Source organism: Bombus affinis, unplaced genomic scaffold, assembly GCF_024516045.1.
Source record: "Bombus affinis isolate iyBomAffi1 unplaced genomic scaffold, iyBomAffi1.2 ctg00000451.1, whole genome shotgun sequence".
Classification (NCBI taxonomy): Eukaryota; Metazoa; Arthropoda; class Insecta; order Hymenoptera; family Apidae; genus Bombus; species Bombus affinis.
In genome coordinates, this window is record NW_026109105.1 from 1 (window position 1) to 72,089 (window position 72,089).

Below are 72,089 nucleotides of genomic sequence, written 5' to 3' on the forward strand. Positions count from 1 at the left end.
ATCGAATAACGAACGCAAGAGGGCTTGGTTTTAGGTTAGGCTATAGTTTTCGAGCGAGCGCAGCGAGCCAGGGACGCGTAAATGTGTGTCACATACCAACGGTTTGGCACATAGGGACATTGAAATATTCGCACCAGCCCGAGGAGCCGCAAGTATTTATCGAATTGCGTACTGACAAAAGTTTACAGTTTATCAATAGTTTTACATAAATAGTAATATTTCCACATAGTACAGTGCAACGTGAGGTCCGAAATCGCTGACAAAGTTAGGCAATAACAGGAAATACATGCAAGGCAGTATAAGGTATATGTATTGAGTGGAAATTGTAATCGTTGCTCGCTCGCTCCGCTCGCTCGTAAAAATCTAGTCCAACCTCACAACCGATCCGACACGTTCGAAAATTTAAAATCAGTCGCCTCCTTATCGAATAACGAACGCAAGGGGGCTTGGTTTTAGGTTAGGCTACAGATTTCGAGCGAGCGCAGCGAGCGCGGGATGCCTAAAGGAGTGTCACAAACCAACGGATTGGCACATAGGGACATTGAAATATTCGCACCAGCCCGAGGAGCCGAAAATCTTTATCGAACTGCGTACTGATAAAAGTTTACAGTTTATCAATAGTTTTACATAAATAGTAATATTTCCACATAGTACAGTGCAACGTGATGTCCGAATTCGCAGACAAAATTAGGTAATAACTGGAAATGTATGCAAGGCAATATAAGGTATATGTATAGCGTGGAAATTATAATCGATGCTCGCTCGCTCCGCTCGCTCGTAAAAATCTAGTCCAACCTCACAACCGATCCGACACGTTAGCAAATTTGAAATAAGTCGCCTCCTTATCGAATAACGAACGCAAGAGGGCTCGGTTTTAGGTTAGGCTATAGTTTTCGAGCGAGCGCAGCGAGCGAGGGTCGTGAAAAGGTGTGTCACAAACCAACGGTATGGCACATAGGGACATTGAAATATTCGCACCAGCCCGAGGAGCCGGAAGTATTTATCGAATTGCGTACTGACAAATGTTTACAGTTTATCAATAGTTCTACATAAATAGTAATATTTCCACATAGTACAGTGCAACGTGAGGTCCAAAATCGCATTTCAAATTAGGTAATAACAGGACATATATGCAAGGTAATATATCGCAAATGTATAGTTTGGAAATTGTAATCGTTGCTCGCTCGCTCCGCTCGCTCGTAAAAATCTAGTCCAAACTCACAACCGATCCGACACGTTCGAAAATTTAAAATAAGTCGCCTCCTTATCGAATAACGAACGCAAGGGGGCTTGGTTTTATGTTAGGCTACAGTTTTCGAGCGAGCGCAGCGAGCGCGGGATGACTAAAGGTGTGTCACAAACCAACTGTTTGGCACATAGGGACATTGAAATATTCGCACCAGCCCGAGGAGCCGAAAATCTTTATCGAACTGCGTACTGACAAAAGTTTACAGTTTATCAATAGTTTTACATAAATAGTAATATTTCCACATAGTACAGTGCAACGTGATGTCCGAATTCGCAGACAAAATTAGGTAATAACTGGAAATGTATGCAAGGCAATATAAGGTATATGTATAGCGTGGAAATTGTAATCGATGCTCGCTCGCTCCGCTCGCTCGTAAAAATCTATTCCAATCTCACAACCGATCCGACACGTTAGCAAAATTGAAATAAGTCGCCTCCTTATCGAATAACGAACGCAAGAGGGCTTGGTTTTAGGTTAGGCTATAGTTTTCGAGCGAGCGCAGCGAGCCAGGGACGCGTAAATGTGTGTCACATACCAACGGTTTGGCACATAGGGACATTGAAATATTCGCACCAGCCCGAGGAGCCGCAAGTATTTATCGAATTGCGTACTGACAAAAGTTTACAGTTTATCAATAGTTTTACATAAATAGTAATATTTCCACATAGTACAGTGCAACGTGAGGTCCGAAATCGCTGACAAAGTTAGGCAATAACAGGAAATACATGCAAGGCAATATAAGGTATATGTATAGAGTGGAAATTGTAATCGCTGTTCGCTCGTACCGCTCTCTCGTAAAAATCTAGTCCAACCTCACAACCGATCCGACACGTTAGCAAATTTGAAATAAGTCGTCTCCTTATCGAATAACGAGCGCAAGAGGGATGGTTTTAGGTTAGGCTATAGTTTTCGACCGAGCGCAGCGAGCGAGGGCCGCGTAAAGGTGTGTCACAAACCAACGGTTTGGCACATAGGGACATTGAAATATTCGCACCAGACCGAGGAGCCGCAAATCTTTATCGAATTTCGTACTGACAAAAGTTTACAGTTTATCAATAGTTTTACATAAATAGTAATATTTCCACATAGAACTGTGCAACGTGAGGTCCGAAATCGCTGACAAAATTAAGCAATAACAGGAAATACATGCAAGGCAATATAAGGTATATGTATAGCGTGGATATTGTAATCGTTGCTCGCTCGTACCGCTCGCTCGTAAAAATCTAGTCCAACCTCACAACCGATCCGACACGTGGGCAAATTCGAAATATGTCGCCTCCTTATCGAATAACGAACGCAAGATGGATTGGTTTTAGGTTAGGCTATAGTGTTCGAGCGAGCGCAGCGAGCGAGGGACGCGTAAAGGTGTGTCTCAAACCAACGGTTCGGCACATAGGGACATTGAAATATTCGCACCAGACCGAGGAGCCGCAAGTCTTTATCGAATTGCGTACTGATAAAAGTTTACAGTTTATCAATAGTTTTACATAAATAGTAATATCTCCACATAGTACAGTGCAACGTGAGGTCCGAAATCGCAGACAAAATTAGGTAATAACAGAAAATATATGCACGGCAATATAAGGTATATGTATAGCGTGGAAATTGTAATCGTTGCTCGCTCGCTCCGCTCGCTCGTAAAAATCTAGTCCAACCTCACAACCGATCAGACACGATCGCAAATTTGAAATAGGACGCCTCCTTAGCGAATAACGAACGCAAGAGGGATTGGTTTTTGTTTAGGCTATAGTTTTCGAGCGAGCGCAGCGAGCGAGGGAGGCGTAAAGGTGTTTCACAATCCAACGGTTTGGCACATAGGGACATTGAAATATTCGCAACAGCCGGAGGAGCCGGAAGTCTTTATCGAACTGCGTACTGACAAAAGTTTACTGTTTATCAATAGTTTTACATTATTAGTAATATTTCCACATAGTACAGTGCAACGGGATGTCCGAAATCGCAGACAAAATTAGGTAACAACAGGAAATATATGCAAGGCAATATAAGGTATATGTATAGCGTGGAAATTGTAATCGTTGCTCGCTCGCTCCGCTCGCTCGCAAAAATCTAGTCCAACCTCACAACCGATCAGACACGATCGCAAATTTGAAATAAGACGCCTCCTTATCGAATAACGAACGCAAGAGGGATTGGTTTTAGGTTGGGCTATAGTTTTCGAGCGAGCGCAGCGAGCGTGGGAGGCGTAAAGGTGTGTCACAAACCAACGGTTTGGCACATAGGGACATTGAAATATTCGCAACAGCCCGAGGAGCCGGAAGTCTTTATCGAACTGCGTACTGACAAAAGTTTACAGTTTATCAGTAGTTTTACATTAATAGTAATATTTCCACATAGTACAGTGCAACGTAATGTCCGAAATCGCAGACAAAATTAGGTAATAACAGGAAATATATGCAAGGCAATATAAGGTATATGTATAGCGTGGAAATTGTAATCGCTGCTCGCTCGCAAAAATCTAGTGCAACCTCACAACCGATCAGACACGATCGCAAATTTGAAATAAGTCGCCTCCTTATCGAAAAACGAACGCAAGAGGGATGGTATTATGTTAGGCAATAGTTTTCGAGCGAGCGCAGCGAGCGCGGGACGCGTAATGGTTTGTCACAAACCAACGGTTTTGCACATACGGACATTGAAATATTCGCACCAGCCCGAGGAGCCGCAAATCTTTATCGAATTTCGTACTGACAAAAGTTTACAGTTTATCAGTAGTATTTCATATATAGTAATATTTCCATATAGTACAGTGCAACGTGATGTCCGAAATCGCTCACAAAATTAGGCAATAACAGGAAATACATGCAAGGCAATATAAGGTGTATGTATAGAGTGGAAATTATAATCGCTGTTCGCTCGTACCGCTCGCTCGTAAAAATCTAGTGCAACCTCACAACCGATCCGACACGATCGCAAATTTGAAATAAGTCGCCTCCTTATCGAATAACGAACGCAAGAATGCTTGGTTTTAGGTCAGGCTATAGTTATCGAGCGAGCGCAGCGAGCGAGGGACGCTTAAAGGTGTGTCACAAACCAACGGTTTGGAACATAGGGTCAGTGAAATATTCGCAACAGCCCGAGGAACCGGAAGTCTTTATCGAACTGCGTACTGTCAAAAGTTTACAGTTTATCAATAGTTTTACGTAATAGTAATATTTCCACATAGTACAGTACTACGTGAGGTCCGAAATCGCTGACAAAATTAGGTAATAACAGGAAATATATGCAAGGCAATATAAGGTATATGTATAGCGTGGAAATTGTAATCGTTGCTCGCTCGCTCCAATCGCTCGTAAAAATCTAGTCCAACCTCACAACCGATCCGACACGTTAGCAAATTTGAAATACGTCGCCTCCTTATCGAATAACGAACGCAAGATGGATTGGTTTTAGGTTAGGCTATAGTGTTCGAGCGAGCGCAGCGAGCGAGGGACGCGTAAAGGTGTGTCTCAAACCAACGGTTCGGCACATAGGGACATTGAAATATTCGCACCAGACCGAGGAGCCGCAAGTCTTTATCGAATTGCGTACTGACAAAAGTTTACAGTTTATCAATAGTTTTACATAAATAGTAATATTTCCACATAGTACAGTGCAACGTGATGTCCGAATTCGCAGACAAAATTAGGTAATAACTGGAAATGTATGCAAGGCAATATAAGGTATATGTATAGCGTGGAAATTATAATCGATGCTCGCTCGCTCCGCTCGCTCGTAAAAATCTAGTCCAACCTCACAACCGATCCGACACGTTAGCAAATTTGAAATAAGTCGCCTCCTTATCGAATAACGAACGCAAGAGGGCTCGGTTTTAGGTTAGGCTATAGTTTTCGAGCGAGCGCAGCGAGCGAGGGTCGTGAAAAGGTGTGTCACAAACCAACGGTATGGCACATAGGGACATTGAAATATTCGCACCAGCCCGAGGAGCCGGAAGTATTTATCGAATTGCGTACTGACAAATGTTTACAGTTTATCAATAGTTTTACATAAATAGTAATATTTCCACATAGTACAGTGCAACGTGAGGTCCAAAATCGCATTTCAAATTAGGTAATAACAGGACATATATGCAAGGTAATATATCGCAAATGTATAGTTTGGAAATTGTAATCGTTGCTCGCTCGCTCCGCTCGCTCGTAAAAATCTAGTCCAAACTCACAACCGATCCGACACGTTCGAAAATTTAAAATAAGTCGCCTCCTTATCGAATAACGAACGCAAGGGGGCTTGGTTTTATGTTAGGCTACAGTTTTCGAGCGAGCGCAGCGAGCGCGGGATGACTAAAGGTGTGTCACAAACCAACTGTTTGGCACATAGGGACATTGAAATATTCGCACCAGCCCGAGGAGCCGAAAATCTTTATCGAACTGCGTACTGACAAAAGTTTACAGTTTATCAATAGTTTTACATAAATAGTAATATTTCCACATAGTACAGTGCAACGTGATGTCCGAATTCGCAGACAAAATTAGGTAATAACTGGAAATGTATGCAAGGCAATATAAGGTATATGTATAGCGTGGAAATTGTAATCGATGCTCGCTCGCTCCGCTCGCTCGTAAAAATCTATTCCAATCTCACAACCGATCCGACACGTTAGCAAAATTGAAATAAGTCGCCTCCTTATCGAATAACGAACGCAAGAGGGCTTGGTTTTAGGTTAGGCTATAGTTTTCGAGCGAGCGCAGCGAGCCAGGGACGCGTAAATGTGTGTCACATACCAACGGTTTGGCACATAGGGACATTGAAATATTCGCACCAGCCCGAGGAGCCGCAAGTATTTATCGAATTGCGTACTGACAAAAGTTTACAGTTTATCAATAGTTTTACATAAATAGTAATATTTCCACATAGTACAGTGCAACGTGAGGTCCGAAATCGCTGACAAAGTTAGGCAATAACAGGAAATACATGCAAGGCAGTATAAGGTATATGTATTGAGTGGAAATTGTAATCGTTGCTCGCTCGCTCCGCTCGCTCGTAAAAATCTAGTCCAACCTCACAACCGATCCGACACGTTCGAAAATTTAAAATCAGTCGCCTCCTTATCGAATAACGAACGCAAGGGGGCTTGGTTTTAGGTTAGGCTACAGATTTCGAGCGAGCGCAGCGAGCGCGGGATGCCTAAAGGAGTGTCACAAACCAACGGATTGGCACATAGGGACATTGAAATATTCGCACCAGCCCGAGGAGCCGAAAATCTTTATCGAACTGCGTACTGATAAAAGTTTACAGTTTATCAATAGTTTTACATAAATAGTAATATTTCCACATAGTACAGTGCAACGTGATGTCCGAATTCGCAGACAAAATTAGGTAATAACTGGAAATGTATGCAAGGCAATATAAGGTATATGTATAGCGTGGAAATTATAATCGATGCTCGCTCGCTCCGCTCGCTCGTAAAAATCTAGTCCAACCTCACAACCGATCCGACACGTTAGCAAATTTGAAATAAGTCGCCTCCTTATCGAATAACGAACGCAAGAGGGCTCGGTTTTAGGTTAGGCTATAGTTTTCGAGCGAGCGCAGCGAGCGAGGGTCGTGAAAAGGTGTCACAAACCAACGGTATGGTACATAGGGACATTGAAATATTCGCACCAGCCCGAGGAGCCGGAAGTATTTATCGAATTGCGTACTGACAAATGTTTACAGTTTATCAATAGTTTTACATAAATAGTAATATTTCCACATAGTACAGTGCAACGTGAGGTCCAAAATCGCATTTCAAATTAGGTAATAACAGGACATATATGCAAGGTAATATATCGCAAATGTATAGTTTGGAAATTGTAATCGTTGCTCGCTCGCTCCGCTCGCTCGTAAAAATCTAGTCCAAACTCACAACCGATCCGACACGTTCGAAAATTTAAAATAAGTCGCCTCCTTATCGAATAACGAACGCAAGGGGGCTTGGTTTTATGTTAGGCTACAGTTTTCGAGCGAGCGCAGCGAGCGCGGGATGACTAAAGGTGTGTCACAAACCAACTGTTTGGCACATAGGGACATTGAAATATTCGCACCAGCCCGAGGAGCCGAAAATCTTTATCGAACTGCGTACTGACAAAAGTTTACAGTTTGTCAATAGTTTTACATAAATAGTAATATTTCCACATAGTACAGTGCAACGTGATGCCCGAAATCGCTGACAAAATTAGGTTATAACAGGAAATATATGCAAGGTAATATATCGCATATGTATAGCTCGGAAATTGTAACCGTTGCTCGCTCGCTCCGCTCGCTCGTAAAAATATAGTCCTACCTCACATCCGATCCGACACGTTCGAAAATTTAAAATAAGTCGCCTCCTTATCGAATAACGAACGCAAGGGGGCTTGGTTTTAGGTTAGGCTACAGTTTTCGAGCGAGCGCAGAGAGCGCGGGATGACTAAAGGTGTGTCACAAACCAACGGTTTGGCACATAGGGACATTGAAATATTCGCACCAGCCCGAGGAGCCGCAAGTGTTTATCGAATTGCGTACTGACAAAAGTTTACATTTTATCAATAGTTTTACATAAATAGTAATATTTCCACATAGTACAGTGCAACGTGAGGTCCGAAATCGCTGACAAATTTAGACAATAACAGGAAATACATGCAAGGCAGTATAAGGTATATGTATTGAGTGGAAATTGTAATCGTTGCTCGCTCGCTCCGCTCGCTCGTAAAAATCTAGTCCAACCTCACAACCGATCCGACGCGTTCGAAAATTTAAAATAAGTCGCCTCCTTATCGAATAACGAACGCAAGGGGGCTTGGTTTTATGTTAGGCTACAGTTTTCGAGCGAGCGCAGTGAGCGCGGGATGACTAAAGGTGTGTCACAAACCAACGGTTTGGCACATAGGGACATTGAAATATTCGCACCAGCCCGAGGAGCCGGAAGTCCTTATCGAATTGCGTACTGACGAAAGTTTACAGTTTGTCAATAGTATTACATAAATAGTAATATTTCCACATAGTACAGTGCAACGTGATGTCCGAAATCGCTGACAAAATTAGGTAATAACAGGAAATATATGCAAGGTAATATATCGCATATGTATAGCTCGGAAATTGTAATCGTTGCTCGCTCGCTCCGCTCGCTCGTAAAAATATAGTCCTACCTCACATGCGATCCGACACGATCGCAAATTTGAAATTAGTCGCCTCCTTATCGAATAACGAACGCAAGAGGGATTGGTTTTAGGTTTAGGCTATAGTTTTCGAGCGAGCGCAGCGAGCGAGGGACGCGTAAAGGTGTGTCACAAAGCAACGGTTTGGCACATAGCGATATTGAAATATTCGCACCAGCCCGAGGAGCCGAAAATCTTTATCGAACTGCGTACTGACAAAAGTTTACAGTTTATCAATAGTTTTACATAAATAGTAATATTTCCATATAGTACAGTGCAACGTGACGTCCGAAATCGCTGACAAAATTAGGCAATAAAAGGAAACACATGCAAGGCAATATAAAGTATATGTATAGCGTGGAAATTGTAATCGTTGCTCGCTCGTACCGCTCGCTCGTAAAGATCTAGTCCAACCTCACAACCGATCCGACACGTTAGCAAATTTGAAATAAGTCGCCTCCTTATCGAATACCGAGCGCAAGAGGGATGGTTTTAGGTTAGGCTATAGTTTTCGACCGAGCGCAGCGAGCGAGGGACGCGTAAAGGTGTGTCACAAACCAACGGTTTGACACATAGGGTCATTGAAATATTCGCACCAGACCGAGGAGCCGCAAATCTTTATCGAATTTCGTACTGACAAAAGTTTACAGTTTATCAATAGTTTTACATAAATAGTAATATTTCCACATAGTACAGTGCAACGTGAGGTCCGAAATCGCTGACTAAATTAGGTAATAACAGGGAATATATGCAAGGCAATATAAGGTATATGTATAGCGTGGAAATTGTAATCGTTCCTCGCTCGCTCGTAAAAACCTAGTCCAACCACACAACCGATCCGACACGTGAGCAAATTCAAAATAAGTCGCCTACTTATCGAATAACGAACATAAGAGTGATGGTTTTAGGTTAGGCTATCGTTTTCGAGCGAGCGCAGCGAGCGAGGGACGCGTAAATGTGTGTCACAATCCAACGGTTTGGCACACAGGGACATTGAAATATTCGCACCAGCCCGAGGAGCCGGAAGTCTTTATCGAACTGCGTACTGACAAAAGTTTACAGTTTATCAATAGTTTTACATAAATAGTAATATTTCCACATAGTACAGTGCAACGTGAGGTCCGAAATCGCTGACAAAATTAGGCAATAACAGGAAATACATGCAAGGCAATATAAGGTATATGTATAGAGTGGAAATTGTAATCGCTGTTCGCTCGTACCGCTCTCTCGTAAAAATCTAGTCCAACCTCACAACCGATCCGACACGTTAGCAAATTTGAAATAAGTCGCCTCCTTATCGAATAACGAGCGCAAGAGGGATGGTTTTAGGTTAGGCTATAGTTTTCGACCGAGCGCAGCGAGCGAGGGCCGCGTAAAGGTGTGTCACAAACCAACGGTTTGGCACATAGGGACATTGAAATATTCGCACCAGACCGAGGAGCCGCAAATCTTTATCGAATTTCGTACTGACAAAAGTTTACAGTTTATCAATAGTTTTACATAAATAGTAATATTTCCACATAGAACTGTGCAACGTGAGGTCCGAAATCGCTGACAAAATTAAGCAATAACAGGAAATACATGCAAGGCAATATAAGGTATATGTATAGCGTGGAAATTGTAATCGTTGCTCGCTCGCTCCGCTCGCTCGTAAAAATCTAGTCCAACCTCACAACCGATCAGACACGATCGCAAATTTGAAATAGGACGCCTCCTTAGCGAATAACGAACGCAAGAGGGATTGGTTTTTGTTTAGGCTATAGTTTTCGAGCGAGCGCAGCGAGCGAGGGAGGCGTAAAGGTGTTTCACAATCCAACGGTTTGGCACATAGGGACATTGAAATATTCGCAACAGCCGGAGGAGCCGGAAGTCTTTATCGAACTGCGTACTGACAAAAGTTTACTGTTTATCAATAGTTTTACATTATTAGTAATATTTCCACATAGTACAGTGCAACGGGATGTCCGAAATCGCAGACAAAATTAGGTAACAACAGGAAATATATGCAAGGCAATATAAGGTATATGTATAGCGTGGAAATTGTAATCGTTGCTCGCTCGCTCCGCTCGCTCGCAAAAATCTAGTCCAACCTCACAACCGATCAGACACGATCGCAAATTTGAAATAAGACGCCTCCTTATCGAATAACGAACGCAAGAGGGATTGGTTTTAGGTTGGGCTATAGTTTTCGAGCGAGCGCAGCGAGCGAGGGAGGCGTAAAGGTGTGTCACAAACCAACGGTTTGGCACATAGGGACATTGAAATATTCGCAACAGCCCGAGGAGCCGGAAGTCTTTATCGAACTGCGTACTGACAAAAGTTTACAGTTTATCAGTAGTTTTACATTAATAGTAATATTTCCACATAGTACAGTGCAACGTAATGTCCGAAATCGCAGACAAAATTAGGTAATAACAGGAAATATATGCAAGGCAATATAAGGTATATGTATAGCGTGGAAATTGTAATCGCTGCTCGCTCGCAAAAATCTAGTGCAACCTCACAACCGATCAGACACGATCGCAAATTTGAAATAAGTCGCCTCATTATCGAAAAACGAACGCAAGAGGGATGGTATTATGTTAGGCAATAGTTTTCGAGCGAGCGCAGCGAGCGCGGGACGCGTAATGGTTTGTCACAAACCAACGGTTTTGCACATACGGACATTGAAATATTCGCACCAGCCCGAGGAGCCGCAAATCTTTATCGAATTTCGTACTGACAAAAGTTTACAGTTTATCAGTAGTATTTCATATATAGTAATATTTCCATATAGTACAGTGCAACGTGATGTCCGAAATCGCTCACAAAATTAGGCAATAACAGGAAATACATGCAAGGCAATATAAGGTGTATGTATAGAGTGGAAATTATAATCGCTGTTCGCTCGTACCGCTCGCTCGTAAAAATCTAGTGCAACCTCACAACCGATCCGACACGATCGCAAATTTGAAATATGTCGCCTCCTTATCGAATAACGAACGCAAGAATGCTTGGTTTTAGGTCAGGCTATAGTTATCGAGCGAGCGCAGCGAGCGAGGGACGCTTAAAGGTGTGTCACAAACCAACGGTTTGGAACATAGGGTCAGTGAAATATTCGCAACAGCCCGAGGAACCGGAAGTCTTTATCGAACTGCGTACTGTCAAAAGTTTACAGTTTATCAATAGTTTTACGTAATAGTAATATTTCCACATAGTACAGTGCTACGTGAGGTCCGAAATCGCTGACAAAATTAGGTAATAACAGGAAATATATGCAAGGCAATATAAGGTATATGTATAGCGTGGAAATTGTAATCGTTGCTCGCTCGCTCCAATCGCTCGTAAAAATCTAGTCCAACCTCACAACCGATCCGACACGTTAGCAAATTTGAAATACGTCGCCTCCTTATCGAATAACGAACGCAAGATGGATTGGTTTTAGGTTAGGCTATAGTGTTCGAGCGAGCGCAGCGAGCGAGGGACGCGTAAAGGTGTGTCTCAAACCAACGGTTCGGCACATAGGGACATTGAAATATTCGCACCAGACCGAGGAGCCGCAAGTCTTTATCGAATTGCGTACTGACAAAAGTTTACAGTTTATCAATAGTTTTACATAAATAGTAATATCTCCACATAGTACAGTGCAACGTGAGGTCCGAAATCGCAGACAAAATTAGGTAATAACAGGAAATATATGCACGGCAATATAAGGTATATGTATAGCGTGGAAATTGTAATCGTTGCTCGCTCGCTCCGCTCGCTCGTAAAAATCTAGTCCAACCTCACAACCGATCAGACACGATCGCAAATTTGAAATAGGACGCCTCCTTAGCGAATAACGAACGCAAGAGGGATTGGTTTTTGTTTAGGCTATAGTTTTCGAGCGAGCGCAGCGAGCGAGGGAGGCGTAAAGGTGTTTCACAATCCAACGGTTTGGCACATAGGGACATTGAAATATTCGCAACAGCCGGAGGAGCCGGTAGTCTTTATCGAACTGCGTACTGACAAAAGTTTACTGTTTATCAATAGTTTTACATTATTAGTAATATTTCCACATAGTACAGTGCAACGGGATGTCCGAAATCGCAGACAAAATTAGGTAACAACAGGAAATATATGCAAGGCAATATAAGGTATATGTATAGCGTGGAAATTGTAATCGTTGCTCGCTCGCTCCGCTCGCTCGCAAAAATCTAGTCCAACCTCACAACCGATCAGACACGATCGCAAATTTGAAATAAGACGCCTCCTTATCGAATAACGAACGCAAGAGGGATTGGTTTTAGGTTGGGCTATAGTTTTCGAGCGAGCGCAGCGAGCGAGGGAGGCGTAAAGGTGTGTCACAAACCAACGGTTTGGCACATAGGGACATTGAAATATTCGCAACAGCCCGAGGAGCCGGAAGTCTTTATCGAACTGCGTACTGACAAAAGTTTACAGTTTATCAGTAGTTTTACATTAATAGTAATATTTCCACATAGTACAGTGCAACGTAATGTCCGAAATCGCAGACAAAATTAGGTAATAACAGGAAATATATGCAAGGCAATATAAGGTATATGTATAGCGTGGAAATTGTAATCGCTGCTCGCTCGCAAAAATCTAGTGCAACCTCACAACCGATCAGACACGATCGCAAATTTAAAATAAGTCGCCTCCTTATCGAAAAACGAACGCAAGAGGGATGGTATTATGTTAGGCAATAGTTTTCGAGCGAGCGCAGCGAGCGCGGGACGCGTAATGGTTTGTCACAAACCAACGGTTTTGCACATACGGACATTGAAATATTCGCACCAGCCCGAGGAGCCGCAAATCTTTATCGAATTTCGTACTGACAAAAGTTTACAGTTTATCAGTAGTATTTCATATATAGTAATATTTCCATATAGTACAGTGCAACGTGATGTCCGAAATCGCTCACAAAATTAGGCAATAACAGGAAATACATGCAAGGCAATATAAGGTGTATGTATAGAGTGGAAATTATAATCGCTGTTCGCTCGTACCGCTCGCTCGTAAAAATCTAGTGCAACCTCACAACCGATCCGACACGATCGCAAATTTGAAATAAGTCGCCTCCTTATCGAATAACGAACGCAAGAATGCTTGGTTTTAGGTCAGGCTATAGTTATCGAGCGAGCGCAGCGAGCGAGGGACGCTTAAAGGTGTGTCACAAACCAACGGTTTGGAACATAGGGTCAGTGAAATATTCGCAACAGCCCGAGGAACCGGAAGTCTTTATCGAACTGCGTACTGTCAAAAGTTTACAGTTTATCAATAGTTTTACGTAATAGTAATATTTCCACATAGTACAGTGCTACGTGAGGTACGAAATCGCTGACAAAATTAGGTAATAACAGGAAATATATGCAAGGCAATATAAGGTATATGTATAGCGTGGAAATTGTAATCGTTGCTCGCTCGCTCCGATCGCTCGTAAAAATCTAGTCCAACCTCACAACCGATCCGACACGTTAGCAAATTTGAAATACGTCGCCTCCTTATCGAATAACGAACGCAAGAGGGATTGTTTTAGGTTACGCTATAGTTTTCGAGCGAGCGCAATGAGCGAGGGACGCGTAAAGGGTGTGTCACAAACCAACGGTTTGGCACATAGGGACATTGAAATATTCGCACCAGACCGAGGAGCCGCAAATCTTTATCGAATTTCGTACTGACAAAAGTTTACAGTTTATCAATGGTTTTACATAAATAGTAAAATTTCCACATAGAACTGTGCAACGTGAGGTCCGAAATCGCTGACAAAATTAAGCAATAACAGGAAATACATGCAAGGCAATATAAAGTATATGTATAGCGTGGAAATTGTAATCGTTGCTCGCTCGCTCCGCTCGCTCGTAAAAATCTAGTCCAACCTCACAACCGATCAGACACGATCGCAAATTTGAAATAGGACGCCTCCTTAGCGAATAACGAACGCAAGAGGGATTGGTTTTTGTTTAGGCTATAGTTTTCAAGCGAGCGCAGCGAGCGAGGGAGGCGTAAAGGTGTGTCACAAACCAACGGTTTGGCACATAGGGACATTGAAATATTCGCACCAGACCGAGGAGCCGCAAATCTTTATCGAATTTCGTACCGACAAAAGTTTACAGTTTATCAATAGTTTTACATAAATAGTAATATTTCCACATAGAACTGTGCAACGTGAGGTCCGAAATCGCTGACAAAATTAAGCAATAACAGGAAATACATGCAAGGCAATATAAGGTATATGTATAGCGTGGAAATTGTAATCGTTGCTCGCTCGTACCGCTCGCTCGTAAAAATCTAGTCCAACCTCACAACCGATCCGACACGTGGGCAAATTCGAAATATGTCGCCTCCTTATCGAATAACGAACGCAAGATGGATTGGTTTTAGGTTAGGCTATAGTGTTCCAGCGAGCGCAGCGAGCGAGGGACGCGTAAAGGTGTGTCTCAAACCAACGGTTCGGCACATAGGGACATTGAAATATTCGCACCAGACCGAGGAGCCGCAAGTCTTTATCGAATTGCGTACTGACAAAAGTTTACAGTTTATCAATAGTTTTACATAAATAGTAATATCTCCACATAGTACAGTGCAACGTGAGGTCCGAAATCGCAGACAAAATTAGGTAATAACAGAAAATATATGCACGGCAATATAAGGTATATGTATAGCGTGGAAATTGTAATCGTTGCTCGCTCGCTCCGCTCGCTCGTAAAAATCTAGTCCAACCTCACAACCGATCAGACACGATCGCAAATTTGAAATAGGACGCCTCCTTAGCGAATAACGAACGCAAGAGGGATTGGTTTTTGTTTAGGCTATAGTTTTCGAGCGAGCGCAGCGAGCGAGGGAGGCGTAAAGGTGTTTCACAATCCAACGGTTTGGCACATAGGGACATTGAAATATTCGCAACAGCCGGAGGAGCCGGAAGTCTTTATCGAACTGCGTACTGACAAAAGTTTACTGTTTATCAATAGTTTTACATTATTAGTAATATTTCCACATAGTACAGTGCAACGGGATGTCCGAAATCGCAGACAAAATTAGGTAACAACAGGAAATATATGCAAGGCAATATAAGGTATATGTATAGCGTGGAAATTGTAATCGTTGCTCGCTCGCTCCGCTCGCTCGCAAAAATCTAGTCCAACCTCACAACCGATCAGACACGATCGCAAATTTGAAATAAGACGCCTCCTTATCGAATAACGAACGCAAGAGGGATTGGTTTTAGGTTGGGCTATAGTTTTCGAGCGAGCGCAGCGAGCGAGGGAGGCGTAAAGGTGTGTCACAAACCAACGGTTTGGCACATAGGGACATTGAAATATTCGCAACAGCCCGAGGAGCCGGAAGTCTTTATCGAACTGCGTACTGACAAAAGTTTACAGTTTATCAGTAGTTTTACATTAATAGTAATATTTCCACATAGTACAGTGCAACGTAATGTCCGAAATCGCAGACAAAATTAGGTAATAACAGGAAATATATGCAAGGCAATATAAGGTATATGTATAGCGTGGAAATTGTAATCGCTGCTCGCTCGCAAAAATCTAGTGCAACCTCACAACCGATCAGACACGATCGCAAATTTGAAATAAGTCGCCTCCTTATCGAAAAACGAACGCAAGAGGGATGGTATTATGTTAGGCAATAGTTTTCGAGCGAGCGCAGCGAGCGCGGGACGCGTAATGGTTTGTCACAAACCAACGGTTTTGCACATACGGACATTGAAATATTCGCACCAGCCCGAGGAGCCGCAAATCTTTATCGAATTTCGTACTGACAAAAGTTTACAGTTTATCAGTAGTATTTCATATATAGTAATATTTCCATATAGTACAGTGCAACGTGATGTCCGAAATCGCTCACAAAATTAGGCAATAACAGGAAATACATGCAAGGCAATATAAGGTGTATGTATAGAGTGGAAATTATAATCGCTGTTCGCTCGTACCGCTCGCTCGTAAAAATCTAGTGCAACCTCACAACCGATCCGACACGATCGCAAATTTGAAATAAGTCGCCTCCTTATCGAATAACGAACGCAAGAATGCTTGGTTTTAGGTCAGGCTATAGTTATCGAGCGAGCGCAGCGAGCGAGGGACGCTTAAAGGTGTGTCACAAACCAACGGTTTGGAACATAGGGTCAGTGAAATATTCGCAACAGCCCGAGGAACCGGAAGTCTTTATCGAACTGCGTACTGTCAAAAGTTTACAGTTTATCAATAGTTTTACGTAATAGTAATATTTCCACATAGTACAGTGCTACGTGAGGTCCGAAATCGCTGACAAAATTAGGTAATAACAGGAAATATATGCAAGGCAATATAAGGTATATGTATAGCGTGGAAATTGTAATCGTTGCTCGCTCGCTCCAATCGCTCGTAAAAATCTAGTCCAACCTCACAACCGATCCGACACGTTAGCAAATTTGAAATACGTCGCCTCCTTATCGAATAACGAACGCAAGATGGATTGGTTTTAGGTTAGGCTATAGTGTTCCAGCGAGCGCAGCGAGCGAGGGACGCGTAAAGGTGTGTCTCAAACCAACGGTTCGGCACATAGGGACATTGAAATATTCGCACCAGACCGAGGAGCCGCAAGTCTTTATCGAATTGCGTACTGACAAAAGTTTACAGTTTATCAATAGTTTTACATAAATAGTAATATCTCCACATAGTACAGTGCAACGTGAGGTCCGAAATCGCAGACAAAATTAGGTAATAACAGGAAATATATGCACGGCAATATAAGGTATATGTATAGCGTGGAAATTGTAATCGTTGCTCGCTCGCTCCGCTCGCTCGTAAAAATCTAGTCCAACCTCACAACCGATCAGACACGATCGCAAATTTGAAATAGGACGCCTCCTTAGCGAATAACGAACGCAAGAGGGATTGGTTTTTGTTTAGGCTATAGTTTTCGAGCGAGCGCAGCGAGCGAGGGAGGCGTAAAGGTGTTTCACAATCCAACGGTTTGGCACATAGGGACATTGAAATATTCGCAACAGCCGGAGGAGCCGGTAGTCTTTATCGAACTGCGTACTGACAAAAGTTTACTGTTTATCAATAGTTTTACATTATTAGTAATATTTCCACATAGTACAGTGCAACGGGATGTCCGAAATCGCAGACAAAATTAGGTAACAACAGGAAATATATGCAAGGCAATATAAGGTATATGTATAGCGTGGAAATTGTAATCGTTGCTCGCTCGCTCCGCTCGCTCGCAAAAATCTAGTCCAACCTCACAACCGATCAGACACGATCGCAAATTTGAAATAAGACGCCTCCTTATCGAATAACGAACGCAAGAGGGATTGGTTTTAGGTTGGGCTATAGTTTTCGAGCGAGCGCAGCGAGCGAGGGAGGCGTAAAGGTGTGTCACAAACCAACGGTTTGGCACATAGGGACATTGAAATATTCGCAACAGCCCGAGGAGCCGGAAGTCTTTATCGAACTGCGTACTGACAAAAGTTTACAGTTTATCAGTAGTTTTACATTAATAGTAATATTTCCACATAGTACAGTGCAACGTAATGTCCGAAATCGCAGACAAAATTAGGTAATAACAGGAAATATATGCAAGGCAATATAAGGTATATGTATAGCGTGGAAATTGTAATCGCTGCTCGCTCGCAAAAATCTAGTGCAACCTCACAACCGATCAGACACGATCGCAAATTTGAAATAAGTCGCCTCCTTATCGAAAAACGAACGCAAGAGGGATGGTATTATGTTAGGCAATAGTTTTCGAGCGAGCGCAGCGAGCGCGGGACGCGTAATGGTTTGTCACAAACCAACGGTTTTGCACATACGGACATTGAAATATTCGCACCAGCCCGAGGAGCCGCAAATCTTTATCGAATTTCGTACTGACAAAAGTTTACAGTTTATCAGTAGTATTTCATATATAGTAATATTTCCATATAGTACAGTGCAACGTGATGTCCGAAATCGCTCACAAAATTAGGCAATAACAGGAAATACATGCAAGGCAATATAAGGTGTATGTATAGAGTGGAAATTATAATCGCTGTTCGCTCGTACCGCTCGCTCGTAAAAACCTAGTCCAATCACACAACCGATCCGACACGTGAGCAAATTCGAAATAAGTCGCCTCCTTATCGAATAACGAACGCAAGAGGGATGGTTTTAGGTTAGGCTATAGTTTTCGAGCGAGCGCAGCTAGCGAGGGACGCGTAAAGGTGTGTCACAAACCAACGGTTTGGCACATAGGGTCATTGAAATACTCGCAACAGCCCGAGGAGCCGGAAGTCTTTATCGAATTGCGTACTGACAAAAGTTTACAGTTTATCAATAGTTTTACATAAATAGTAATATTTCCACATAGTACAGTGCAACGTGAGGTCCGAAATCGCTGACAAAATTAGGCAATAACAGGAAATACATGCAAGGCAATATAAGGTATATGTATAGCGTGGAAATTGTAATCGTTGCTCGCTCGCTCCAATCGCTCGTAAAAATCTAGTCCAACCTCACAACCGATCCGACACGTTAGCAAATTTGAAATACGTCGCCTCCTTATCGAATAACGAACGCAAGAGGGATTGTTTTAGGTTACGCTATAGTTTTCGAGCGAGCGCAATGAGCGAGGGACGCGTAAAGGGTGTGTCACAAACCAACGGTTTGGCACATAGGGACATTGAAATATTCGCACCAGACCGAGGAGCCGCAAATCTTTATCGAATTTCGTACTGACAAAAGTTTACAGTTTATCAATGGTTTTACATAAATAGTAATATTTCCACATAGAACTGTGCAACGTGAGGTCCGAAATCGCTGACAAAATTAAGCAATAACAGGAAATACATGCAAGGCAATATAAGGTATATGTATAGCGTGGAAATTGTAATCGTTGCTCGCTCGCTCCAATCGCTCGTAAAAATCTAGTCCAACCTCACAACCGATCCGACACGTTAGCAAATTTGAAATACGTCGCCTCCTTATCGAATAACGAACGCAAGAGGGATGGTTTTAGGTTAGGCTATAGTTTTCGAGCGAGCGCAGCTAGCGAGGGAGGCGTAAAGGTGTTTCACAATCCAACGGTTTGGCACATAGGGACATTGAAATATTCGCAACAGCCGGAGGAGCCGGTAGTCTTTATCGAACTGCGTACTGACAAAAGTTTACTGTTTATCAATAGTTTTACATTATTAGTAATATTTCCACATAGTACAGTGCAACGGGATGTCCGAAATCGCAGACAAAATTAGGTAACAACAGGAAATATATGCAAGGCAATATAAGGTATATGTATAGCGTGGAAATTGTAATCGTTGCTCGCTCGCTCCGCTCGCTCGCAAAAATCTAGTCCAACCTCACAACCGATCAGACACGATCGCAAATTTGAAATAAGACGCCTCCTTATCGAATAACGAACGCAAGAGGGATTGGTTTTAGGTTGGGCTATAGTTTTCGAGCGAGCGCAGCGAGCGAGGGAGGCGTAAAGGTGTGTCACAAACCAACGGTTTGGCACATAGGGACATTGAAATATTCGCAACAGCCCGAGGAGCCGGAAGTCTTTATCGAACTGCGTACTGACAAAAGTTTACAGTTTATCAGTAGTTTTACATTAATAGTAATATTTCCACATAGTACAGTGCAACGTAATGTCCGAAATCGCAGACAAAATTAGGTAATAACAGGAAATATATGCAAGGCAATATAAGGTATATGTATAGCGTGGAAATTGTAATCGCTGCTCGCTCGCAAAAATCTAGTGCAACCTCACAACCGATCAGACACGATCGCAAATTTGAAATAAGTCGCCTCCTTATCGAAAAACGAACGCAAGAGGGATGGTATTATGTTAGGCAATAGTTTTCGAGCGAGCGCAGCGAGCGCGGGACGCGTAATGGTTTGTCACAAACCAACGGTTTTGCACATACGGACATTGAAATATTCGCACCAGCCCGAGGAGCCGCAAATCTTTATCGAATTTCGTACTGACAAAAGTTTACAGTTTATCAGTAGTATTTCATATATAGTAATATTTCCATATAGTACAGTGCAACGTGATGTCCGAAATCGCTCACAAAATTAGGCAATAACAGGAAATACATGCAAGGCAATATAAGGTGTATGTATAGAGTGGAAATTATAATCGCTGTTCGCTCGTACCGCTCGCTCGTAAAAACCTAGTCCAATCACACAACCGATCCGACACGTGAGCAAATTCGAAATAAGTCGCCTCCTTATCGAATAACGAACGCAAGAGGGATGGTTTTAGGTTAGGCTATAGTTTTCGAGCGAGCGCAGCTAGCGAGGGACGCGTAAAGGTGTGTCACAAACCAACGGTTTGGCACATAGGGTCATTGAAATACTCGCAACAGCCCGAGGAGCCGGAAGTCTTTATCGAATTGCGTACTGACAAAAGTTTACAGTTTATCAATAGTTTTACATAAATAGTAATATTTCCACATAGTACAGTGCAACGTGAGGTCCGAAATCGCTGACAAAATTAGGCAATAACAGGAAATACATGCAAGGCAATATAAGGTATATGTATAGCGTGGAAATTGTAATCGTTGCTCGCTCGCTCCAATCGCTCGTAAAAATCTAGTCCAACCTCACAACCGATCCGACACGTTAGCAAATTTGAAATACGTCGCCTCCTTATCGAATAACGAACGCAAGAGGGATTGTTTTAGGTTACGCTATAGTTTTCGAGCGAGCGCAATGAGCGAGGGACGCGTAAAGGGTGTGTCACAAACCAACGGTTTGGCACATAGGGACATTGAAATATTCGCACCAGACCGAGGAGCCGCAAATCTTTATCGAATTTCGTACTGACAAAAGTTTACAGTTTATCAATGGTTTTACATAAATAGTAATATTTCCACATAGAACTGTGCAACGTGAGGTCCGAAATCGCTGACAAAATTAAGCAATAACAGGAAATACATGCAAGGCAATATAAAGTATATGTATAGCGTGGAAATTGTAATCGTTGCTCGCTCGTACCGCTCGCTCGTAAAAATCTAGTCCAACCTCACAACCGATCCGACACGTTAGCAAATTTGAAATAAGTCGCCTCCTTATCGAATAACGAGCGCAAGAGGGATGGTTTTAGGTTAGGCTATAGTTTTCGACCGAGCGCAGCGAGCGAGGGCCGCGTAAAGGTGTGTCACAAACCAACGGTTTGGCACATAGGGACATTGAAATATTCGCACCAGACCGAGGAGCCGCAAATCTTTATCGAATTTCGTACTGACAAAAGTTTACAGTTTATCAATAGTTTTACATAAATAGTAATATTTCCACATAGAACTGTGCAACGTGAGGTCCGAAATCGCTGACAAAATTAAGCAATAACAGGAAATACATGCAAGGCAATATAAGGTATATGTATAGCGTGGAAATTGTAATCGTTGCTCGCTCGTACCGCTCGCTCGTAAAAATCTAGTCCAACCTCACAACCGATCCGACACGTGGGCAAATTCGAAATATGTCGCCTCCTTATCGAATAACGAACGCAAGATGGATTGGTTTTAGGTTAGGCTATAGTGTTCGAGCGAGCGCAACGAGCGAGGGACGCGTAAAGGTGTGTCTCAAACCAACGGTTCGGCACATAGGGACATTGTAATATTCGCACCAGACCGAGGAGCCGCAAGTCTTTATCGAGATGCGTACTGACAAAAGTTTACAGTTTATCAATAGTTTTACATAAATAGTAATATTTCCACATAGTACAGTGCAACGTGAGGTCCGAAATCGCTGACTAAATTAGGTAATAACAGGGAATATATGCAAGGCAATATAAGGTATATGTATAGCGTGGAAATTGTAATCGTTGCTCGCTCGCTCGTAAAAACCTAGTCCAATCACACAACCGATCCGACACGTGAGCAAATTCGAAATAAGTCGCCTCCTTATCGAATAACGAACGCAAGAGGGATGGTTTTAGGTTAGGCTATAGTTTTCGAGCGAGCGCAGCGAGCGAGGGACGCGTAAAGGTGTGTCACAAACCAACGGTTTGGCACATAGGGTCATTGAAATACTCGCAACAGCCCGAGGAGCCGGAAGTCTTTATCGAATTGCGTACTGACAAAAGTTTACAGTTTATCAATAGTTTTACATAAATAGTAATATTTCCACATAGTACAGTGCAACGTGAGGTCCGAAATCGCTGACAAAATTAGGCAATAACAGGAAATACATGCAAGGCAATATAAGGTATATGTATAGCGTGGAAATTTTAATCCTTTCTCGCTCGCTCCGCTCGCTCGTAGAAATCTAGTCCAACCTCACAACCGATCCGACACGTTAGCAAATTTGAAATAAGTCGCCTCCCTATCGAACAACGAACGCAAGGGGGCTTGGTTTTAGGATAGGCTATAGTTTTCAAGTAAGCGCAGCGAGCGCGGGACGCGTAAAGGTGTGTCACAAACCAACGGTTGGGCACATAGGGACATGGAAATGTTCGCACCAGCCCGAGGAGCCGGAAGTCTTTATCGATCTGCGTACTGACAAAAGTTTACAGTTTATCAATAGTTTAACATAAATAGTAATATTTCCACATAGTACAGCGCAACGTGAGGTCCAAAATCGCAGACAAAATTAGGTAATAACAGGAAATACATGCAAGGCAATATAAGGTATATGTATAGCGTGGAAATTTTAATCCTTTCTCGCTCGCTCCGCTCGCTCATAAAAATCTAGTCCAACCTCACAACCGATCCGACACGTTAGCAAATTTGAAAGAAGTCGCCTCCCTATCGAATAACGAACGCAAGAGGGGTGGTTTTAGGTTAGGCTATAGTTTTCGAGCGAGCGCAGCGAGCGAGGGACGCGTAAAGGTGTGTCACAAACCAACGGTTTGGCACATAAGGTCATTGAAATGTTCGCAACTGCCCGAGGAGCCGGAAGTCTTTATCGAACTGCGTAATGACAAAAGTTTACAGTTTATCAATAGTTTTACATAAATAGTAATATTTCCACATAGAACAGTGCAACGTGAGGTCCGAAATCGCAGACAAAATTAGGTAACAACAGGAAATATATGCAAGGCAATATAAGTTATATGTATTGCGTGGAAATTGTAGTCGTTGCTCGCTCGCTCCGCTCGCTCGTAAAAATCTAGTCCAACCTCACAACCGATCCGACACGTTAGCAAGTTTGAAATAAGCCGCCTCCTTATCGAATAACGAACGCAAGAGGAATGGTTTTAGGTTAGGCTATAGTTTTCGAGCGAGCGCAGCGAGCGAGGGACGCGTAAAGGTGTGTCACAATCCAACGGTTTGGCACATAGGGACATTGAAATATTCGCAACACCCCGAGGAGCCGGAAGTCTTTATCGAACTGCGTACTGACAAAGTTTACTGATTATCAGTAGTTTTACATTATTAGTAATATTTCCACATAGTACAGTGCAACGTGATGTCCGAAATCGCAGACAAAATTAGGTAATAACAGGAAATATATGCTAGGCAATATAAGGTATATGTATAGCGTGGAAATTGTAATCGTTGCTCGCTCGATCCGCTCGCTCCTTAAAATCTAGTCCAACCTCACAACCGATCAGACACGATCGCAAATTTGAAATAGGACGCCTCCTTAGCGAATAACGAACGCAAGAGGGATTGGTTTTAGTTTAGGCTATAGTTTTCGAGCGAGCGCAGCGAGCGAGGGAGGCGTAAAGGTGTTTCACAATCCAACGGTTTGGCACATAGGGACATTGAAATATTCGCAACAGCCGGAGGAGCCGGAAGTCTTTATCGAACTGCGTACTGACAAAAGTTTACTGTTTATCAATAGTTTTACGTAATAGTAATATTTCCACATAGTACAGTGCTACGTGAGGTCCGAAATCGCTGACAAAATTAGGTAATAACAGGAAATATATGCAAGGCAATATAAGGTATATGTATAGCGTGGAAATTGTAATCGTTGCTCGCTCGCTCCGATCGCTCGTAAAAATCTAATGCAACCTCACAGCCGATCAGACACGATCGCAAATTTGAAATAAGACGCCTCCTTATCGAATAACGAACGCAAGAGGGATTGGTTTTAGGTTAGGCTGTAGTTTTCAAGCGAGCGCAGCGAGCGAGGGACGCGTAAAGGTGTGTCACAAACCAACGGTTCGGCACATAGGGACATTGAAATATTCGCACCAGCCCGAGGAGCCGCAAATCTTTATCGAGTTACGTAGTGACAAAAGTTTACAGTTTATCAATAGTTTTACATGAATAGTAATATTTCCACATAGTACAGTGCAACGTGAGGTCCGAAATCGCTGACAAAATTAGGCAATAGCGGGAAATATATGCAAGGTAATATATCGCATATATTTAGCTGGGAAATAGTAAGCGTTGCTCGCTCGCACCGCTTGCTCGTAAAAATCTAGTCCAACCTCACAACCGATCCGACACGTTAGCAAATTTGAAATACGTCGCCTCCTTATCGAATAACGAACGCAAGAGGGATTGTTTTAGGTTACCCTATAGTTTTCGAGCGAGCGCAATGAGCGAGGGACGCGTAAAGGGTGTGTCACAAACCAACGGTTTGGCACATAGGGACATTGAAATATTCGCACCAGCCCGAGGAGCCGCAAATCTTTATCGAATTTCGTACTGACAAAAGTTTACAGTTTATCAGTAGTTTTTCATATATAGTAATATTTCCATATAGTACAGTGCAACGTGACGTCCGAAATCGCTGACAAAATTAGGCAATAACAGGAAACACATGCAAGGCAATATAAAGTATATGTATAGCGTGGAAATTGTAATCGTTGCTCGCTCGTACCGCTCGCTCGTGAAAATCTAGTCCAACCTCACAACCGATCCGACACGTTAGCAAATTTGAAATAAGTCGCCTCCTTATCGAATAACGAGCGCAAGAGGGATGGTTTTAGGTTAGGCTATAGTTTTCGACCGAGCGCAGCGAGCGAGGGACGCGTAAAGGTGTGTCACAAACCAACGGTTCGGCACATAGGGACATTGAAATATTCGCACCAGACCGAGGAGCGGCAAGTCTTTATCGAGTTGCGTACTGACAAAAGTTTACAGTTTATCAATAGTTTTACATAAATAGTAATATTTCCACATAGTACAGTGCAACGTGAGGTCCGAAATCGCAGACAAAATTAGGTAATAGCGGGAAATATATTCAAGGCAATATAAGATATATGTATAGCTTGGAGATTGTAAGCGTTGCTCGCTCGATCCGCTCGCTCGTAAAAATCAAGTCCAACCTCACAACCGATCCGACACGTTCGCAAATTTGAAATAAGTCGCCACCTTATCGAATAACGAACGCAAGAGTGCTTGGTTTTAGGTTAGGCTATAGTTTTCGAGCGAGCGCAGCGAGCGCGGGACGCGTAAAGGTGTGTCACAAACCAACATTTGGGCACATAGGGACATTGAAATATTCGCAACAGCCCCAGGAGCCGAAAGTCTTTTTCGAACTGCGTAATGACGAAAGTATACAGTTTATCAATAGTTTTACATAAATAGTAATATTTCCACATAGTACAGTGCAACGTGAGGTCCGTAATCGCAGACAAAATTAGGTAATAACAGGAAATATATGCAAGGTAATATATCGCATATGTTTAGCTTGGAAATTGTAATCGTTGCTCGCTCGCTCCGCTCGCTCGTAAAAATCCAGTCCAACACCACAACCGATCCGACACGTTCGAATATATAAAATAAGTCGCCTCCTTATCGAATAACGAACGCAAGGGGGATTGGTTTTAGGTTAGGCTATAGTTTTCGAGCGAGCTCAGTGAGCGAGGGACGCGTTAAGGTGTGTCACAAACCAACGGTTTGGCACATAGGGACATTGAAATATTCGCAGCAGCCCGAGGAGCCGGAAGTCTTTATCGAAGTGCGTACTGACAAAAGTTTACATTTTATCAATAGTTTTACATAAATAGAAATATTTCCACATAGTACAGTGCAACGTGAGGTCCGAAATCGCTGACAAAATTAGGCAATAACAGGAAATACATGCAAGGCAATATAAGGTATATGTATAGCTTGGAAATTGTAATCGTTGCTCGCTCGCTCCACTCGCTCGTAAAAATCTAGTCGAACCTCACAGCCGATCCGACACGATCGCAAATTTGAAATAAGTCGCCTCCTTATCGAATAACGAACGCAAGAGGGATGGTTTTAGGTTAGGCTATAGTTTTCGAGCGAGCGCAGCGAGCGCGGGACGCTTAAAAGTGTGTCACAAACCAACGGTTGGGCACATATTGACATTGAAATATTCGCACCAGCCCGAGGAGACGGAAGTCTTTATCGAACTGCGTAATGACAAAAGTTTACAGTTTATCAATAGTTTTACATAAATAGTAATATTTCCACATAGTACAGTGCAACGTGAGGTCCGAAATCGCAGACAAAATTAGGTAATAACAGGAAATATATGCAAGGTAATATATCGCATATGTATAGCTTGGAAATTGTAAGCGTTGATCGCTCGCACCGCTCGCTCGTAAAAATCTAGTCCAACCTCACAACCGATCTGACACGTTAGCAAATTTGAAAGAAGTCGCCTCCTTATCGAATAACGAGCGCCAGAGGGATGGTTTTAGGTTAGGCTATGTTTTCGACCGAGCGCAGCGAGCGAGGGACGCGTAAAGGTGTGTCACAAACCAACGGTTTGGCACATAGGGTCATTGAAATACTCGCAACAGCCCGAGGAGCCGGAAGTCTTTATCGAATTGCGTACTGACAAAAGTTTACAGTTTATCAATAGTTTTACATAAATAGTAATATTTCCACATAGTACAGTGCAACGTGAGGTCCGAAATCGCTGACAAAATTAGGCAATAACAGGAAATACATGCAAGGCAATATAAGGTATATGTATAGCGTGGAAATTGTAATCGTTGCTCGCTCGCTCCAATCGCTCGTAAAAATCTAGTCCAACCTCACAACCGATCCGACACGTTAGCAAATTTGAAATACGTCGCCTCCTTATCGAATAACGAACGCAAGAGGGATTGTTTTAGGTTACGCTATAGTTTTCGAGCGAGCGCAATGAGCGAGGGACGCGTAAAGGGGTGTGTCACAAACCAACGGTTTGGCACATAGGGACATTGAAATATTCGCACCAGACCGAGGAGCCGCAAATCTTTATCGAATTTCGTACTGACAAAAGTTTACAGTTTATCAATGGTTTTACATAAATAGTAATATTTCCACATAGAACTGTGCAACGTGAGGTCCGAAATCGCTGACAAAATTAAGCAGTAACAGGAAATACATGCAAGGCAATATAAAGTATATGTATAGCGTGGAAATTGTAATCGTTGCTCGCTCGTACCGCTCGCTCGTAAAAATCTAGTCCAACCTCACAACCGATCCGACACGTTAGCAAATTTGAAATAAGTCGCCTCCTTATCGAATAACGAGCGCAAGAGGGATGGTTCTAGGTTAGGCTATAGTTTTCGACCGAGCGCAGCGAGCGAGGGCCGCGTAAAGGTGTGTCACAAACCAACGGTTTGGCACATAGGGACATTGAAATATTCGCACCAGACCGAGGAGCCGCAAATCTTTATCGAATTTCGTACTGACAAAAGTTTACAGTTTATCAATAGTTTTACATAAATAGTAATATTTCACATAGAACTGTGCAACGTGAGGTCCGAAATCGCTGACAAAATTAAGCAATAACAGGAAATACATGCAAGGCAATATAAGGTATATGTATAGCGTGGAAATTGTAATCGTTGCTCGCTCGTACCGCTCGCTCGTAAAAATCTAGTCCAACCTCACAACCGATCCGACACGTGGGCAAATTCGAAATATGTCGCCTCCTTATCGAATAACGAACGCAAGATGGATTGGTTTTAGGTTAGGCTATAGTGTTCGAGCGAGCGCAACGAGCGAGGGACGCGTAAAGGTGTGTCTCAAACCAACGGTTCGGCACATAGGGACATTGTAATATTCGCACCAGACCGAGGAGCCGCAAGTCTTTATCGAGTTGCGTACTGACAAAAGTTTACAGTTTATCAATAGTTTTACATAAATAGTAATATTTCCACATAGTACAGTGCAACGTGAGGTCCGAAATCGCTGACTAAATTAGGTAATAACAGGGAATATATGCAAGGCAATATAAGGTATATGTATAGCGTGGAAATTGTAATCGTTGCTCGCTCGCTCGTAAAAACCTAGTCCAATCACACAACCGATCCGACACGTGAGCAAATTCGAAATAAGTCGCCTCCTTATCGAATAACGAACGCAAGAGGGATGGTTTTAGGTTAGGCTATAGTTTTCGAGCGAGCGCAGCGAGCGAGGGACGCGTAAAGGTGTGTCACAAACCAACGGTTTGGCACATAGGGTCATTGAAATACTCGCAACAGCCCGAGGAGCCGGAAGTCTTTATCGAATTGCGTACTGACAAAAGTTTACAGTTTATCAATAGTTTTACATAAATAGTAATATTTCCACATAGTACAGTGCAACGTGAGGTCCGAAATCGCTGACAAAATTAGGCAATAACAGGAAATACATGCAAGGCAATATAAGGTATATGTATAGCGTGGAAATTTTAATCCTTTCTCGCTCGCTCCGCTCGCTCGTAGAAATCTAGTCCAACCTCACAACCGATCCGACACGTTAGCAAATTTGAAATAAGTCGCCTCCCTATCGAACAACGAACGCAAGGGGGCTTGGTTTTAGGATAGGCTATAGTTTTCAAGTAAGCGCAGCGAGCGCGGGACGCGTAAAGGTGTGTCACAAACCAACGGTTGGGCACATAGGGACATGGAAATGTTCGCACCAGCCCGAGGAGCCGGAAGTCTTTATCGATCTGCGTACTGACAAAAGTTTACAGTTTATCAATAGTTTAACATAAATAGTAATATTTCCACATAGTACAGCGCAACGTGAGGTCCAAAATCGCAGACAAAATTAGGTAATAACAGGAAATACATGCAAGGCAATATAAGGTATATGTATAGCGTGGAAATTTTAATCCTTTCTCGCTCGCTCCGCTCGCTCATAAAAATCTAGTCCAACCTCACAACCGATCCGACACGTTAGCAAATTTGAAAGAAGTCGCCTCCCTATCGAATAACGAACGCAAGAGGGGTGGTTTTAGGTTAGGCTATAGTTTTCGAGCGAGCGCAGCGAGCGAGGGACGCGTAAAGGTGTGTCACAAACCAACGGTTTGGCACATAAGGTCATTGAAATATTCGCAACTGCCCGAGGAGCCGGAAGTCTTTATCGAACTGCGTACTGAGAAAAGTTTACAGTTTATCAATAGTTTAAAATAAATAGTAATATTTCCACATAGTACAGTGCAACGTGTGGTCCGAAATCGCTGACAAAATTAGGCAATAACAGGAAATATATACAAGGCAATATAAGGAATATATATAGCTTGGAAATTGTAATCGTTGCTCGCTCGCTCCGCTCGCTCGTAAAAATCTAGTCCAACCACACAACCGATCCGACACGTTAGCAAATTTGAAAGAAGTCGCCTCCTTATCGAATAACGAACGCTAGAGAGCTTGGTTTTAGGTTAGGCTATAGTTTTCGAGCGAGCGCAGCGAGCGAGGGAAGCGAATATGTGTGTCACAAACCAACGGTTTGGCACACAGGGACATTGAAATATTCGCACCAGCCCGAGGAGCCGCAAATCTTTATCGAATTTCGTACTGACAAAAGTTTACAGTTTATCAATAGTTTTACATAAATAGTAATATTTCCACATAGAACAGTGCAACGTGAGGTCCGAAATCGCAGACAAAATTAGGTAACAACAGGAAATATATGCAAGGCAATATAAGTTATATGTATTGCGTGGAAATTGTAGTCGTTGCTCGCTCGCTCCGCTCGCTCGTAAAAATCTAGTCCAACCTCACAACCGATCCGACACGTTAGCAAGTTTGAAATAAGCCGCCTCCTTATCGAATAACGAACGCAAGAGGAATGGTTTTAGGTTAGGCTATAGTTTTCGAGCGAGCGCAGCGAGCGAGGGACGCGTAAAGGTGTGTCACAATCCAACGGTTTGGCACATAGGGACATTGAAATATTCGCAACACCCCGAGGAGCCGGAAGTCTTTATCGAACTGCGTACTGACAAAGTTTACTGTTTATCAATAGTTTTACATTATTAGTAATATTTCCACATAGTACAGTGCAACGTGATGTCCGAAGTCGCAGACAAAATTAGGTAATAACAGGAAATATATGCTAGGCAATATAAGGTATATGTATAGCGTGGAAATTGTAATCGTTGCTCGCTCGATCCGCTCGCTCCTTAAAATCTAGTCCAACCTCACAACCGATCAGACACGATCGCAAATTTGAAATAGGACGCCTCCTTAGCGAATAACGAACGCAAGAGGGATTGGTTTTAGTTTAGGCTATAGTTTTCGAGCGAGCGCAGCGAGCGAGGGAGGCGTAAAGGTGTTTCACAATCCAACGGTTTGGCACATAGGGACATTGAAATATTCGCAACAGCCGGAGGAGCCGGAAGTCTTTATCGAACTGCGTACTGACAAAAGTTTACTGTTTATCAATAGTTTTACGTAATAGTAATATTTCCACATAGTACAGTGCTACGTGAGGTCCGAAATCGCTGACAAAATTAGGTAATAACAGGAAATATATGCAAGGCAATATAAGGTATATGTATAGCGTGGAAATTGTAATCGTTGCTCGCTCGCTCCGATCGCTCGTAAAAATCTAATGCAACCTCACAGCCGATCAGACACGATCGCAAATTTGAAATAAGACGCCTCCTTATCGAATAACGAACGCAAGAGGGATTGGTTTTAGGTTAGGCTGTAGTTTTCAAGCGAGCGCAGCGAGCGAGGGACGCGTAAAGGTGTGTCACAAACCAACGGTTCGGCACATAGGGACATTGAAATATTCGCACCAGCCCGAGGAGCCGCAAATCTTTATCGAGTTGCGTAGTGACAAAAGTTTACAGTTTATCAATAGTTTTACATGAATAGTAATATTTCCACATAGTACAGTGCAACGTGAGGTCCGAAATCGCTGACAAAATTAGGCAATAGCGGGAAATATATGCAAGGTAATATATCGCATATATTTAGCTGGGAAATAGTAAGCGTTGCTCGCTCGCACCGCTTGCTCGTAAAAATCTAGTCCAACCTCACAACCGATCCGACACGTTAGCAAATTTGAAATACGTCGCCTCCTTATCGAATAACGAACGCAAGAGGGATTGTTTTAGGTTACCCTATAGTTTTCGAGCGAGCGCAATGAGCGAGGGACGCGTAAAGGGTGTGTCACAAACCAACGGTTTGGCACATAGGGACATTGAAATATTCGCACCAGCCCGAGGAGCCGCAAATCTTTATCGAATTTCGTACTGACAAAAGTTTACAGTTTATCAGTAGTTTTTCATATATAGTAATATTTCCATATAGTACAGTGCAACGTGACGTCCGAAATCGCTGACAAAATTAGGCAATAACAGGAAACACATGCAAGGCAATATAAAGTATATGTATAGCGTGGAAATTGTAATCGTTGCTCGCTCGTACCGCTCGCTCGTGAAAATCTAGTCCAACCTCACAACCGATCCGACACGTTAGCAAATTTGAAATAAGTCGCCTCCTTATCGAATAACGAGCGCAAGAGGGATGGTTTTAGGTTAGGCTATAGTTTTCGACCGAGCGCAGCGAGCGAGGGACGCGTAAAGGTGTGTCACAAACCAACGGTTTGGCACATAGGGACATTGATATATTCGCACCAGACCGAGGAGCCGCAAATCTTTATCGAATTTCGTAGTGACAAAAGTTTACAGTTTATCAATAGTTTTACATAAATAGTAATATTTCCACATAGAACTGTGCAACGTGAGGTCCGAAATCGCTGACAAAATTAAGCAATAACAGGAAATACATGCAAGGCAATATAAGGTATATGTATAGCGTGGAAATTGCAATCGTTGCTCGCTCGTACCGCTCTCTCGTAAAAATCTAGTCCAACCTCTCAACCGATCCGACACGTGAGCAAATTCGAAATATGTCGCCTCCTTATCGAATAACGAACGCAAGATGGATTGGTTTTAGGTTAGGCTATAGTGTTCGAGCGAGCGCAGCGAGCGAGGGACGCGTAAAGGTGTGTCACAAACCAACGGTTCGGCACATAGGGACATTGAAATATTCGCACCAGACCGAGGAGCGGCAAGTCTTTATCGAGTTGCGTACTGACAAAAGTTTACAGTTTATCAATAGTTTTACATAAATAGTAATATTTCCACATAGTACAGTGCAACGTGAGGTCCGAAATCGCAGACAAAATTAGGTAATAGCGGGAAATATATGCAAGGCAATATAAGATATATGTATAGCTTGGAGATTGTAAGCGTTGCTCGCTCGATCCGCTCGCTCGTAAAAATCAAGTCCAACCTCACAACCGATCCGACACGTTCGCAAATTTGAAATAATTCGCCACCTTATCGAATAACGAACGCAAGAGTGCTTGGTTTTAGGTTAGGCTATAGTTTTCGAGCGAGCGCAGCGAGCGCGGGACGCTTAAAAGTGTGTCACAAACCAACGGTTGGGCACATATTGACATTGAAATATTCGCACCAGCCCGAGGAGACGGAAGTCTTTATCGAACTGCGTAATGACAAAAGTTTACAGTTTATCAATAGTTTTACATAAATAGTAATATTTCCACATAGTACAGTGCAACGTGAGGTCCGAAATCGCAGACAAAATTAGGTAATAACAGGAAATATATGCAAGGTAATATATCGCATATGTATAGCTTGGAAATTGTAAGCGTTGATCGCTCGCACCGCTCGCTCGTAAAAATCTAGTCCAACCTCACAACCGATCTGACACGTTAGCAAATTTGAAAGAAGTCGCCTCCTTATCGAATAACGAGCGCCAGAGGGATGGTTTTAGGTTAGGCTATAGTTTTCGACCGAGCGCAGCGAGCGAGGGACGCGTAAAGGTGTGTCACAAACCAACGCTTTGGCACATAGGGACATTGAAATATTCGCACCAGACCGAGGAGCCGCAAATCTATATCGAATTTCGTACTGACAAAAGTTTACAGTTTATCAATAGTTTAAAATAAATAGTAATATTTCCACATAGTACAGCGCAACGTGTGGTCCGAAATCGCTGACAAAATTAGGCAATAACAGGAAATACATGCAAGGCAACATAAGGTATATGTATAGCGTGGAAATTGAAATCGTTGCTCGCTTGTACCGCGCGTTCGTAAAAATCTAGTCCAACCTCACAACCGATCCAACACGTGAGCAAATTCGAAATAAGTCGCCTCCTTATCAAATAACGAACGCAAGAGGGATGGTTTTAGGATAGGCAATAGTTTTCGAGCGAGCGCAGCGAGCGCGGGACGCGTAATGGTGTGTCACAAACCAACGGTTTGGCACATAGGGACATTGAAATATTCGCACCAGCCCGAGGAGCCGGAAGTCTTTATCGAACTGCGTACTGACAAAAGTTTACAGTTTAGCTATAGTTTTACGTAATATTCATATTTCCACATAGTACAGTGCAACGTGAGGTCCGAAATCGCTCACAAAATTAGGCAATAATAGGACATACATGCAAGGTAATATATCGCATATGTATAGCTTGGAAATTCTAAGCGTTGCTCGCTCGCACCGCTCGCTCGTAAAAATCTAGTCCAACCTCACAACCGATCCGACACGTGAGCAAATTCGAAATATGTCGCCTCCTTATCGAATAACGAACGCAAGAGGGATCGTTTTAGGTTAGGCTATAGTTTTCGAGCGAGCGCAGCGAGCGCGGGACGCCTAAAAGTGTGTCACAAACCAACGGTTGGGCACATAGGGACATTGAAATATTCGCACCAGCCCGAGGAGCCGGAAGTCTTTATCGAACTGCGTAATGACAAAAGTTTACAGTTTATCAATAGTTTTACATAAATAGTAATATTTCCACATAGTACAGTGCAAGGTGAGGTCCGAAATCGCTGACAAAATTAGGTAAAAATGGGAAATATATGCAAGGTAATATATCGCATATGTATAGCTTGGAAATTGTAAGCGTTGATCGCTCGCACCGCTCGCTCGTAAAAATCTAGTCCAACCTCACAACCGATCCGACACGTTAGCAAATTTGAAATAAGTCGCCTCCTTATCCAATAACGAACGCAAGAGAGATGGTTTTAGGTTAGGCAATAGTTTTCGAGCGAGCGCAGCGAGCGAGGGACGCGTAAAGGTGTGTCACAATCCAACGGTTCGGCACATAGGGACATTGAAATATTCGCAGCAGCCCGAGGAGCCGGAAGTCTTTATCGAGTTGCGTACTGACAAAAGTTTACATTTTATCAATAGTTTTACATAAATAGTAATATTTCCACATAGTACAGTGCAACGTGATGTCCGAAATCGCTGACAAAATTAGGCAATAACAGGAAATACATGCAAGGCAATATAAGGTATATGTATAGCTTGGAAATTGTAATCGTTGCTCGCTCGCTCCACTCGCTCGTAAAAATCTAGTCCAACCTCACAGCCGATCCGACACGATCGCAAATTTGAAATAAGTCGCCTCCTTATCGAATAACGAACGCAAGAGGAATTGATTTTAGGTTAGGCTATAGTTTTCGAGCGAGCGCAGCGAGCGAGGGACGCGTAAAGGTGTGTCACAAACCAACGGTTTGGCACATAGGGACATTGAAATATTCGCACCAGCCCGAGGAGCCGGAAGTCTTTATCGAACTGCATACTGACAAAAGTTTACATTTTATCAGTAGTTTTACATAAATAGTAATATTTCCACATAGTACAGTGCAACGTGAGGTCCGAAATCGCTGACAAAATTAGGCAATAACAGGAAATACATGCAAGGCAATATAAGGTATATGTATAGCTTGGAAAATGTAATCGTTGCTCGCTCGCTCCGCTCGCTCGTAAAAATCTAGTCCAACACCACAACCGATCCGACACGTTCGAATATATAAAATAAGTCGCCTCCTTATCGAATAACGAACGCAAGGGGGATTGGTTTTAGGTTAGGCTATAGTTTTCGAGCGAGCTCAGCGAGCGCGGGACGCGTTAAGGTGTGTCACAAACCAACGGTTTGGCACATAGGGACATTGAAATATTCGCAGCAGCCCGAGGAGCCGGAAGTCTTTATCGAATTGAGTACTGACGAAAGTTTACAGTTTATCAATAGTTTTACATAAATAGTAATATTTCCAAATACTACAGTGAAACGTGTGGTCCGAAATCGCTGACAGAATTAGGTAATAACAGGAAATATATGCAAGGTAATATATCGCATATGTTTAGCTTGGAAATTGTAATCGTTGCTCGCTCGCTCCGCTCGCTCGTAAAAATCTAGTCCAACACCACAACCGATCCGACACGTTCGAATATATAAAATAAGTCGCCTCCTTATCGAATAACGAACGCAAGGGGGATTGGTTTTAGGTTAGGCTATAGTTTTCGAGCGAGCTCAGCGAGCGAGGGACGCGTTAAGGTGTGTCACAAACCAACGGTTTGGCACATAGGGACATTGAAATATTCGCAGCAGCCCGAGGAGCCGCAAGTCTTTATCGAATTGAGTAATGACGAAAGTATACAGTTTATCAATAGTTTTACATAAATAGTAATATTTCCACATAGTACAGTGCAACGTGAGGTCCGTAATCGCAGACAAAATTAGGTAATAACAGGAAATATATGCAAGGTAATATATCGCATATGTATAGCTTGGAGATTGTAAGCGTTGCTCGCTCGCTCCGCTCGCTCGTAAAAATCTAGTCCAACCTCACAACCGATCCGACACGTTCGCAAATTTGAAATAAGTCGCCACCTTATCGAATAACGAACGCAAGAGTGCTTGGTTTTAGGTTAGGCTATAGTTTTCGAGCGAGCGCAGCGAGCACGGGACGCGTAAAGGTGTGTCACAAACCAACATTTGGTCACATAGGGACATTGAAATATTCGCAACAGCCCCAGGAACCGGAAGTCTTTATCGAACTGCGTACTGACAAAAGGTTACAGTTTATCAATAGTTTTACATAAATAGTAATATTTCCAAATAGTACAGTGAAACGTGTGGTCCGAAATCGCTGACAGAATTAGGTAATAACAGGAAATATATGCAAGGTAATATATCGCATATGTTTAGCTTGGAAATTGTAATCGTTGCTCGCTCGCTCCGCTCGCTCGTAAAAATCTAGTCCAACACCACAACCGATCCGACACGTTCGAAAATTTAGAATAAGTCGCCTCCTTATCGAATAACGAACGCAAGGGGGATTGGTTTTAGGCTAGGCTATAGTTTTCGAGCGAGCTCAGCGAGCGAGGGACGCGTTAAGGTGTGTCACAAACCAACGGTTTGGCACATAGGGACATTGAAATATTCGCAGCAGCCCCAGGAGCCGGAAGTCTTTATCGAACTGCGTACTGACAAAAGTTTACATTTTATCAATAGTTTTACATAAATAGTAATATTTCCACATAGTACAGTGCAACGTGAGGTCCGAAATCGCTGACAAAATTAGGCAATAACAGGAAATGCATGCAAGGCAATATAAGATATATGTATAGCTTGGAGATTGTAAGTGTCGCTCGCTCGATCCGCTCGCTCGTAAAAATCAAGTCCAACCTCACAACAGATCCGACACGTTCGCAAATTTGAAATAAGTCGCCACCTTATCGAATAACGAACGCAAGAGTGCTTGGTTTTAGGTTAGGCTATAGTTTTCGAGCGAGCGCAGCGAGCGCGGGACGCGTAAAGGTGTGTCACAAACCAACATTTGGGCACATAGGGACATTGAAATATTCGCAACAGCCCCAGGAGCCGGAAGTCTTTTTCGAACTGCGTAATGACGAAAGTATACAGTTTATCAATAGTTTTACATAAATAGTAATATTTCCACATAGTACAGTGCAACGTGAGGTCCGTAATCGCAGACAAAATTAGGTAATAACAGGAAATATATGCAAGGTAATATATCGCATATGTTTAGCTTGGAAATTGTAATCGTTGCTCGCTCGCTCCGCTCGCTCGTAAAAATCTAGTCCAACACCACAACCGATCCGACACGTTCGAATATATAAAATAAGTCGCCTCCTTATCGAATAACGAACGCAAGGGGGATTGGTTTTAGGTTAGGCTATAGTTTTCGAGCGAGCTCAGTGAGCGAGGGACGCGTTAAGGTGTGTCACAAACCAACGGTTTGGCACATAGGGACATTGAAATATTCGCAGCAGCCCGAGGAGCCGGAAGTCTTTATCGAACTGCGTACTGACAAAAGTTTACATTTTATCAATAGTTTTACATAAATAGAAATATTTCCTCATAGTACAGTGCAACGTGAGGTCCGAAATCGCTGACAAAATTAGGCAATAACAGGAAATACATGCAAGGCAATATAAGGTATATGTATAGCTTGGAAATTGTAATCGTTGCTCGCTCGCTCCACTCGCTCGTAAAAATCTAGTCGAACCTCACAGCCGATCCGACACGATCGCAAATTTGAAATAAGTCGCCTCCTTATCGAATAACGAACGCAAGAGGGATGGTTTTAGGTTAGGCTATAGTTTTCGAGCGAGCGCAGCGAGCGAGGGACGCGTAAAGGTGTGTCACAAACCAACGGTTTGGCACATAGGGACATTGAAATATTCGCACCAGCCCGTGGAGCCGGAAGTCTTTATCGAACTGCGTACTGACAAAAGTTTACAGTTTATCAATAGTTTTACATAAATAGTAATATTTCCAAATAGTACAGTGCAACGTGAGGTCCGAAATCGCTGACAGAATTAGGCAATAACAGGAAATATATGCAAGGCAATATAAGGTATATGTATAGCTTGTAAATTGTAATCGTTGCTCGCTCGCTCCACTCGATCGTAAAAATCTAGTCCAACCTCACAGCCGATCCGACACGTCGCAAATTTGAAATAAGTCGCCTCCTTATCGAATAACGAACACAAGAGGGATTGGTTTTAGGTTAGGCTATAGTTTTCGAGCGAGCTCAGTGAGCGAGGGACGCGTTAAGGTGTGTCACAAACCAACGGTTTGGCACATAGGGACATTGAAATATTCGCAGCAGCCCGAGGAGCCGGAAGTCTTTATCGAACTGCGTACTGACAAAAGTTTACATTTTATCAATAGTTTTACATAAATAGAAATATTTCCTCATAGTACAGTGCAACGTGAGGTCCGAAATCGCTGACAAAATTAGGCAATAACAGGAAATACATGCAAGGCAATATAAGGTATATGTATAGCTTGGAAATTGTAATCGTTGCTCGCTCGCTCCACTCGCTCGTAAAAATCTAGTCGAACCTCACAGCCGATCCGACACGATCGCAAATTTGAAATAAGTCGCCTCCTTATCGAATAACGAACGCAAGAGGGATGGTTTTAGGTTAGGCTATAGTTTTCGAGCGAGCGCAGCGAGCGAGGGACGCGTAAAGGTGTGTCACAAACCAACGGTTTGGCACATAGGGACATTGAAATATTCGCACCAGCCCGTGGAGCCGGAAGTCTTTATCGAACTGCGTACTGACAAAAGTTTACAGTTTATCAATAGTTTTACATAAATAGTAATATTTCCAAATAGTACAGTGCAACGTGAGGTCCGAAATCGCTGACAGAATTAGGCAATAACAGGAAATATATGCAAGGCAATATAAGGTATATGTATAGCTTGTAAATTGTAATCGTTGCTCGCTCGCTCCACTCGATCGTAAAAATCTAGTCCAACCTCACAGCCGATCCGACACGTCGCAAATTTGAAATAAGTCGCCTCCTTATCGAATAACGAACACAAGAGGGATTGGTTTTAGGTTAGGCTATAGTTTTCGAGCGAGCGCAGCGAGCAAGGGACGCGTAAAGGTGTGTCACAAACCAACGGTTTGGCACATAGGGACATTGAAATATTCGCACCAGCCCGAGGAGCCGCAAGTCTTTATAGAATTGAGTACTGACGAAAGTTTACAGTTTATCAATAGTTTTACATAAATAGTAATATTTCCACATAGTACAGTGCAACGTGAGGTCCGAAATCGCAGACAAAATTAGGTAATAACAGGAAATATATGCAAGGTAATATATCGCATATGTATAGCTTGGAGATTGTAAGCGTTGCTCGCTCGCTCCGCTCGCTCGTAAAAATCTAGTCCAACCTCACAGCCGAACCGACACGATCGCATATTTGAAATAAGTCGCCTCCTTATCGAATAACGAACGCAAGAGGGATTGGTTTTAGGTTAGGCTATAGTTTTCGAACAAGCGCAGCTAGCGAGGGACGCGTAAAGGTGTGTCACAAACCAACGGTTTGGCACATAGGGACATTGAAATATTCGCACCAGCCCGAGGAGCCGGAAGTCTTTATCGAACTGCGTACTGACAAAAGTTTACAGTTTATCAATAGTTTTACATAAATAGTAATATTTCCAAATAGTACAGTGCAACGTGAGGTCCGAAATCGCTCACAAAATTAGGCAATAACAGGAAATATATGCAAGGTAATATAAGGAATATGTACAGCTTGGAAATTGTATTCGATGCTCGCTCGCTCCGCTCGCTCGTAAAAATCTAGTCCAACCTCACAACCGATCCGACACGTTAGCAAATTTGAAAGAAGTCGCCTCCTTATCGAATAACGAACGCAAGTGGGCTTCGTTTTAGGTTAGGCTATAGTTTTCGAGCGAGTGCAGCGAGCGCGGGACGCGTATAGGTGTGTCACAAACCAACGGTTTGGCACATAGGGACATTGAAATATTCGCACCAGCCCGAGGTGCCTCAAATCTTTATCGAATTTCGTACTGACAAAAGTTTACAGTTTATCAATAGTTTTACATAAATAGTAATATTTGCACATAGTACAGGGCAACGTGAGGCCCGAAATCGCTGACAAAATTAGGCAATAACAGGAAATACATGCAAGGCAATATAAGGTATATGTATGGAGTGGAAATTGTAATCGTTGCTCGCTCGTACCGCTCGCTCGTAAAAATCTAGTCCATCCTCACCACCGATCCGACACGTTCGAAAATTTAAAATAAGTCGCCTCCTTATCGAATAACGAAAGCAAGTGGGAAGGTTTTAGGTTAGGCTATAGCTTTCGAGCGAGCGCAGCGGTGGCGTGTCGCGTAAAGGTGTGCCACAAACCAACGGTTGGGCACATAGGGACATTGAAATATTCGCACCAGCCCGAGGAGCCGGAAGTCTTTATCGAACTGCGTACTGACAAAAGTTTACAGTTTATCAATAGTTTTACGTAAATAGTAATATTTCCAAATAGTACAGTGCAACGTGAGATCCGAAATCGCAGACAAAATTAGGTAATAACAGGAAATATATGCAAGGTAATATATCGCATATGTGTAGCTTGGAGATTGTAATCGTTGCTCGCTCGCTCCACTCGCTCGTAAAAATCTAGTCCAACCTCAAAGCCGATCCGACACAATCGCAAATTTGAAAGAAGTCGCCTCCTTATCGAATAACGAACGCAAGTGGGCTTCGTTTTAGGTTAGGCAATAGTTTTCGAGCGAGCGCAGCGAGCGAGGGACGCGTAAAGGTGTGTCACAATCCAACGGTTCGGCACATAGGGACATTGAAATATTCGCAGCAGCCCGAGGAGCCGGAAGTCTTTATCGAGTTGCGTACTGACAAAAGTTTACATTTTATCAATAGTTTTACATAAATAGTAATATTTCCACATAGTACAGTGCAACGTGAGGTCCGAAATCGCTGACAAAATTAGGCAATAACAGGAAATACATGCAAGGCAATATAAGGTATATGTATAGCTTGGAAATTGTAATCGTTGCTCGCTCGCTCCACTCGCTCGTAAAAATCTAGTCCAACCTCACAGCCGATCCGACACGATCGCAAATTTGAAATAAGTCGCCTCCTTATCGAATAACGAACGCAAGAGGGATTGGTTTTAGGTTAGGCTATAGTTTTCGAGCGAGCGCAGCGAGCGAGGGACGCGTAAAGGTGTGTCACAAACCAACGGTTTGGCACATAGGGACATTGAAATATTCGCACCAGCCCGAGGAGCCGGAAGTCTTTATCGAACTGCATACTGACAAAAGTTTACATTTTATCAGTAGTTTTACATAAATAGTAATATTTCCACATAGTACAGTGCAACGTGAGGTCCGAAATCGCTGACAAAATTAGGCAATAACAGGAAATACATGCAAGGCAATATAAGGTATATGTATAGCTTGGAAAATGTAATCGTTGCTCGCTCGCTCCGCTCGCTCGTAAAAATCTAGTCCAACACCACAACCGATCCGACACGTTCGAATATATAAAATAAGTCGCCTCCTTATCGAATAACGAACGCAAGGGGGATTGGTTTTAGGTTAGGCTATAGTTTTCGAGCGAGCTCAGCGAGCGCGGGACGCGTTAAGGTGTGTCACAAACCAACGGTTTGGCACATAGGGACATTGAAATATTCGCAGCAGCCCGAGGAGCCGGAAGTCTTTATCGAATTGAGTACTGACGAAAGTTTACAGTTTATCAATAGTTTTACATAAATAGTAATATTTCCAAATACTACAGTGAAACGTGTGGTCCGAAATCGCTGACAGAATTAGGTAATAACAGGAAATATATGCAAGGTAATATATCGCATATGTTTAGCTTGGAAATTGTAATCGTTGCTCGCTCGCTCCGCTCGCTCGTAAAAATCTAGTCCAACACCACAACCGATCCGACACGTTCGAATATATAAAATAAGTCGCCTCCTTATCGAATAACGAACGCAAGGGGGATTGGTTTTAGGTTAGGCTATAGTTTTCGAGCGAGCTCAGCGAGCGAGGGACGCGTTAAGGTGTGTCACAAACCAACGGTTTGGCACATAGGGACATTGAAATATTCGCAGCAGCCCGAGGAGCCGCAAGTCTTTATCGAATTGAGTAATGACGAAAGTATACAGTTTATCAATAGTTTTACATAAATAGTAATATTTCCACATAGTACAGTGCAACGTGAGGTCCGTAATCGCAGACAAAATTAGGTAATAACAGGAAATATATGCAAGGTAATATATCGCATATGTATAGCTTGGAGATTGTAAGCGTTGCTCGCTCGCTCCGCTCGCTCGTAAAAATCTAGTCCAACCTCACAACCGAACCGACACGTTCGCAAATTTGAAATGAGTCGCCACCTTATCGAATAACGAACGCAAGAGTGCTTGGTTTTAGGTTAGGCTATAGTTTTCGAGCGAGCGCAGCGAGCACGGGACGCGTAAAGGTGTGTCACAAACCAACATTTGGTCACATAGGGACATTGAAATATTCGCAACAGCCCCAGGAACCGGAAGTCTTTATCGAACTGCGTACTGACAAAAGGTTACAGTTTATCAATAGTTTTACATAAATAGTAATATTTCCAAATAGTACAGTGAAACGTGTGGTCCGAAATCGCTGACAGAATTAGGTAATAACAGGAAATATATGCAAGGTAATATATCGCATATGTTTAGCTTGGAAATTGTAATCGTTGCTCGCTCGCTCCGCTCGCTCGTAAAAATCTAGTCCAACACCACAACCGATCCGACACGTTCGAAAATTTAGAATAAGTCGCCTCCTTATCGAATAACGAACGCAAGGGGGATTGGTTTTAGGCTAGGCTATAGTTTTCGAGCGAGCTCAGCGAGCGAGGGACGCGTTAAGGTGTGTCACAAACCAACGGTTTGGCACATAGGGACATTGAAATATTCGCAGCAGCCCCAGGAGCCGGAAGTCTTTATCGAACTGCGTACTGACAAAAGTTTACATTTTATCAATAGTTTTACATAAATAGTAATATTTCCACATAGTACAGTGCAACGTGAGGTCCGAAATCGCTGACAAAATTAGGCAATAACAGGAAATGCATGCAAGGCAATATAAGATATATGTATAGCTTGGAGATTGTAAGCGTTGCTCGCTCGATCCGCTCGCTCGTAAAAATCAAGTCCAACCTCACAACAGATCCGACACGTTCGCAAATTTGAAATAAGTCGCCACCTTATCGAATAACGAACGCAAGAGTGCTTGGTTTTAGGTTAGGCTATAGTTTTCGAGCGAGCGCAGCGAGCGCGGGACGCGTAAAGGTGTGTCACAAACCAACATTTGGGCACATAGGGACATTGAAATATTCGCAACAGCCCCAGGAGCCGGAAGTCTTTTTCGAACTGCGTAATGACGAAAGTATACAGTTTATCAATAGTTTTACATAAATAGTAATATTTCCACATAGTACAGTGCAACGTGAGGTCCGTAATCGCAGACAAAATTAGGTAATAACAGGAAATATATGCAAGGTAATATATCGCATATGTTTAGCTTGGAAATTGTAATCGTTGCTCGCTCGCTCCGCTCGCTCGTAAAAATCTAGTCCAACACCACAACCGATCCGACACGTTCGAATATATAAAATAAGTCGCCTCCTTATCGAATAACGAACGCAAGGGGGATTGGTTTTAGGTTAGGCTATAGTTTTCGAGCGAGCTCAGTGAGCGAGGGACGCGTTAAGGTGTGTCACAAACCAACGGTTTGGCACATAGGGACATTGAAATATTCGCAGCAGCCCGAGGAGCCGGAAGTCTTTATCGAACTGCGTACTGACAAAAGTTTACATTTTATCAATAGTTTTACATAAATAGAAATATTTCCTCATAGTACAGTGCAACGTGAGGTCCGAAATCGCTGACAAAATTAGGCAATAACAGGAAATACATGCAAGGCAATATAAGGTATATGTATAGCTTGGAAATTGTAATCGTTGCTCGCTCGCTCCACTCGCTCGTAAAAATCTAGTCGAACCTCACAGCCGATCCGACACGATCGCAAATTTGAAATAAGTCGCCTCCTTATCGAATAACGAACGCAAGAGGGATGGTTTTAGGTTAGGATATAGTTTTCGAGCGAGCGCAGCGAGCGAGGGACGCGTAAAGGTGTGTCACAAACCAACGGTTTGGCACATAGGGACATTGAAATATTCGCACCAGCCCGTGGAGCCGGAAGTCTTTATCGAACTGCGTACTGACAAATGTTTACAGTTTATCAATAGTTTTACATAAATAGTAATATTTCCAAATAGTACAGTGCAACGTGAGGTCCGAAATCGCTGACAGAATTAGGCAATAACAGGAAATATATGCAAGGCAATATAAGGTATATGTATAGCTTGTAAATTGTAATCGTTGCTCGCTCGCTCCACTCGATCGTAAAAATCTAGTCCAACCTCACAGCCGATCCGACACGTCGCAAATTTGAAATAAGTCGCCTCCTTATCGAATAACGAACACAAGAGGGATTGGTTTTAGGTTAGGCTATAGTTTTCGAGCGAGCGCAGCGAGCAAGGGACGCGTAAAGGTGTGTCACAAACCAACGGTTTGGCACATAGGGACATTGAAATATTCGCACCAGCCCGAGGTGCCTCAAATCTTTATCGAATTTCGTACTGACAAAAGTTTACAGTTTATCAATAGTTTTACATAAATAGTAATATTTGCACATAATACAGGGCAACGTGAGGTCCGAAATCGCTGACAAAATTAGGCAATAACAGGAAATACATGCAAGGCAATATAAGGTATATGTATGGAGTGGAAATTGTAATCGTTGCTCGCTCGTACCGCTCGCTCGTATAAATCTAGTCCATCCTCACCACCGATCCGACACGTTCGAAAATTTAAAATAAGTCGCCTCCTTATCGAATAACGAAAGCAAGTGGGAATGTTTTAGGTTAGGCTATAGCTTTCGAGCGAGCGCAGCGGTGGCGTGTCGCGTAAAGGTGTGCCACAAACCAACGGTTGGGCACATAGGGACATTGAAATATTCGCACCAGCCCGAGGAGCCGGAAGTCTTTATCGAACTGCGTACTGACAAAAGTTTACAGTTTATCAATAGTTTTACGTAAATAGTAATATTTCCAAATAGTACAGTGCAACGTGAGATCCGAAATCGCAGACAAAATTAGGTAATAACAGGAAATATATGCAAGGTAATATATCGCATATGTGTAGCTTGGAGATTGTAATCGTTGCTCGCTCGCTCCACTCGCTCGTAAAAATCTAGTCCAACCTCAAAGCCGATCCGACACAATCGCAAATTTGAAAGAAGTCGCCTCCTTATCCAATAACGAACGCAAGTGGGCTTCGTTTTAGGTTAGGCTATAATTTTCGAGCGAGCGCAGCGAGCGAGGGACGCGTAAAGGTGTGTCACAAACCAACGGTTTGGTACATAAGGACATTGAAATATTCGCACCAGCCCGAGGAGCCGCAAGTCTTTATCGAATTGAGTACTGACGAAAGTTTACAGTTTATCAATAGTTTTACATAAATAGCAATATTTCCACATAGTACAGTGAAACGTGTGGTCCGAAATCGCTGACAGAATTAGGCAATAACAGGAAATATATGCAAGGCAATATAAGGTATATGTATAGCTTGTAAATTGTAATCGTTGCTCGCTCGCTCCGCTCGCTCGTAAAAATCTAGTCTAACCTCACAACCCATCCGACACGTTCGCAAATTTGAAATGAGTCGCCTCCTTATCGAATAACGAACGTAAGAGTGCTTGGTTTTAGGTTAGGCTATAGTTGTCGAGCGAGCGCAGCGAGCGAGGGACGCATAAAGGTGTGTCTCAAACCAACGGTTTGGCACATAGGGACATTGAAATATTCGCACCAGCCCGAGGAACCGGAAGTCTTTATCGTACTGCGTACTGACAAAAGTTTACCGTTCATCAATAGTTTTACATAAATATTAATATTTCCACATAGTACAGTGCAACGTGAGGTGCGAAATCGCCGACAAATTTAGGTAATAACCGGAAACATATGCAGGGTAATATATCACATATGATTAGCTTGGAAATTGTAAGCGTTGCTCGCTCGCACCGCTCGCTCGTAAAAATCTAGTCCAACCTCACAACCGATCAGACACGTTAGCAAACTTCAAATAAGTCGCTTCCTTATCGAATAACGAACGCAAGAGCGCTTGGTATTTGGTTAGGCTATAGTTTTCGAGCGAGCGCTGCGAGCGAGGGACGCGTAAAGGTGTGTCACAAACCAACGGTTTGGCACATAGGGACATTGAAATATTCGCACCAGCCCGAGGAGCCGCAATTCTTTATCGAATTGCGTACTGACAAAAGTTTACAGTTGATCAATAGTTTTACATATATAGTAATATTTCCACATAGTACAGTGCAACGTGAGGTCCGAAGTCGCTGACAAAATCAGGTAATAACAGGGAATATATGCAAGGCAACATAAGGTATATGTATAGCTTGGAAATTGTAATCGTTGCTCGTTCGTACCGCTCGCTCGTTAAAATCTAGTCCAACCTCACAACCGATCCGACACGTTCGCAAATTTGAAAGAAGTCGCCTCCTTATCGAATAACGAACGCAAGAGGGATTGGTTTTATGTTAGGCTATAGTTTTCGAGCGAGCGCAGCGAGCGAGGGAGGCGTAAAGGTGTGTCACATACCAACGGTTTGGCACATAGGGACATTGAAATATTCGCACCAGACCGAGGAGCCGCAAGTGTTTATCGAATTGCGTACTGACAAAAGTTTACAGTTTATCAATAGTTTTACATAAATAGTAATATCTCCACATAGTACAGTGCAACGTGAGGTCCGAAATCGCAGACAAAATTAGGTAATAACAGGAAATATATGCAAGGCAATATAAGGTATATGTATAGCTTGGAAACTCTAAGCGTTGCTCGCTCGCACCGCTCGCTCGTAAAAATCTAGTCCAACCTCACAACCGGTCCAACACGTGAGCAAATTCGAAATAAGTCGCCTCCTTATCGAATAACGAATGCAAGAGTGATGGTTTTAGGTTAGGCTATAGTTTTCGAGTGAGCGCAGCGAGCGAGGGACGCGTAAAGGTGTGTCACAAACCAACGGTTTGGCACATAGGGTCATTGAAATATTCGCAACAGCCCGAGGAGCCGGAAGTCTTTATCGAACTGCGTACTGAGAAAAGTTTACAGTTTATCAATAGTTTAAAATAAATAGTAATATTTCCACATAGTACAGTGCAACGTGTGGTCCGAAATCGCTGACAAAATTAGGCAATAACAGGAAATATATACAAGGCAATATAAGGAATATATATAGCTTGGAAATTGTAATCGTTGCTCGCTCGCTCCGCTCGCTCGTAAAAATCTAGTCCAACCTCACAACCGATCCGACACGTTAGCAAATTTGAGAGAAGTCGCCTCCTTATCGAATAACGAACGCTACAGGGCTTGGTTTTAGGTTAGGCTATAGTTTTCGAGCGAGCGCAGCGAGCGAGGGACGCATATATGTGTGTCACAAACCAACGGTTTGGCACACAGGGACATTGAAATATTCGCACCAGCCCGAGGAGCCGGAAGTCTTTATCGAACTGCGTACTGAGAAAATTTTACAGTTTATCAATAGTTTTACATAAATAGTAATATTTCCACATAGTACAGTGCAACGTGTGGTCCGAAATCGCTGACAAAATTAGGCAATAACAGGAAATATATACAAGGCAATATAAGGAATATATATAGCTTGGAAATTGTAATCGTTGCTCGCTCGCTCCGCTCGCTCGTAAAAATCTAGTCCAACCTCACAACCGATCCGACACGTTAGCAAATTTGAAATATGTCGCCTCCTTATCGAATAACGAACGCAAGAGGGCTTGGTATTCGGTTAGGCTATAGTTTTCGAGCGAGCGCAGCGTGCGAGGGACGCGTGAAGGTGTGTCACAAACCAACGGTTTGGCACATAGGGACATTGAAATATTCGCACCAGCCTGAGGAGCCGCAAATCTTTATCGAATTTCGTACTGACAAAAGTTTACAGTTTATCAATAGTTTTACATAAATAGTAATATTTCCACATAGAACAGTGCAGCGTGAGGTCCGAAATCGCAGACAAAATTAGGTAATAACGGGAAATATATGCAAGGTAATATAAGGTATATGTATAGCGTGGAAATTGTAGTCGTTGCTCGCTCGCTCCGCTCGCTCGTAAAAATCTAGTCCAACCTCACAACCGATCCGACACGATCGCAAATTTGAAATAAGTCGCCTCCTTGTCGAATAACGAGCGCAAGAATGCTTGGTTTTAGGTCAGGCTATAGTTTTCGAGCGAGCGCAGCGAGCGAGGGTCGCGTAAAGGTGTGTCACAATCCAACGGATTGGCACATAGGGACATTGAAATATTAGCACCAGCCCGAGGAGCCGGAAGTCTTTATCGAACTGCGTACTGACAAAAGATTACAGTTTATGAATTGTTTAAAATAAGTAGTAATATTTCCACATAGTACAGTGCAACGTGTGGTCCGAAATCGCTGACAAAATTAGGCAATAACAGGAAATACATGCAAGGCAATATAAGGTATATGTATAGCGTGGAAATTGTAGTCGTTGCTCGATCGCTCCGCTCGCTCGTAAAACTCTAGTCCAACCTCACAACCGATCCGACACGATCGCAAATTTGAAATAAGTCGCCTCCTTATCGAATAACGAGCGCAAGAATGCTTGGGTTTAGGTCAGGCTATAGTTTTCGAGCGAGCGCAGCGAGCGAGGGGCGCTTAAAGGTGTGTCACAAACCAACGGTTTGGCACATAGGGACATTGAAATATTCGCACCAGCCTGAGTAGCCGCAAGTCTTTATCGAATTGCGTACTGACAAAAGTTTACAGTTTATCAATAGTTTTACATAAATAGTAATATTTCCACATAGTACAGTGCAACGTGTGGTCCGAAATCGCAGACAAAATTAGGTAATAACGGGAAATATATGAAAGGTAAGGTATCGCATATGTTTAGCTTGGAAATTGTAAGCGTTGCTCGCTCGCACCGCTCGCTCGTAAAAATCTAGTCCAACCTCACAACCGATCCGACACGTTAGCAAATTTGAAATAAGTCGCCTCCTTATCGAATAACGAACGCAAGGGGAATGGTTTTAGGTTAGGCTATAGTTTTCGAGCGAGCGCAGCGAGCGAGGAACGCGTAAAGGTGTGTCACAAACCAACGGTTTGTCACATAGGGTCATTGAAATATTCGCAACAGCCCGAGGAGCCGGAAGTCTTTATCGTACTGAGTACTGACAACAGTTTACAGTTTATCAATAGTTTTACATAAATGGTAATATTTCCACATAGTACAGTGCAACGTGAGGTCCGAATTCGCAGACTAAATTAGGTAATAACAGGAAATATATGCAAGGCAATATAAGGTATATGTATAGCGTGGAAATTGTAATCGTTGCTCGCTCGCTCGTAAAAACCTAGTCCAACCACACAACCGATCCGACACGTGAGCAAATTCGAAATAGGTCGCCTACTTATCGAATAACGAACGCAAGGGGAATGGTTTTAGGTTAGGCTATAGTTTTCGAGCGAGCGCAGCGAGCGAGGGTCGCGTAAAGGTGTGTCACAATCCAACGGATTGGCACATAGGGACATTGAAATATTAGCACCAGCCCGAGGAGCCGGAAGTCTTTATCGAACTGCGTACTGACAAAAGATTACAGTTTATCAATTGTTTAAAATAAGTAGTAATATTTCCACATAGTACAGTGCAACGTGTGGTCCGAAATCGCTGACAAAATTAGGCAATAACAGGAAATACATGCAAGGCAATATAAGGTATATGTATAGAGTGGAAATTGTAATCGCTGTTCGCTCGTACCGCTCTCTCGTAAAAATCTAGTCCAACCTCACAACCGATCCGACACGTTAGCAAATTTGAAATAAGTCGCCTCCCTATCGAACAGCGAACGCAAGAGGGCTTGTTATTAGGTTATTCTATAGTTTTCGAGCGAGCGCAGCGAGCGCGGAACGCGTAAAGGTGTGTCACAAACCAACGGTTTGGCACATAGGGACATTGAAATATTCGCAACAGCCCGAGGAGCCGGAATTCTTTATCGAACTGCGTACTGACAAAAGTTTACAGTTTATCAATAGTTTTACATAAATAGTAATATTTCCACATAGTACAGTGCAACGTGAGGTCCGAAATCGCAGACAAAATTAGGTAATAACAGGAAATATATGCAAGGTAAGGTATCGCATATGTTTAGCTTGGAAATTGTAAGCGTTGCTCGCTCGCATCGCTCGCTCGTAAAAATCTAGTCCAACCTCACAACCGATCCGACACGTTAGCAAATTTGAAATAAGTCGCCTCCTTATCGAATAACGAACGCAAGAGGAATGGTTTTAGGTTAGGCTATAGTTTTCGAGCGAGCGCAGCGAGCGAGGGTCGCGTAAAGGTGTGTCACAATCCAACGGATTGGCACATAGGGACATTGAAATATTAGCACCAGCCCGAGGAGCCGGAAGTCTTTATCGAACTGCGTACTGACAAAAGATTACAGTTTATCAATACTTTAAAATAAGTAGTAATATTTCCACATAGTACAGTGCAACGTGTGGTCCGAAATCGCTGACAAAATTAGGCAATAACAGGAAATATATACAAGGCAATATAAGGAATATATATAGCTTGGAAATTGTAATCGTTGCTCGCTCGCTCCGCTCGCTCGTAAAAATCTAGTCCAACCTCACAACCGATCCGACACGTTAGCAAATTTGAGAGAAGTCGCCTCCTTATCGAATAACGCACGCTACAGGGCTTGGTTTTAGGTTAGGCTATAGTTTTCGAGCGAGCGCAGCGAGCGAGGGACGCATATATGTGTGTCACAAACCAACGGTTTGGCACACAGGGACATTGAAATATTCGCACCAGCCCGAGGAGCCGGAAGTCTTCATCGAACTGCGTACTGACAAAATTTTACAGTTTATCAATAGTTTTACATAAATAGTAATATTTCCACATAGTACAGTGCAACGTGTGGTCCGAAATCGCTGACAAAATTAGGCAATAACAGGAAATATATACAAGGCAATATAAGGAATATATATAGCTTGGAAATTGTAATCGTTGCTCGCTCGCTCCGCTCGCTCGTAAAAATCTAGTCCAACCTCACAACCGATCCGACACGTTAGCAAATTTGAAATATGTCGCCTCCTTATCGAATAACGAACGCAAGAGGGCTTGGTATTAGGTTAGGCTATAGTTTTCGAGCGAGCGCAGCGTGCGAGGGACGCGTGAAGGTGTGTCACAAACCAACGGTTTGGCACATAGGGACATTGAAATATTCGCACCAGCCCGAGGAGCCGCAAATCTTTATCGAATTTCGTACTGACAAAAGTTTACAGTTTATCAATAGTTTTACATAAATAGTAATATTTCCACATAGTACAGTGCAACGTGAGGTCCGAAATCGCTGACAAAATTAGGCAATAACAGGAAATACATGCAAGGCAATATAAGGTATATGTATAGAGTGGAAATTGTAATCGCTGTTCGCTCGTACCGCTCTCTCGTAAAAATCTAGTCCAACCTCACAACCGATCCGACACGTTAGCAAATTTGAAAGAAGTCGCCTCCTTATCGAATAACGAACGCAAGAGGGCTTGGTTTTATGATAGGCTATAGTTTTCGAGTAAGCGCAGCGAGCGCGGGACGCGTAAAGGTGTGTCACAAACCAACGGTTTGGCTCATAGGGACATTGAAATATTCGCACCAGACCGAGGAGCCGCAAGACTTTATCGAGTTGCGTACTGACAAAAGTTTACAGTTTATCAATAGTTTAAAATAAATAGTAATATTTCCACATAGTACAGTGCAACGTGTGGTCCGAAATCGCTGACAAAATTAGGCTATAACAGGAAATATATACGAGGCAATATAAGGAATATATATAGCTTGGAAATTGTAATCGTTGCTCGCTCGCTCCGCTCGCTCGTAAAAATCTAGTCCAACCTCACAACCGATCCGACACGTTAGCAAATTTGAAATAAGTCGCCTCCTTATCGAATAACGAACGCAAGACGAATGGTTTTAGGTTAGGCTATAGTTTTCGAGCGAGCGCAGCGAGCGAGGAACGCGTAAAGGTGTGTCACAAACCAACGGTTTGTCACATAGGGTCATTGAAATATTCGCAACAGCCCGAGGAGCCGGAAGTCTTTATCGTACTGAGTACTGACAACAGTTTACAGTTTATCAATAGTTTTACATAAATGGTAATGTTTCCACATAGTACAGTGCAACGTGAGGTCCGAATTCGCAGACTAAATTAGGTAATAACAGGAAATATATGCAAGGCAATATAAGGTATATGTATAGCGTGGAAATTGTAATCGTTGCTCACTCGCTCGTAAAAACCTAGTCCAACCACACAACCGATCCGACACGTGAGCAAATTCGAAATAGGTCGCCTACTTATCGAATAACGAACATAAGAGTGATGGTTTTAGGTTAGGCTATCGTTTTCGAGCGAGCGCAGTGAGCGAGGGACGCGTAAATGTGTGTCACAAACCAACGGTTTGGCACACAGGGACATTGAAATATTCGCACCAGCCCGAGGAGCCGGAAGTCTTTATCGAACTGCGCACTGACAAAAGTTTACAGTTTATCAATAGTTTTACATAAATAGTAATATTTCCACATAGTACAGTGCAACGTGAGGTCCGAAATCGCAGACAAAATTAGGTAATAACGGGATATATATGCAAGGTAATATATCGCATATGTATAGCTTGCAAATTGTAATCGTTGCTCGCTCGCTCCGCTCGCTCGTAAAAATCTAGTCCAACCTCACAACCGATCCGACACGTTAGCAAATTTGAAAGAAGTCGCCTCCTTATCGAATAACGAACGCAAGAGGGCTTGGTTTTAGGATAGGCTATAGTTTTCGAGTAAGCGCAGCGAGCGCGGGACGCGTAAAGGTGTGTCACAAACCAACGGTTTGGCTCATAGGGACATTGAAATATTCGCACCAGACCGAGGAGCCGCAAGACTTTATCGAGTTGCGTACTGACAAAAGTTTACAGTTTATCAATAGTTTTACATAAATAGTAATAATTCCACATAGTACAGTGCAACGTGAGGTCCGAAATCGCAGACAAAATTAGGTAATAACGGGAAATATATGCAAGGTAATATATCGCATATGTATAGCTTGGAAATTGTAATCGTTGCTCGCTCGCTCCGCTCGCTCGTAAAAATCTAGTCCAACCTCACAACCGATCCGACACGTTAGCAAATTTGAAATATGTCGCCTCCTTATCGAATAACGAACGCAAGAGGGCTTGGTATTAGGTTAGGCTATAGTTTTCGAGCGAGCGCAGCGTGCGAGGGACGCGTGAAGGTGTGTCACAAACCAACGGTTTGGCACATAGGGACATTGAAATATTCGCACCAGCCCGAGGAGCCGCAAATCTTTATCGAGTTGCGTACTGACAAAAGTTTACAGTTTATCAATAGTTTAAAATAAGTAGTAATATTTCCACATAGTACAGTGCAACGTGTGATCCGAAATCGCTGACAAAATTAGGCAATAACAGGAAATACATGCAAGGCAATATAAGGTATATGTATAGCGTGGAAATTGTAGTCGTTGCTCGCTCGCTCCGCTCGCTCGTAAAACTCTAGTCCAACCTCACAACCGATCCGACACGATCGCAAATTTGAAATAAGTCGCCTCCTTATCGAATAACGAGCGCAAGAATGCTTGGTTTTAGGTCAGGCTATAGTTTTCGAGCGAGCGCAGCGAGCGAGGGGCGCTTAAAGGTGTGTCACAAACCAACGGTTTGGCACATAGGGACATTGAAATATTCGCACCAGCCTGAGGAGTCGCAAGTCTTTATCGAATTGCGTACTGACAAAAGTTTACAGTTTATCAATAGTTTTACATAAATAGTAATATTTCCACATAGTACAGTGCAACGTATGGTCCGAAATCGCTGACAAAATTAGGCAATAACAGGAAATATATACAAGGCAATATAAGGAATATATATAGCTTGGAAATTGTAATCGTTGCTCGCTCGCTCCGCTCGCTCGTAAAAATCTAGTCCAACCTCACAACCGATCCGACACGTTAGCAAATTTGAAATATGTCGCCTCCTTATCGAATAACGAACGCAAGAGGGCTTGGTATTAGGTTAGGCTATAGTTTTCGAGCGAGCGCAGCGTGCGAGGGACGCGTGAAGGTGTGTCACAAACCAACGGTTTGGCACATAGGGACATTGAAATATTCGCACCAGCCCGAGGAGCCGCAAATCTTTATCGAGTTGCGTACTGACAAAAGTGTACAGTTTATCAATAGTTTAAAATAAGTAGTAATATTTCCACATAGTACAGTGCAACGTGTGGTCCGAAATCGCTGACAAAATTAGGCAATAACAGGAAATACATGCAAGGCAATATAAGGTATATGTATAGCGTGGAAATTGTAGTCGTTGCTCGCTCGCTCCGCTCGCTCGTAAAACTCTAGTCCAACCTCACAACCGATCCGACACGATCGCAAATTTGAAATAAGTCGCCTCCTTATCGAATAACGAGCGCAAGAATGCTTGGTTTTAGGTCAGGCTATAGTTTTCGAGCGAGCGCAGCGAGCGAGGGGCGCTTAAAGGTGTGTCACAAACCAACGGTTTGGCACATAGGGACATTGAAATATTCGCACCAGCCTGAGGAGCCGCAAGTCTTTATCGAATTGCGTACTGACAAAAGTTTACAGTTTATCAATAGTTTTACATAAATAGTAATATTTCCACATAGTACAGTGCAACGTGTGGTCCGAAATCGCAGACAAAATTAGGTAATAACGGGAAATATATGAAAGGTAAGGTATCGCATATGTTTAGCTTGGAAATTGTAAGCGTTGCTCGCTCGCACCGCTCGCTCGTAAAAATCTAGTCCAACCTCACAACCGATCCGACACGTTAGCAAATTTGAAATAAGTCGCCTCCTTATCGAATAACGAACGCAAGAGGAATGGTTTTAGGTTAGGCTATAGTTTTCGAGCGAGCGCAGCGAGCGAGGAACGCGTAAAGGTGTGTCACAAACCAACGGTTTGTCACATAGGGTCATTGAAATATTCGCAACAGCCCGAGGAGCCGGAAGTCTTTATCGAATTGCGTACTGACAAAAGTTTACAGTTTATCAATAGTTTTACATAAATAGTAATATTTCCACATAGTACAGTGCAACGTGTGGTCCGAAATCGCAGACAAAATTAGGTAATAACGGGAAATATATGAAAGGTAAGGTATCGCATATGTTTAGCTTGGAAATTGTAAGCGTTGCTCGCTCGCACCGCTCGCTCGTAAAAATCTAGTCCAACCTCACAACCGATCCGACACGTTAGCAAATTTGAAATAAGTCGCCTCCTTATCGAATAACGAACGCAAGGGGAATGGTTTTAGGTTAGGCTATAGTTTTCGAGCGAGCGCAGCGAGCGAGGAACGCGTAAAGGTGTGTCACAAACCAACGGTTTGTCACATAGGGTCATTGAAATATTCGCAACAGCCCGAGGAGCCGGAAGTCTTTATCGTACTGAGTACTGACAACAGTTTACAGTTTATCAATAGTTTTACATAAATGGTAATATTTCCACATAGTACAGTGCAACGTGAGGTCCGAATTCGCAGACTAAATTAGGTAATAACAGGAAATATATGCAAGGCAATATAAGGTATATGTATAGCGTGGAAATTGTAATCGTTGCTCGCTCGCTCGTAAAAACCTAGTCCAACCACACAACCGATCCGACACGTGAGCAAATTCGAAATAGGTCGCCTACTTATCGAATAACGAACGCAAGGGGAATGGTTTTAGGTTAGGCTATAGTTTTCGAGCGAGCGCAGCGAGCGAGGGTCGCGTAAAGGTGTGTCACAAACCAACGGTTTGGCACATAGGGACATTGAAATATTCGCACCAGCCCGAGGAGCCGCAAATCTTTATCGAGTTGCGTACTGACAAAAGTGTACAGTTTATCAATAGTTTAAAATAAGTAGTAATATTTCCACATAGTACAGTGCAACGTGTGGTCCGAAATCGCTGACAAAATTAGGCAATAACAGGAAATACATGCAAGGCAATATAAGGTATATGTATAGCGTGGAAATTGTAGTCGTTGCTCGCTCGCTCCGCTCGCTCGTAAAACTCTAGTCCAACCTCACAACCGATCCGACACGATCGCAAATTTGAAATAAGTCGCCTCCTTATCGAATAACGAGCGCAAGAATGCTTGGTTTTAGGTCAGGCTATAGTTTTCGAGCGAGCGCAGCGAGCGAGGGGCGCTTAAAGGTGTGTCACAAACCAACGGTTTGGCACATAGGGACATTGAAATATTCGCACCAGCCTGAGGAGCCGCAAGTCTTTATCGAATTGCGTACTGACAAAAGTTTACAGTTTATCAATAGTTTTACATAAATAGTAATATTTCCACATAGTACAGTGCAACGTGTGGTCCGAAATCGCAGACAAAATTAGGTAATAACGGGAAATATATGAAAGGTAAGGTATCGCATATGTTTAGCTTGGAAATTGTAAGCGTTGCTCGCTCGCACCGCTCGCTCGTAAAAATCTAGTCCAACCTCACAACCGATCCGACACGTTAGCAAATTTGAAATAAGTCGCCTCCTTATCGAATAACGAACGCAAGAGGAATGGTTTTAGGTTAGGCTATAGTTTTCGAGCGAGCGCAGCGAGCGAGGAACGCGTAAAGGTGTGTCACAAACCAACGGTTTGTCACATAGGGTCATTGAAATATTCGCAACAGCCCGAGGAGCCGGAAGTCTTTATCGAATTGCGTACTGACAAAAGTTTACAGTTTATCAATAGTTTTACATAAATAGTAATATTTCCACATAGTACAGTGCAACGTGTGGTCCGAAATCGCAGACAAAATTAGGTAATAACGGGAAATATATGAAAGGTAAGGTATCGCATATGTTTAGCTTGGAAATTGTAAGCGTTGCTCGCTCGCACCGCTCGCTCGTAAAAATCTAGTCCAACCTCACAACCGATCCGACACGTTAGCAAATTTGAAATAAGTCGCCTCCTTATCGAATAACGAACGCAAGGGGAATGGTTTTAGGTTAGGCTATAGTTTTCGAGCGAGCGCAGCGAGCGAGGAACGCGTAAAGGTGTGTCACAAACCAACGGTTTGTCACATAGGGTCATTGAAATATTCGCAACAGCCCGAGGAGCCGGAAGTCTTTATCGTACTGAGTACTGACAACAGTTTACAGTTTATCAATAGTTTTACATAAATGGTAATATTTCCACATAGTACAGTGCAACGTGAGGTCCGAATTCGCAGACTAAATTAGGTAATAACAGGAAATATATGCAAGGCAATATAAGGTATATGTATAGCGTGGAAATTGTAATCGTTGCTCGCTCGCTCGTAAAAACCTAGTCCAACCACACAACCGATCCGACACGTGAGCAAATTCGAAATAGGTCGCCTACTTATCGAATAACGAACGCAAGGGGAATGGTTTTAGGTTAGGCTATAGTTTTCGAGCGAGCGCAGCGAGCGAGGGTCGCGTAAAGGTGTGTCACAATCCAACGGATTGGCACATAGGGACATTGAAATATTAGCACCAGCCCGAGGAGCCGGAAGTCTTTATCGAACTGCGTACTGACAAAAGATTACAGTTTATCAATTGTTTAAAATAAGTAGTAATATTTCCACATAGTACAGTGCAACGTGTGATCCGAAATCGCTGACAAAATTAGGCAATAACAGGAAATACATGCAAGGCAATATAAGGTATATGTATAGCGTGGAAATTGTAGTCGTTGCTCGCTCGCTCCGCTCGCTCGTAAAACTCTAGTCCAACCTCACAACCGATCCGACACGATCGCAAATTTGAAATAAGTCGCCTCCTTATCGAATAACGAGCGCAAGAATGCTTGGTTTTAGGTCAGGCTATAGTTTTCGAGCGAGCGCAGCGAGCGAGGGGCGCTTAAAGGTGTGTCACAAACCAACGGTTTGGCACATAGGGACATTGAAATATTCGCACCAGCCTGAGGAGTCGCAAGTCTTTATCGAATTGCGTACTGACAAAAGTTTACAGTTTATCAATAGTTTTACATAAATAGTAATATTTCCACATAGTACAGTGCAACGTATGGTCCGAAATCGCTGACAAAATTAGGCAATAACAGGAAATATATACAAGGCAATATAAGGAATATATATAGCTTGGAAATTGTAATCGTTGCTCGCTCGCTCCGCTCGCTCGTAAAAATCTAGTCCAACCTCACAACCGATCCGACACGTTAGCAAATTTGAAATATGTCGCCTCCTTATCGAATAACGAACGCAAGAGGGCTTGGTATTAGGTTAGGCTATAGTTTTCGAGCGAGCGCAGCGTGCGAGGGACGCGTGAAGGTGTGTCACAAACCAACGGTTTGGCACATAGGGACATTGAAATATTCGCACCAGCCCGAGGAGCCGCAAATCTTTATCGAGTTGCGTACTGACAAAAGTGTACAGTTTATCAATAGTTTAAAATAAGTAGTAATATTTCCACATAGTACAGTGCAACGTGTGGTCCGAAATCGCTGACAAAATTAGGCAATAACAGGAAATACATGCAAGGCAATATAAGGTATATGTATAGCGTGGAAATTGTAGTCGTTGCTCGCTCGCTCCGCTCGCTCGTAAAAATCTAGTCCTACCTCACAACCGATCCGACACGATCGCAAATTTGAAATAAGTCGCCTCCTTGTCGAATAACGAGCGCAAGAATGCTTGGTTTTAGGTCAGGCTATAGTTTTCGAGCGAGCGCAGCGAGCGAGGGGCGCTTAAAGGTGTGTCACAAACCAACGGTTTGGCACATAGGGACATTGAAATATTCGCAACAGCCCGAGGAGCCGGAAGTCTTTATCGAACTGCGTACTGACAAAAGTTTACAGTTTATCAATAGTTTTACATTAATAGTAATAATTCCACATAGTACAGTGCAACGTGAGGTCCGAAATCGCAGACAAAATTAGGTAATAACAGGAAATATATGCACGGTAAGGTATCGCATATGTTTAGCTTGGAAATTGTAAGCGTTGCTCGCTCGCACCGCTCGCTCGTAAAAATCTAGTCCAACCTCACAACCGATCCGACACGTTAGCAAATTTGAAATAAGTCGCCTCCTTATCGAATAACGAACGCAAGAGGAATGGTTTTAGGTTAGGCTATAGTTTTCGAGCGAGCGCAGCGAGCGAGGGTCGCGTAAAGGTGTGTCACAATCCAACGGATTGGCACATAGGGACATTGAAATATTAGCACCAGCCCGAGGAGCCGGAAGTCTTTATCGAACTGCGTACTGACAAAAGATTACAGTTTATCAATAGTTTAAAATAAGTAGTAATATTTCCACATAGTACAGTGCAACGTGTGGTCCGAAATCGCTGACAAAATTAGGCAATAACAGGAAATATATACAAGGCAATATAAGGAATATATATAGCTTGGAAATTGTAATCGTTGCTCGCTCGCTCCGCTCGCTCGTAAAAATCTAGTCCAACCTCACAACCGATCCGACACGTTAGCAAATTTGAGAGAAGTCGCCTCCTTATCGAATAACGAACGCTACAGGGCTTGGTTTTAGGTTAGGCTATAGTTTTCGAGCGAGCGCAGCGAGCGAGGGACGCATATATGTGTGTCACAAACCAACGGTTTGGCACACAGGGACATTGAAATATTCGCACCAGCCCGAGGAGCCGGAAGTCTTTATCGAACTGCGTACTGACAAAATTTTACAGTTTATCAATAGTTTTACATAAATAGTAATATTTCCACATAGTACAGTGCAACGTGTGGTCCGAAATCGCTGACAAAATTAGGCAATAACAGGAAATATATACAAGGCAATATAAGGAATATATATAGCTTGGAAATTGTAATCGTTGCTCGCTCGCTCCGCTCGCTCGTAAAAATCTAGTCCAACCTCACAACCGATCCGACACGTTAGCAAATTTGAAATATGTCGCCTCCTTATCGAATAACGAACGCAAGAGGGCTTGGTATTAGGTTAGGCTATAGTTTTCGAGCGAGCGCAGCGTGCGAGGGACGCGTGAAGGTGTGTCACAAACCAACGGTTTGGCACATAGGGACATTGAAATATTCGCACCAGCCTGAGGAGCCGCAAATCTTTATCGAATTTCGTTCTGACAAAAGTTTACAGTTTATCAATAGTTTTACATAAATAGTAATATTTCCACATAGAACAGTGCAGCGTGAGGTCCGAAATCGCAGACAAAATTAGGTAATAACGGGAAATATATGCAAGGTAATATAAGGTATATGTATAGCGTGGAAATTGTAGTCGTTGCTCGCTCGCTCCGCTCGCTCGTAAAAATCTAGTCCAACCTCACAACCGATCCGACACGATCGCAAATTTGAAATAAGTCGCCTCCTTGTCGAATAACGAGCGCAAGAATGCTTGGTTTTAGGTCAGGCTATAGTTTTCGAGCGAGCGCAGCGAGCGAGGGGCGCTTAAAGGTGTGTCACAAACCAACGGTTTGGGACATAGGGACATTGAAATATTCGCACCAGCCTGAGGAGCCGCAAGTCTTTATCGAATTGCGTACTGACAAAAGTTTACAGTTTATCAATAGTTTTACATTAATAGTAATAATTCCACTTAGTACAGTGCAACGTGAGGTCCGAAATCGCAGACAAAATTAGGTAATAACAGGAAATATATGCACGGTAAGGTATCGCATATGTTTAGCTTGGAAATTGTAAGCGTTGCTCGCTCGCACCGCTCGCTCGTAAAAATCTAGTCCAACCTCACAACCGATCCGACACGTTAGCAAATTTGAAATAAGTCGCCTCCTTATCGAATAACGAACGCAAGAGGAATGGTTTTAGGTTAGGCTATAGTTTTCGAGCGAGCGCAGCGAGCGAGGGTCGCGTAAAGGTGTGTCACAATCCAACGGATTGGCACATAGGGACATTGAAATATTAGCACCAGCCCGAGGAGCCGGAAGTCTTTATCGAACTGCGTACTGACAAAAGATTACAGTTTATCAATAGTTTAAAATAAGTAGTAATATTTCCACATAGTACAGTGCAACGTGTGGTCCGAAATCGCTGACAAAATTAGGCAATAACAGGAAATATATACAAGGCAATATAAGGAATATATATAGCTTGGAAATTGTAATCGTTGCTCGCTCGCTCCGCTCGCTCGTAAAAATCTAGTCCAACCTCACAACCGATCCGACACGTTAGCAAATTTGAGAGAAGTCGCCTCCTTATCGAATAACGAACGCTACAGGGCTTGGTTTTAGGTTAGGCTATAGTTTTCGAGCGAGCGCAGCGAGCGAGGGACGCATATATGTGTGTCACAAACCAACGGTTTGGCACACAGGGACATTGAAATATTCGCACCAGCCCGAGGAGCCGGAAGTCTTTATCGAACTGCGTACTGACAAAATTTTACAGTTTATCAATAGTTTTACATAAATAGTAATATTTCCACATAGTACAGTGCAACGTGTGGTCCGAAATCGCTGACAAAATTAGGCAATAACAGGAAATATATACAAGGCAATATAAGGAATATATATAGCTTGGAAATTGTAATCGTTGCTCGCTCGCTCCGCTCGCTCGTAAAAATCTAGTCCAACCTCACAACCGATCCGACACGTTAGCAAATTTGAAATATGTCGCCTCCTTATCGAATAACGAACGCAAGAGGGCTTGGTATTAGGTTAGGCTATAGTTTTCGAGCGAGCGCAGCGTGCGAGGGACGCGTGAAGGTGTGTCACAAACCAACGGTTTGGCACATAGGGACATTGAAATATTCGCACCAGCCTGAGGAGCCGCAAATCTTTATCGAATTTCGTTCTGACAAAAGTTTACAGTTTATCAATAGTTTTACATAAATAGTAATATTTCCACATAGAACAGTGCAGCGTGAGGTCCGAAATCGCAGACAAAATTAGGTAATAACGGGAAATATATGCAAGGTAATATAAGGTATATGTATAGCGTGGAAATTGTAGTCGTTGCTCGCTCGCTCCGCTCGCTCGTAAAAATCTAGTCCAACCTCACAACCGATCCGACACGATCGCAAATTTGAAATAAGTCGCCTCCTTGTCGAATAACGAGCGCAAGAATGCTTGGTTTTAGGTCAGGCTACAGTTTTCGAGCGAGCGCAGCGAGCGAGGGGCGCTTAAAGGTGTGTCACAAACCAACGGTTTGGGACATAGGGACCTTGAAATATTCGCACCAGCCTGAGGAGCCGCAAGTCTTTATCGAATTGCGTACTGACAAAAGTTTACAGTTTATCAATAGTTTTACATAAATAGTAATATTTCCACATAGTACAGTGCAACGTGTGGTCCGAAATCGCAGACAAAATTAGGTAATAACGGGAAATATATGAAAGGTAAGGTATCGCATATGTTTAGCTTGGAAATTGTAAGCGTTGCTCGCTCGCACCGCTCGCTCGTAAAAATCTAGTCCAACCTCACAACCGATCCGACACGTTAGCAAATTTGAAATAAGTCGCCTCCTTATCGAATAACGAACGCAAGAGGAATGGTTTTAGGTTAGGCTATAGTTTTCGAGCGAGCGCAGCGAGCGAGGAACGCGTAAAGGTGTGTCACAAACCAACGGTTTGTCACATAGGGTCATTGAAATATTCGCACCAGCCTGAGGAGCCGCAAATCTTTATCGAATTTCGTACTGACAAAAGTTTACAGTTTATCAATAGTTTTACATAAATAGTAATATTTCCACATAGAACAGTGCAGCGTGAGGTCCGAAATCGCAGACAAAATTAGGTAATAACGGGAAATATATGCAAGGTAATATAAGGTATATGTATAGCGTGGAAATTGTAGTCGTTGCTCGCTCGCTCCGCTCGCTCGTAAAAATCTAGTCCAACCTCACAACCGATCCGACACGTTAGCAAATTTGAAAGAAGTCGCCTCCCTATCGAATAACGAACGCAAGAGGGGTGGTTTTAGGTTAGACTATAGTTTTCGAGCGAGCGCAGCGAGCGAGGGACGCGTAAAGGTGTGTCACAAACCAACGGTTTGGCACATAGGGTCATTGAAATATTCGCAACAGCCCGAGGAGCCGGAAGTCTTTATCGAACTGCGCACTGACAAAAGTTTACAGTTTATCAATAGTTTTACATAAATAGTAATATTTCCACATAGTACAGTGCAACGTGAGGTCCGAAATCGCTGACAAAATTAGGCAATAACAGGAAATACATGCAAGGCAATATAAGGTATATGTATAGAGTGGAAATTGTAATCGCTGTTCGCTCGTAGCGCTCTCTCGTAAAAATCTAGTCCTACCTCACAACCGATCCGACACGTTAGCAAATTTGAAATAAGTCGCCTCCCTATCGAACAGCGAACGCAAGAGGGCTTGTTATTAGGTTAGGCTATAGTTTTCGAGCGAGCGCAGCGAGCGCGGAACGCGTAAAGGTGTGTCACAAACCAACGGTTTGGCACATAGGGACATTGAAATATTCGCAACAGCCCGAGGAGCCGGAATTCTTTATCGAACTGCGTACTGACAAAAGTTTACAGTTTATCAATAGTTTTACATAAATAGTAATATTTCCACATAGTACAGTGCAACGTGAGGTCCGAAATCGCAGACAAAATTAGGTAATAACGGGAAATATATGCAAGGTAATATATCGCATATGTATAGCTTGGAAATTGTAATCGTTGCTCGCTCGCTCCGCTCGCTCGTAAACATCTAGTCCAACCTCACAACCGATCCGACACGTTAGCAAATTTGAAAGAAGTCGCCTCCTTATCGAATAACGAACGCAAGAGGGCTTGGTTTTAGGATAGGCTATAGTTTTCGAGTAAGCGCAGCGAGCGCAGGACGCGTAAAGGTGTGTCACAAACCAACGGTTTGGCTCATAGGGACATTGAAATATTCGCACCAGACCGAGGAGCCGCAAGACTTTATCGAGTTGCGTACTGACAAAAGTTTACAGTTTATCAATAGTTTTACATAAATAGTAATAATTCCACATAGTACAGTGCAACGTGAGGTCCGAAATCGCAGACAAAATTAGGTAATAACAGGAAATATATGCAAGGTAAGGTATCGCATATGTTTAGCTTGGAAATTGTAAGCGTTGCTCGCTCGCACCGCTCGCTCGTAAAAATCTAGTCCAACCTCACAACCGATCCGACACGTTAGCAAATTTGAAATAAGTCGCCTCCTTATCGAATAACGAACGCAAGAGGAATGGTTTTAGGTTAGGCTATAGTTTTCGAGCGAGCGCAGCGAGCGAGGGTCGCGTAAAGGTGTGTCACAATCCAACGGATTGGCACATAGGGACATTGAAATATTAGCACCGGCCCGAGGAGCCGGAAGTCTTTATCGAACTGCGTACTGACAAAAGATTACAGTTTATCAATAGTTTAAAATAAGTAGTAATATTTCCACATAGTACAGTGCAACGTGTGGTCCGAAATCGCTGACAAAATTAGGCAATAACAGGAAATACATGCAAGGCAATATAAGGTATATGTATAGCGTGGAAATTGTAATCGTTGCTCGCTCGTACCGCTCGCTCATAAAAATCTAGTCTAACCTCACAACCGATCCGACACGTTAGCAAATTTGAAAGAAGTCGCCTCCCTATCGAATAACGAACGCAAGAGGGGTGGTTTTAGGTTAGACTATAGTTTTCGAGCGAGCGCAGCGAGCGAGGGACGCGTAAAGGTGTGTCACAAACCAACGGTTTGGCACATGGGGTCATTGAAATATTCGCAACAGCCCGAGGAGCCGGAAGTCTTTATCGAACTGCGTACTGAGAAAAGTTTACAGTTTATCAATAGTTTTACACAAATAGTAATATTTCCACATAGTACAGTGCAACGTGTGGTCCGAAATCGCTGACAAAATTAGGCAATAACAGGAAATATATACAAGGCAATATAAGGAATATATATAGCTTGGAAATTGTAATCGTTGCTCGCTCGCTCCGCTCGCTCGTAAAAATCTAGTCCAACCTCACAACCGATCCGACACGTTAGCAAATTTGAAATATGTCGCCTCCTTATCGAATAACGAACGCAAGAGGGCTTGGTATTAGGTTAGGCTATAGTTTTCGAGCGAGCGCAGCGTGCGAGGGACGCGTGAAGGTGTGTCACAAACCAACGGTTTGGCACATAGGGACATTGAAATATTCGCACCAGCCCGAGGAGCCGCAAATCTTTATCGAATTTCGTACTGACAAAAGTTTATAGTTTATCAATAGTTTTACATAAATAGTAATATTTCCACATAGTACAGTGCAACGTGAGGTCCGAAATCGCTGACAAAATTAGGCAATAACAGAAAATACATGCAAGGCAATATAAGGTATATGTATAGAGTGGAAATTCTAATCGCTGTTCGCTCGTACCGCTCTCTCGTAAAAATCTAGTCCAACCTCACAACCGATCCGACACGTTAGCAAATTTGAAATAAGTCGCCTCCCTATCGAACAGCGAACGCAAGAGGGCTTGTTATTAGGTTAGGCTATAGTTTTCGAGCGAGCGCAGCGAGCGCGGAACGCGTAATGGTGTGTCACAAACCAACGGTTTGGCACATAGGGACATTGATATATTCGCAACAGCCCGAGGAGCCGGAATTCTTTATCGAACTGCGTACTGACAAAAGTTTACAGTTTATCAATAGTTTTACATTATTAGTAATATTTCCACATAGTACAGTGCAACGTGATGTCCGAAATCGCAGACAAAGTTAGGTAACAACAGGAAATATATGCAAGGCAATATAAGGTATATGTATAGCGTGGAAATTGTAATCGTTGCTCGCTCGTACCGCGCGCTCGTAAAAATCTAGTCCAACCTCACAACCGATCCGACACGTGAGCAAATTTGAAATAAGCCGCCTCCTTATCGAATAACGAACGCAAGAGGAATGGTTTTAGGTTAGGCTATAGTTTTCGAGCGAGCGCAGCGATCGAGGGACGCGTAAAGGTGTGTCACAATCCAACGGTTTGGCACATAGGGACATTGAAATATTCGCAACAGCCCGAGGAGCCGGAAGTCTTTATCGAACTGCGTACTGACAAAAGTTTACTGTTTATCAATAGTTTTACATTATTAGTAATATTTCCACATAGTACAGTGCAACGTGATGTCCGAAATCGCAGACAAAGTTAGGTAACAACAGGAAATATATGCAAGGCAATATAAGGTATATGTATAGCGTGGAAATTGTAATCGTTGCTCGCTCGTACCGCGCGCTCGTAAAAATCTAGTCCAACCTCACAACCGATCCGACACGTGAGCAAATTCGAAATAAGTCGCCTCCTTATCGAATAACGAACGCAAGAGGGATGGTTTTAGGTTAGGCTATAGTTTTCGAGCGAGCGTAGCGAGCGAGGGACGCGTAAAGGTGTGTCACTAACCAACGGTTTGGCACATAGGGTCATTGAAATACTCGCAACAGCCCGAGGAGCCGGAAGTCTTTATCGAACTGCGTACTGACAAAAGTTTACTGTTTATCAATAGTTTTACATAAATAGTAATATTTCCACATAGAACAGTGCAACGTGAGGTACGAAATCGCTGACAAAATTAGGCAATAACAGGAAATACATGCAAGGCAATATAAGGTATATGTATAGCGTGGAAATTGTAATCCTTTCTCGCTCGCTCCGCTCGCTCGTAAAAATCTAGTCCAACCTCACAACCGATCCGACACGTTAGCAAATTTGAAATAAGTCGCCTCCCTATCGAACAACGAACGCAAGAGGGCTTGTTATTAGGTTAGGCTATAGTTTTCGAGCGAGCGCAGCGAGCGCGGAACGCGTAAAGGTGTGTCACAAACCAACGGTTTGGCACATAGGGACATTGAAATATTCGCAACAGCCCGAGGAGCCGGAATTCTTTATCGAACTGCGTACTGACAAAAGTTTACAGTTTATCAATAGTTTTACATAAATAGTAATATTTCCACATAGTACAGTGCAACGTGAGGTCCGAAATCGCAGACAAAATTAGGTAATAACGGGAAATATATGCAAGGTAATATATCGCATATGTATAGCTTGGAAATTGTAATCGTTGCTCGCTCGCTCCGCTCGCTCGTAAACATCTAGTCCAACCTCACAACCGATCCGACACGTTAGCAAATTTGAAAGAAGTCGCCTCCTTATCGAATAACGAACGCAAGAGGGCTTGGTTTTAGGATAGGCTATAGTTTTCGAGTAAGCGCAGCGAGCGCAGGACGCGTAAAGGTGTGTCACAAACCAACGGTTTGGCTCATAGGGACATTGAAATATTCGCACCAGACCGAGGAGCCGCAAGACTTTATCGAGTTGCGTACTGACAAAAGTTTACAGTTTATCAATAGTTTTACACAAATAGTAATAATTCCACATAGTACAGTGCAACGTGAGGTCCGAAATCGCAGACAAAATTAGGTAATAACAGGAAATATATGCAAGGTAAGGTATCGCATATGTTTAGCTTGGAAATTGTAAGCGTTGCTCGCTCGCACCGCTCGCTCGTAAAAATCTAGTCCAACCTCACAACCGATCCGACACGTTAGCAAATTTGAAATAAGTCGCCTCCTTATCGAATAACGAACGCAAGAGGAATGGTTTTAGGTTAGGCTATAGTTTTCGAGCGAGCGCAGCGAGCGAGGGTCGCGTAAAGGTGTGTCACAATCCAACGGATTGGCACATAGGGACATTGAAATATTAGCACCGGCCCGAGGAGCCGGAAGTCTTTATCGAACTGCGTACTGACAAAAGATTACAGTTTATCAATAGTTTAAAATAAGTAGTAATATTTCCACATAGTACAGTGCAACGTGTGGTCCGAAATCGCTGACAAAATTAGGCAATAACAGGAAATACATGCAAGGCAATATAAGGTATATGTATAGCGTGGAAATTGTAATCGTTGCTCGCTCGTACCGCTCGCTCATAAAAATCTAGTCTAACCTCACAACCGATCCGACACGTTAGCAAATTTGAAAGAAGTCGCCTCCCTATCGAATAACGAACGCAAGAGGGGTGGTTTTAGGTTAGACTATAGTTTTCGAGCGAGCGCAGCGAGCGAGGGACGCGTAAAGGTGTGTCACAAACCAACGGTTTGGCACATGGGGTCATTGAAATATTCGCAACAGCCCGAGGAGCCGGAAGTCTTTATCGAACTGCGTACTGAGAAAAGTTTACAGATTATCAATAGTTTTACACAAATAGTAATATTTCCACATAGTACAGTGCAACGTGTGGTCCGAAATCGCTGACAAAATTAGGCAATAACAGGAAATATATACAAGGCAATATAAGGAATATATATAGCTTGGAAATTGTAATCGTTGCTCGCTCGCTCCGCTCGCTCGTAAAAATCTAGTCCAACCTCACAACCGATCCGACACGTTAGCAAATTTGAAATATGTCGCCTCCTTATCGAATAACGAACGCAAGAGGGCTTGGTATTAGGTTAGGCTATAGTTTTCGAGCGAGCGCAGCGTGCGAGGGACGCGTGAAGGTGTGTCACAAACCAACGGTTTGGCACATAGGGACATTGAAATATTCGCACCAGCCCGAGGAGCCGCAAATCTTTATCGAATTTCGTACTGACAAAAGTTTATAGTTTATCAATAGTTTTACATAAATAGTAATATTTCCACATAGTACAGTGCAACGTGAGGTCCGAAATCGCTGACAAAATTAGGCAATAACAGAAAATACATGCAAGGCAATATAAGGTATATGTATAGAGTGGAAATTCTAATCGCTGTTCGCTCGTACCGCTCTCTCGTAAAAATCTAGTCCAACCTCACAACCGATCCGACACGTTAGCAAATTTGAAATAAGTCGCCTCCCTATCGAACAGCGAACGCAAGAGGGCTTGTTATTAGGTTAGGCTATAGTTTTCGAGCGAGCGCAGCGAGCGCGGAACGCGTAATGGTGTGTCACAAACCAACGGTTTGGCACATAGGGACATTGATATATTCGCAACAGCCCGAGGAGCCGGAATTCTTTATCGAACTGCGTACTGACAAAAGTTTACAGTTTATCAATAGTTTTACATTATTAGTAATATTTCCACATAGTACAGTGCAACGTGATGTCCGAAATCGCAGACAAAGTTAGGTAACAACAGGAAATATATGCAAGGCAATATAAGGTATATGTATAGCGTGGAAATTGTAATCGTTGCTCGCTCGTACCGCGCGCTCGTAAAAATCTAGTCCAACCTCACAACCGATCCGACACGTGAGCAAATTTGAAATAAGCCGCCTCCTTATCGAATAACGAACGCAAGAGGAATGGTTTTAGGTTAGGCTATAGTTTTCGAGCGAGCGCAGCGATCGAGGGACGCGTAAAGGTGTGTCACAATCCAACGGTTTGGCACATAGGGACATTGAAATATTCGCAACAGCCCGAGGAGCCGGAAGTCTTTATCGAACTGCGTACTGACAAAAGTTTACTGTTTATCAATAGTTTTACATTATTAGTAATATTTCCACATAGTACAGTGCAACGTGATGTCCGAAATCGCAGACAAAGTTAGGTAACAACAGGAAATATATGCAAGGCAATATAAGGTATATGTATAGCGTGGAAATTGTAATCGTTGCTCGCTCGTACCGCGCGCTCGTAAAAATCTAGTCCAACCTCACAACCGATCCGACACGTGAGCAAATTCGAAATAAGTCGCCTCCTTATCGAATAACGAACGCAAGAGGGATGGTTTTAGGTTAGGCTATAGTTTTCGAGCGAGCGTAGCGAGCGAGGGACGCGTAAAGGTGTGTCACTAACCAACGGTTTGGCACATAGGGTCATTGAAATACTCGCAACAGCCCGAGGAGCCGGAAGTCTTTATCGAACTGCGTACTGACAAAAGTTTACTGTTTATCAATAGTTTTACATAAATAGTAATATTTCCACATAGAACAGTGCAACGTGAGGTACGAAATCGCTGACAAAATTAGGCAATAACAGGAAATACATGCAAGGCAATATAAGGTATATGTATAGCGTGGAAATTGTAATCCTTTCTCGCTCGCTCCGCTCGCTCGTAAAAATCTAGTCCAACCTCACAACCGATCCGACACGTTAGCAAATTTGAAATAAGTCGCCTCCCTATCGAACAACGAACGCAAGAGGGCTTGTTATTAGGTTAGGCTATAGTTTTCGAGCGAGCGCAGCGAGCGCGGAACGCGTAAAGGTGTGTCACAAACCAACGGTTTGGCACATAGGGACATTGAAATATTCGCAACAGCCCGAGGAGCCGGAAGTCTTTATCGAACTGCGTACAGACAAAAGTTTACTGTTTATCAATAGTTTTACATTATTAGTAATATTTCCACATAGTACAGTGCAACGTAGTGTCCGAAATCGCAGACAAAATTAGGTAATAACAGGAAATATATGCAAGGCAATATAAGGTATATGTATAGCGTGGAAATTGTAATCGTTGCTCGCTCGATCCGCTCGCTCCTAAAAATCTAGTCCAACCTCACAACCGATCAGACACGATCGCAAATTTGAAAGAAGACGCCTCCTTATCGAATAACGAACGCAAGAGGGATTGGTTTTATGTTAGGCTATAGTTTTCGAGCGAGCGCAGCGCGCGAGGGAGGCGTAAAGGTATGTGACAAACCAACGGTTTGGCACATAGGGACATTGAAATATTCGCACCAGACCGAGGAGCCGCAAGTCTTTATCGAATTGCGTACTGACAAAAGTTTACAGTTTATCAATAGTTTTACATAAATAGTAATATCTCCACATAGTACAGTGCAACGTGAGGTCCGAAATCGCAGACAAAATTAGGTAATAACAGGAAATATATGCAAGGCAATATAAGGTATATGTATAGCTTGGAAATTGTAATCGTTGCTCGCTCGCTCCGCTCGCTCGCAAAAATCTAGTCCAACCTCACATCCGATCCGACACGTTCGAAAATTTAAAATAAGTCGCCTCCTTATCGAATAACGAACGCAAGAGGAATGGTTTTAGGTTAGGCTATAGTTTTCGAGCGAGCGCAGCGAGCGAGGGAGGCGTAAAGGTGTGTCACAAACCAACGGTTTGGCACATAGGGACATTGAAATATTCGCAACAGCCCGAGGAGCCGGAAGTCTTTATCGAACTGCGTACTGACAAAAGATTACAGTTTATCAATAGTTTAAAATAAGTAGTAATATTTCCACATAGTACAGTGCAACGTGTGGTCCGAAATCGCTGACAAAATTAGGCAATAACAGGAAATACATGCAAGGCAATATAAGGTATATGTATAGCGTGGAAATTGTAGTCGTTGCTCGCTCGTACCGCTCGCTCATAAAAATCTAGTCCAACCTCACAACCGATCAGACACGATCGCAAATTTGAAAGAAGACGCCTCCTTATCGAATAACGAACGCAAGAGGGATTGGTTTTATGTTAGGCTATAGTTTTCGAGCGAGCGCAGCGAGCGAGGGAGGCGTAAAGGTGTGTCACATACCAACGGTTTGGCACATAGGGACATTGAAATATTCGCACCAGACCGAGGAGCCGCAAGTCTTTATCGAATTGCGTACTGACAAAAGTTTACAGTTTATCAATAGTTTTACATAAATAGTAATATCTCCACATAGTACAGTGCAACGTGAGGTCCGAAATCGCAGACAAAATTAGGTAATAACAGGAAATATATGCAAGGCAATATAAGGTATATGTATAGCGTGGAAATTGTAATCGTTGCTCGCTCGCTCCGCTCGCTCGCAAAAATCTAGTCCAACCTCACATCCGATCCGACACGTTCGAAAATTTAAAATATGTCGCCTCCTTATCGAATAACGAACGCAAGAGGAATGGTTTTAGGTTAGGCTATAGTTTTCGAGCGAGCGCAGCGAGCGAGGGAGGCCTAAAGGTGTGTCACAAACCAACGGTTTGGCACATAGGGACATTGAAATATTCGCAACAGCCCGA

The 72,089-nt window shown here is 43.0% G+C and overlaps 1 long non-coding RNA gene across 2 annotated transcripts; it reads left to right on the forward strand.

Annotated features, from left to right (window-relative positions):
• The first annotated feature begins 2,557 nt into the window (after nucleotides 1-2,557).
• LOC126928012 (uncharacterized) lies at nucleotides 2,558-41,566 on the forward strand. Of its 2 annotated transcripts, none has more exons than XR_007716175.1 (3): nucleotides 2,558-2,614; nucleotides 8,084-8,456; nucleotides 41,241-41,566. It is a non-coding gene; the product is annotated as an uncharacterized LOC126928012 (long non-coding RNA). The 2 variants fall into 2 exon arrangements; XR_007716174.1 differs by lacking the exon at nucleotides 2,558-2,614 and adding an exon at nucleotides 4,456-4,709.
• The last annotated feature ends 30,523 nt before the right edge of the window (nucleotides 41,567-72,089 follow it).